The sequence below is a fragment of the Triticum urartu genome, chromosome 1A (genome assembly GCF_056163025.1).
Source record: "Triticum urartu cultivar PI428250 chromosome 1A, HENAU_Tu73, whole genome shotgun sequence".
NCBI classification, from domain to species: Eukaryota; Viridiplantae; Streptophyta; class Magnoliopsida; order Poales; family Poaceae; genus Triticum; species Triticum urartu.
In genome coordinates, this window is record NC_141873.1 from 25,008,304 (window position 1) to 25,078,939 (window position 70,636).

Sequence of the window (70,636 nt, forward strand, 5' to 3'; positions counted from 1 at the left end):
CCATCCAATAAGACCATAGATGTCTCCAAGAACGAGAGCAGACACCAATAGCTGCACGGATCCACCAGTTCGTGAAACGAGCGTCAAGAGAAAGGATTGATTTGGAGGTGAACCTGTGTAGCATATGATGACATACGTTGAGTCGAGGAGCCACCGACTACCAGGAACACTACTACAGCCGATTCCTCCTCCAGTCGCCGCTCCGGATCAAGGGGGCCCAAGGTTGAAATAGCAACCTCGATGGATGAAGATGATTGCGAGTGTCGCTAGTTCCTTCGTTGGGTGAAGATTGGAGGAAGGGGAGAGGAGGGAAAAAAACTCAAACTATACCTTGGTGGCGGGGAACGACGGCTTTATCATCTGCAGTAGGTAAGCACTGCTGCGTGCAGCCACGATCATATACACCTTGTTGGTGCATCGCCTCTTCCAAGGGCTCGTGTATCAGTGCTTGAGGCCCTCGATTGAACCGCCGCAAGCATATGTCACCACGGCTCGCCTGGACTCTAGGGTTTGGAAGGAGGACATAGAGCGGCTGGGGATCCCACTAGAGGCATGCCTGTGTGCCTTTCTCCTACCATTCTTTTCAATTGACCATAGTGCGATGTTGGAGAAAAACCACGAACGAGATGGGGAGGCGTACCCGCGGACGAAGTTCGAGCGGAATAGGAGTGCGAAACTGAAACTTTACGTTTTTTCTTAGTCTAATATATATAGGATATAGATACGTGTAGATGTGGATGTAGACTTTTGTCCGGAGTGTTCTTGTTTTTTAATCGCAGTACAGATGCAGACGCTCACACACCTACTCATATATATGAACGCACGCATGCACAACCGACCTCTATGAGCACCTCCGAGACTGAGCCGGCACATCATTTTGGGATTGTAGTCACCACAAAGGCCTTCCTAATCGACGGGAACGTCTACTCCCACTGAACGCACATCGTCAGAAGATCTGAAATAAATTCAGAAAAATGCGAACACCACTGTCAAGTCTAAGACATGATCTTTGGTGCGCTGGCGACACCATAGTCCTCCTAAATGTCCATCCACAAGTTGGTTCGCTATCCGGAGTGTTTTTGTATGGCGTGGACTTTGCAATAGGTGGCTTCTAGCCTTGGACAAAGAACGTGAAAATAGCAAAGAACAATTAAATGGCTGTTTTGGAAAGTGTCACGTTGGTTGGCGGCTCGTGCCTGGCACCTCTAACTATTGATGATTACGGCTTGACGTCGACCGTAACGCGCCACGCCCGCTGCACGTCCGGGTCCGCTCTGCTTCCTTCTTACGAAACCTAACAAATTCATATACTACCCATCGTCAGAGAGAGAGAGACACACACACACAAGGAGAAGGTGGGGCAGCCACGACCTAGCTTCCAAGCCATGAGGCGTGACCCAGAACTGCGCCAAGCTACCTCCCCAACCTTCCACGCTGTACGGGGGGACACCGTACTCATCACCGTCGCCGTCGACAAGCCTCTCCTCGCCCGGAGCGTCGCCATCCAATGGCACGGCAACGGCGAGGTGAGTACCCAATCCCAAGCTTCTGCCGCCCGCGCTTTAGATGTTGATTTTGACCGCAGATCGATTGATTCATTCCTGTGGTGGTGGTTGACGGGGCTGCAGACTGGCACGCCGGCGGCGGCCGATGGCATCAAGGGCCACACCTTGACGTACAATTTCGTGGCAGACAGGCCGGGCACGTTCACCTTCCGCGCGCGCTACGGCCGCAACCGCGCGGCGACTTTCACCGACGCGCAGGGACGTGAGGCCTGGCCGTCCGCCGCCGGCGACCACGCACACACCGATCGTGTCCGCGTGCCACGCAGCCAAGAGGGGCCTTCCGCCTGCCGACGAACACGCACCCCTCCACGGACCGCCCACCAAGAGCTCGTCTACGTTCGCGGTGGCCGGGGCCATGCGTGCGTCGAAGCGCAACTCATGGCAGGTAACACCACTATCTACCTCAATGACGAAGGCCCGGTTGAGTGGCTCCTCCGATTGTCCGCCCTCGGATTGACGGCCGCGGCCTTGTGGGTCTGTGGTGTATGCGGCGGGCGGCGTGCCCCTGTTGTGCGCCGCAGAGGAGACGGCCCATTGGACGTAAGGTTTGTAGGTCGAGCAAATCCTCACGTTTCATGGGCTCCCAGCTTCCCGCCGCCTTGAGTTAGTATTGTCAAAAAAATTCCCACTGTAAATAAACATATGTGGTAGTTTTCTTTCTATTGAAATTTTGGTGTTGTTGCTTCATTAATTTGCACATCGAGTTTGTAGAAATTTCATTGTAATCTAGTGGAAATGAATTTGATTGTGTAATAGTAGTTGTCTAACTTATGTGTAAATGGTTGTGTGTACTCCAGATGTTTGTAACAATTATCTATTGTTGTCTTGCTAATTCACGATGCGTCTTCAAATACAATGTTGCATAATTAGGTAGTTGACTTGAGTGAATGAAAAATAAAGGCAATCTTAAGTAATGATTTTTAATTAGATCAGGCTGGACATCTCCAACTTTGTATAACACATATTCGGCTGGCTCCAAAAGGTGCACGGCCACCACTTAAAACTGAAAGGAGAAATAATACGACAACCAACTAAACATGTTTGGTGCACATTTTCTCCCTCATTCTATTGTTCTAGACAATTAATAAAGTGATGATACGTGATTCTAGTACAATGAAAGGGGAAAATAGGCTATGACCTAAATTTAGCAATAAGGAACGAGATACTATGCTCTTGGAGCAGTTTTTCTGGCACTTCGTGAATGATCAAACTGGGCTCATGACCGTTGCTCTGGAGTCTGGACTATTTCAACGCAAGGTTATCATGGGCATCGGAGCCCTTCCATGTCCTCATAGGAATATACTTTTTTGAAAACACTATGGAAATACGCCCAAGATATACAGCATGGTGACGCCCTTCGGAAACTATCATATGGCGAGCTTCTAGTTAAGACTTAGGCTGTGCAATTGAATGTTGGGGTAGAGCAGTTGGAAGTTTCAGAGTTGCATCGATTGTCTACACGTTTTTTCAACCCTCTTAAAAAGCTAGCTCCATGCGCATGGATGGATGGGCAACCACAAAATTTAATGCATTCTCATGTGAGAAAATGCATGCAAAATACTCCGTTCATTTTTATTTACTCTGCATATTAGAGTTGACTGAAGTCAAAGTTCATAAAATTTGACCAAGTTTGTAGAAAAGAATATAAATATGTACGATAAGAAATATATATATGATGCAAAAGTACGTTCAATAATGAATCTAATGGTATTGATTTGTTATTGTACATGTTAATATTTTTGTCTATAAACGTTGTCAAAGTCTATAAAGCTTTACTTTGACCAAAGCTAATATGCGGAGTAAATAAAAACGGAGGGAGTATAAGTCTTTATAGAGATTTTAATACGTACTACTCCCTCCTTTCCGGTTTATTGGACACATCTCATTTTCTATGGTTTTCCATATTATAAGTCTTATTTTCACTTCTTTTTACCACATGTTCACATTCCAAAGTGCATTAAATTGACGCATGCAAGGATTGAAAGAAACCAACCAATGCATGTAACCATTGCTACTCATTTAGTGGTTGTCGTGGATCTAAGACTGACAGTAGAATGGGGGTTAGGTATGACGAGGCAAGATCCTAGCTATGGAGTAGTTGTACACACGAGTTTACGAGTTCACGCCCTTCACAGAGGAAGTAACAACCCTACGTCTTGGTGCGCTGAGGCGGTCGACTGGATTATATGTGTGTGAGTTTACAAAGGATGTGAACCCTTGTCCCAGAGGAGGGGGTGGCTTATATAGAATACGCCAGGACCCCAGCCAGCTCACGTTACAAGGGGTTCGATGCACATAAAGAAGGAGCGTTACAGGTAACGTCTGTATTAAAGTTCTATAAATCATAATTAAGTCTATGGGTAAACGTCCCACCGTTGCTGTGTAGAGTGATTTTAGATCTTCTGTTTGTCGAGTGATGTCTGTGACGGTCGAGTGACATTGATTCTTCTAAGTGGAATGTCTCTGGTCGAGTGGATGATGGTACCCTTTGAATGCTTCCGGCTTTAGGGTGATGTCCTTGGGGAGGGCGTCTAGGTCAGGCCTATGACCCTATCCTAGGTACATAGCTTCATCATTAGCCCCCGAATGGTTCAGGGCTTGAGTGGAGAAGGAGTTGAGAATTCCTCCGATTCAATTTTCGTGCTCCGGGAGTGACTTATTGCGAGCAAGCGAACAATCATGATGATCTCAACTTCTTTTCAGTCGCCTTGATCCATTCTTGAATCTGCCGAGTGAACTTTACTGCGATGTCTTGAGTACTGATATGGAAAAGATATTCCGTCTGACAGGTTGCCTTGCTACGCGCGGATATCGTGGGATTTGGATTTGGGGAAGCGCGCGGGATGGTGGAGGCCGCAGTAATCGGAAGGGCTTAGGTGTGTCCGCCTCGATCACCGCACCACCTTTTCGCCACGTACCTCACGCGCGACTGTTGCGGGATTTGATTGGATCGTCCGGACCCACAGATCAGCCACTCGGAAGCGGCCTCATATAAGTGTGCCAAATTGGAGTTTTGTGCATAGCGTGTCCCTATTCTTCTCCTTTCTCCTCTGCTTTCTCCACCATCCCATCTCCACTCCCAGCGTCGCTGCTCCATTGAGTTTCGCCTGCGGCCATGGGAAAGGAGAAGACAGTGACTCTGGAGTGCGCGAAGAAGGCGACGGCGAACGCAAAGGGGAAGAGGTCCAGCCAGGGCGGATCCTCATCAAGATCTAGCCTGCCGCGCGGCTGGATCCAGGGCGAATGGATCCGGTCGACGATTAGCCAAGACGACATCGACGATCTGGTCGAGGGAGGGCTGATTCCCCACGAATCGGCGCGGCTCCCGGAAAGAGAGACTGAACCGCGTCCGCGAGATGGTGAGTGCGTACTCCTCGCAACTCATGTCGACCGTGGATTTTCTCTGTCTCCCCTTCCTTTCTTCCGGAGATTCCTGAACTTCTTTGGAGCACAACTTCACTATTTCAATCCCAACTCCATCGTATATCTTGCCGCCTACGTATCCATGTGCGAGAACTTCTTAGGTTGAAGGCCACACTGGGGTCTTTTCAAGCACATTTTCACTTGCCGTTCTCAGTCGGTCAAGAAGGCCAATCCGAGTTACGAGAAAACGCGCGTGATTCAGATGTGCGGGGGTCTTGGGATTCAGATGAGGAACAAAAGCACTTTCCCAGCCATGATCCTTCCCGAATCGGTCCGGGGTTGGCAGTCGACCTGGTTTTATTATAAAGACCAGCCGATTCTAGGTCAGTCGACTGGGCTCCCTGCCTTTTCCATGGCTCGGGTCGGGAAGCCTTCCGCACTGAAAGTGATCCCAGAGGAGAGAGGGCAGGTGAAGGTGTTGGTCGAGCGGGTGGTCCAGCTCGTCCAGGACGGCGTGACCGGTATGGATCTGCTGGAGGTATTCCTCAAACGACGCATCCAGCCACTCCAAGCTCGCGATCATCCAATGTGGATGTACTCGGGCATTGAGGATTCCACTCGGATCCACCCGGAGGAGATCGACGAGGGCACGGTGGAGAAGTGGCTGAGAGGCATCACAGGCAACAAGGATAACCCCAGGGGGTCCAGGAGGGTCGCTCCATTCGACAATTCACGCCAGCCAGACCAGGTCTGACTTTGGATTGCCAAGTACCTTTTTGATTAATCATGTAACCGCCTGTTGACGACTGGCTGTTTTTTGCTTTGCTTGTTATCTTTCAGGTTCTTACGGAGATGTATTCAATGCCCAATGGAGAGCAGGAGCAGGACTCGGAGGAGGAGGCGAGTGGAGGCTATAGCGGCGAATGGCACTCAGACGAGGAGGATGGTGAGGAGAGCGGCGACCTGAGTGACGAAGAAGAGGTCGACTCGCCTCCTCGCAGAGAAAAGAGGTCCAAGCATGCTCACGACTCGAAAAGCCTCCACGACATGGTGGCCGCGCCGACTGAGCAGTCTTCAAAGCGTCCTCGGACGTCCTCTCCAGTGTCGACTGAGAAGACACCGAAGCAATCTAAAGTTGCACCTCCTCCAGCGCCGAAACCACTGAAGGCTGCATCATCCAAACCTCCGAAGGCTTTGCCCAAGATCAAAATGGTCATTCCTACTATCTCTGGGTAACAATCTGACCTGATTCTTTGGTTGACTCGGTGTAACAAACGTGACCGACTGAATATTGAAATTTGCAAAGCTGCCACCTCTGGGACTTCCACCCGCCAGTATGAAGACGAGGACATGGAAGATGCGGTCACCTCCAACCCGGGTACAATTCTCGTGATCTTGTCCTTGATTGTATGGTCGATTAAATTCTGGTGACTCATCTAGGGTCGACAGATTTCTTTGCAACCCCTCCCAATGTCGTTGACCTTCCAGATGATGACAAGGACGTGCCGCCGAGGCCCAGGAAGAAGAAGGCAATAGCTAGCAAGACATCCCAGTCAGAGCCGGTGGCGGAGCGGGTAGTTCAATTGTTCGAAGATGCGAGTAAGGTTTCTGTAACCTTTGCTAACCCAGTGTCGAGTGCGCATCCCGCATCGTCAACTGCATCAGAGCTTGTTTCAACCATCCAACTTCATGCCTTGGATCTCCAAGCCGCTACGTCTGGACCATCCGTCCCCTTCTTTGCCACTCATCATGTTCCAGAAAGCCAGTCGGATGCCGCTGCGAAGGCCATTTGTCAGGCTGGCGTAATGACGGATCGGGTGAAGGCGGGGCACGAAAGCAGTCAGGCTGCTTATGACACCAGCGCGGCTCTTCGAGCCAATGTCCAGGTAAGTTAGCTTCCGACTGAACTTGTTCTTTTAGGATATGCTACCCGAATATTTTCCTTCGCACAATCATTCATTGTCTTGCACTTCGAGATTGTACACCCATTGGGTGCTTTGTCATCTTTTTTTTACTCGGCCTGGGCGGACCGGCCGAGTGGAATCCGAACCAGTGGGGGCACGCCAAGTGCACCCACTGGGTGTAGTCCCCGAGACCGCAGTCGACTGCTGGCAGTCGGTTGGGGTCTGAGAACTTCTTTCTTTCCCTTCTTTTTTGTACTCGGTCTGGGCGGACCAGCCGAGTGGAATCCGAACCAGTGGGGGCACGCTAAGTGCACCCACTGGTGTAGTCCCCGAGACCGCGGTCGACTGCTGGCAGTCGGTTGGGGTCTGAGTAGTCTTGAAGTTTTATTCACTCGGAAGTAAATAATCTTTGATCTTGTCGATTAATATGTCTTGTTACTCACTGTAGAAATCTTGTATGCCTATCTTCAAGTTCGCCGAATTTGAGGAAAAGCAGAGGCAACTCAACCTTGACCTGGAGTTGGCTCAGCAGAACTTAAAGAAGGCTCAAGATGAAGTCGCTGGTATGGAAGGTAACGGCCTGTCGTCTGCTTATCTTGACCATCCTTCAAGTTATCTCTTCGTTCTTCTGTTTGATCTAAATGTGTATTTTACAGAGAAAATGAGGCTGGCCCTGGAGAAGAAGGACTTGGACCTTGCAGCTGCGCAGAAGGAGGCTCAGGAGAAGACTGCCCTTGCTGACCAAAAACTGGCTTCGGTCAGAGCGCTAGACGAAGAAATCAACAAGTTGAAGTCGTCTCTCACTGAATCCAATCGAGAGGCGACTCGTCTGAAAAAAGATAAAGTGGCTCTAAACGACCAGCTGGAAAGCATAACTCGTAGGAGGAATGATTTGGAGGCTTATCTGAAAGCTCTCGCCAAGAAACTCTTTCTTATGCTCGAAGGTACCCCCTTTTTACCCGACTGTTTTACTGTTTGCAAGTTAGACCTGACCAGTCGAGTCATTAACTCCTAGACTCTGCAGAATTCTGCCAAAACTTTGAAGAGGAGACTGGACGGATCGAGACGGGCTTGGACCCTATCCTTTCTCCAGTCAGCGACGAGGCTGCCATGAATGTGCTTCGACTGGAATCCCGCATCGCCAGTGTTACAAGTTATCCTGCCCGTCTGAAGGTGGCAGTTTCACGCATCGACTCATCGCTCTGGCCAAGGGCAACTCTTCAGAATGATCTCAAGTCTCTGATGACTCGGATCAATGAGGTCCCTGGTCGAGTGCAGGAATGGAACAAGTCCTCTGCCCGATGTGGTGCTAACGTGGCCCTGTCGCTGGTTAGGGTCCACTACAAAGAAGCTCGATAAGAGAAGCTGGCGGCGATCAAGGTCGCCAACACAAAAAGGCATGACTTCCAATCCTTCATGGAGACTTTGATTGCTGCTGCCACTCGGATCGCGGATGGGATCGATTTGGATGAGTTCATCGAGCCTACAAGTCCTCCTCCTGCCGAGTGAACAAACTTGATTTAAATTTGCCTCGGAATGCCGAGTGGTTTTTGTAACCGTTAAACTCCTTCGGGTCTGATGCCCGAGTACTTTTGAGATTTTATCTGATCTTGGTTTATCTTCTGCATGTGCTTGCGTTTGCCTTCGAGCGGAACTTATTCTTCACTTGGAATATTCTTTGAGATGCAACTCTGAGGGAGATATCCCAGTCGATCTGCGCCTCGTCATCCTTGCGGATAGGGATGGATCGCTCATTGAACTTGTGGCGCAGCTCTAAAGAGAGGTTTGCAGTCGACCTGCACCTCGTCATCCTTGCGGATAGGGATGGAGCACACATTGTACTTGTGGCGCAGCTCTGTGGAGAGGATTGCAATCGACCTGCACCTCACCGTCCTTGCGGATAGGGATGGAGCGCACATTGTACTTGTGGCGCAGCTCCGTAGAGAGGATTGCAGTCGACCTGCACCTCGTCGTCCTTGCGGATGGAGCGCACATTGAACTTGTGGCGCAGCTCCGTGGAGAGGATTGCAGTCGACTTGCACCTTGTCATCCTTGCGGATAGGGATGGGTTTTCAACTTAGGCGAGTACTAGACTGCAGCTAAGCCTCCGAGTGTGAGGTTTGCTCATCACTCGGTAGGTTTTTTGAAACTTAGGTGAGTACTGGACTGCAGCTAAGCCCTTGAGTGTGAGGTTCGCTCATCACTCGGTAGGATTTTTGAAACTTAGGCGAGTACTGGACTGCAGCTAAGCCCCCGAGTGTGATGTTTGCTCATCACTCGGTAGGATTTTTGAAACTTAGGCGAGTACTGGACTGCAGCTAAGCCCCCGAGTGTGAGGTTTGGTCATCACTTGGCAGGATTTTTGAAAATTAGGCAAGCACTGGACTGCAGCTAAGCCTCCGAGCGAGAGGCTTGCTCATCACTCGGTAGGATTTTTGAAACTTAGGCAAGCACTGGACTGCAGGTAAGCCCCCGAGTGAGAGGCTTGCTCATCACTCGGTAGGATTTTTGAAACTTAGGCAAGCACTGGACTGCAGCTAAGCCCTCGAGTGTGAATCTTACTCATCACTCGGTAGGATTTTTTCAACTTAGGCGAGTACTGGACTGCAGCTAAGCCCCCGAGTGTGTGGTTCGCTCATCACTCGGTAAGATTTTTGAAACTTAGGCGAGTGCTGGACTGCAGCTAAGCCCCCGAGTGAGAGGCTTGCTCATCACTCGGTAGGATTTTTTCAACTTAGACAAGTACTGGACTGCAGCTTAGCCCCCAAGTGAGAGGCTTGCTCATCACTCGGTAGGATTTTTTTAACTTAGGCGAGTACTGGACTGCAGCTAAGCCCTCGAGTGAGAGGCTTGCTCATCACTTGGTAGGATTTTTTTTCAACTTAGGTGAAACGGATTCGCAGCTAAGCCACCAAGTGAGAGGCTTGCTCATCACTCGGTAAGATTTTTGAAACTTAGGCAAGTACCAGACTGTAGCTAAGCCCCCGAGTGAGAGGCTTGCTCATCACTCGGTAGGATTTTTTCAACTTAGGTGAGTACTGGACTGCAGCTAAGCCCCCGAGTGAGAGGCTTGCTCATCACTCGGTAGGATTTTTGAAACTTAGGCGAGTACTGGACTGCAGCTAAGCCACCGAGTGAGAGGCTTGCTCATCACTTGGTAGGGATTTTTAAACTTAGGCGAAACGGATTGGCAACTAAGCCACCCACTGGGGGATTTCAGAAACAAAGGTAAGCAATCGACAATCATTTTAGAAGACTGTAAAACTCTTATCTTTGATAAACAAACTACAAAGGTGCTTTTTATTACATCCCAATAAACTGAGTGCTTAAGTATAAAAGGGGCGGAGCAACTCCGCATTCCAAGCTCGCGGCTCGTCTTTCTTATGCTTGACGTTGTAGAGGTGGTACGCTCCATTGTGGAGCACTCTGGTGACAACGAAGGGGCCTTCCCAGGCAGGAGCAAGCTTGTGTGGTTTCCGTTGATCCACTCAGAGAACCAAGTCTCCTTCTTGAAATGCTCGACCCCTCACATTTCTGGCATGGAATCGACGCGGGTCTTGCTGATAGATGGTTGATTGGATCAAGGCCATCTCTCTTTCTTCTTTCAGGAAATCAACTACATCTTGTCGTGCCTTTTCTGCTTCTTCTTCTGAGAAAATCTCGACTCGGGGCGCATTGTGGAGCAAGTCACTCGAAAGTACAGCTTCGGCTCCATAAACCAAGAAAAAAGGGGGTTCTGCCAATCGACCGATTGGGAGTTGTCCTCAATCCCCACAATACTGATGGAAGTTCATCGACCCAGGCTCCTGCTGCATGTTTGAGGTCACGCATCAGTTGAGGTTTCAGTCCTTTGAGAATCAATCCATTTGCTCTTTCAGCTTGCCCATTCGACTGGGGGTGGGCGACTGAGGCATAGTCGACTCGAGTACCTTGGGAAGCACAGAAAGTTCTGAACTCATCAGAATCGAAGTTTGACCTGTTGTCAGTGATGATGCTGTGTGGAACACCATATCTGAATGTTAACTCTCTATGAATCTGACAGCAGTACTGGCTTCAAGGTTCTTGATAGGCTTGGCTTCAATCCACTTGGTGAATTTGTCCACTGCTACAAGCACATGAGTGAATCCACTCCTACCAGTCCTCAGAGGTCCAACCATATCCAATCCCCAAACAGCAAAAGGCCAGACGAGTGGAATGGTCTTCAGGTCCGACGCAGGCTTGTGAGACATGTTGGAGTAAAACTGGCAACCTTCACATTTGTCGACTATTTCTTTTGCCATGTCATTTTCCCGTGGCCAGTAAAATCCCGCTCGGTATGCTTTGGCCACAATGGTCCAAGAGGACGCATGGTGATCACAGGTCCTCGAGTGGATGTCATTGAGGAGCACTCGACCTTCTGCAGGTGTTATGCATTTCTGGCAAACTCCAGTCACACTTTCTCTGAACAACTGTCCTCTTATCACAGTAAAGGCTTTAGATTGACGGACGATCTGTCGAGCCTCTTCTTCATCCTCTAGGAGTTCCTTTCTAAGAATGTACGCGATATATGGTACTGTCCAATCGAGGGCGATGACCAAAACCTCCATAATAAAATCGACCATAGCTAGAACCTTGATTTTAGTCGGATCGATGGCACTCTTCGGCTATGCGGCTCTTCAGTGAAGGGATCTTCTTGAACTGAACGTGTATGAATATGCTCTAGGAACACATTGCTGGGAATGGCTTCCCTTTTGGAGCCTATCTTTGCCAGATCATCGGCTGCTTGATTTTTCAGTCGAGTGATGTGATGGAGCTCTAACCCCTCAAACCTCTTTTCTAACTTTCTCACTTCATTGCAATAACCAGTCATAGATGGGCTTCTGACGTCCCACTCCTTCATCACCTGATTGACCACTAAATCCGAGTCGCCATAGACCACGAGGTGACGGACGCCGAGTGAAATGGCCATACGCAACCTGTACAGAAGTGCCTCATATTCAGCTTCATTGTTGGAGGAGTCAAAGTGAATCTGGAGAACATAGCTGAGTTTGTCACTACGGGGGGATACCAACACCACCCCAGCACCGGAACCATTCAACATCTTGGACCCATCGAAGCACATGGTCCAATGCTCCGAGTGAATTTGGGCCGGAAGTTGCTGTTCGATCCACTCGACGAGGAAATCAGCTATTGCATGGGACTTGATAGCTTTCTTTGCCTCAAATTTGATGTCCAGGGGAAGGAGTTCAATCGCCCACTTTGCCACTCGACCAGTTGCATCTCTGTTGTTCAGAATCTCTGATAATGGAGCGTCGCTGAAATAGTGTGCAACCTTCTTTGTGGTCATGTAAAACCCATAAACAAGCTTCTGATAATGCGGATATCTTTGCTTCGACGGAGTCAGAACTTCAGAAACATAATATACTGGGCGCTGAACTTTATAGGCTTTTCCTTCTTCCTCCCGCTCGACCGTGAGTACTGTACTGACAACTTGTCCAGTGGCTGCAATATAAAGCAATAAAGGCTCTTTGCTGATTGGTGCAGCAAGCACCGGCTTGGTGGAAAGCAGGGCTTTGAGCTCTGCAAACGCCGCATCAGCTTCGAGAGTCCACTCGAACTTATCAGACTTCTTCATCAGTCGGTAAAGAGGAAATGCCTTTTCACCAAGGTGAGAAATGAATCGACTCAAGGCGGCCAAACAACCAGTAAGATTCTGGACATCGTGCACACCCACATGGCGTTTCATCCAAAGTATAGCACCAACTTTCTCCGGGTTAGCGTCGATCCCTCGTTCGGAAACGAGGAAACCGAGTAACTTCCCGCCAGGAACTCCAAATGTGCATTTGATGGATTAAGCTTGATATCATATCTTCTGAGATTGGTAAAGATTTCAGCAAGGTCAGCCAGCAGGTCGGAACCATTACGTGACTTGACCACAATGTCATACATGTATGCTTCCACATTCCGACTGATTTGAGTGAGCAGACACTTCTGGATCATCCTCATGAATGTGGATCTGGCGTTCTTTTAGCTGAATGGCATGGTGACATAACAGAAGCATCCAAATGGAGTGATGAAAGCCGTTTTTATCTCATCAGGTCCATACAGTCGGATATGATGGTACCCGGAATAGGCGTCCAAAAAAGACAAACGCTCACACCCCGCAGTTGAGTCAACGATTTGGTCGATGCGGGGGAGAGGAAAATGATCTTTCGGGCAGGCCCGATTGATATGCTTGAAGTCAATGCACATGCGAAGTGAATCGTCCTTCTTGGGGACCATGACAACATTGGCGAGCCACTCAGAGTGGTAGATTTCTCGGATGAACTCAGCTGCCAGGAGCCGAGCCACTTTCTCACCAATTGTTTTTCTCTTCTGGACGGCGGACCGTCGGAGATGTTCCTTGACTGGTTTTACTTTTGGGTCGACTCGCAAACAATGCTCGGCCAGTCCCCTGGGTACACCCGGCATGTCAGAAGGTTTCCATGCAAAGATGTCCCAGTTCTCATGGAGGAACTGGATGAGCGCTTCTTCCTATTTGCTGTCGAGTGTTGTTGAGATATGGGTCGGAGCAGCATGGGATCGGTCGGGTGAATATGAATCGACTTCGTTTCACCGGACAACTGAAATGCAGAATCTGTGGCAGGCTTCTTGGCTCGCAGCAAGTCACTCAGATCTGCATTTTTCTAATATTCTTACAGTTCTACTACTACCATTTGTGCATCAGCAATTTTTGAGCCCTTTTGGAAGCACTCTTCTGCCTTCTGCCGATTACCGGTGACAGTGATTACTCCTCTAGGACCAGGCATCTTCAATTTGAGATACACGTAACATGGTCGAGCCATAAAACGTGCATAAGCGGGCCTACCCAGAATTGCATGGTAAGCGCTCTTGAAATCCACTACCTCAAATGTCAACTTCTCCTTGCGGCAATTGTTGGAATCACCGAAAACCACATCAAGGGCGATCTGCCCGAGTGAGTGATCCTTCTTGCCAGGTATAACGCCGTGGAAACTCATGTTGCTTTCACTAAGCTTGGACATCGGAATGTCCATTCCCTTCAAAGTTTCAGCATAAAGGATATTCAGGCCACTGCCACCATCCATCAGCACTTTAGTCAGTCGATGCCTTCAACTACTGGGTCGACCACCAGTGCTTGCCTCCCAGGGGTGGCTATATGTGCTGGATGGTCCGACCGGTCGAATGTGATGGCAGTCTGGGACCACTTCAGATAACTGGGTGTTGCTGGAGCAACGATGTTTACTCCTCTGTTAATAACTTTCAATCGACTTTTCTTTTCAACATCAGCAAAAATCATCAGCATGGAATTGACATTGGGAAACCCATCATCATCTTCTTCCCTATCCTCACCTCTTTACGACTCCTTTTCCTTCTCCTTGGGTTGTTTCTCTCGGAACTGCTGGATCAGGAGACGACACTGTCGAGTGGTGTGTTTAGGGTAAATGAAATTCCCCTCTTCATCTTTTTTGGTATGAATATGGCACGGTAAATCCAACACATCATTCCCATCTTGATCCTTAATTTTTTTGGGAGTCCAGGGCCCTTTGGGCTTTCCTTTGAACTTTCCTTGGGCAATAACTAAAGCTTCACCAGGAGCAGTTGGTTCGGCCTTTCGCTTCTGTTTCCGACTGGAATTCCCTCCTTCGGTTTCTTGGGCGACTGTTTTGTGCTTGCCACTCCGGAGTCGGTCTTCCTCTTCACCATTGGCATACTTGGTGGCAATCTCCATCATTCGTCTCAGGGACATATCTCCTGTCCAGCCGAACTTCAGGTTCAACTCTCTGTACTTAACTCCTTCCTTAAAGGCACAAACTGCTTGGTGATCCGACACATTCTCCACTGTGTGGTGCAGAGTGATCCATCACTGGATATAATCTCTCAAGGTTTCATTTGGCTTCTGAACACAGGACTGTAATTCTGTTAACCCTGCTGGCCTTTTGCAAGTACCTTCAAAGGTTCTAACAAACACTCGAGCAAATTCCTCCCAACTATATATGCTGCCAGGAGCCAACTGATTCAACCACACTCTGGCTGAGCCTTCCAACATCAAGGGAAGGTGCTTCATGGCCACATCATCATTGCCACCACCAATCTGCACAGCTGCTCGGTAGTCCTCAAGCCAAGTGTCTGGCTTGGACTCACCAGTGAAGTTGCTGACTCCAGTCGCCAACCTGAAGTTGGGGGAATCACTGCTGCTCTGATGGCTCTGCTGAAATACTCGGGTCCTGAAACGTGCACCCTGCTTCCAGCCGGATAATCCCTATCGTGGCCTTCTCTGTGAGCTCTGTTCCTATCAACCAGACCTTGAACGAGAATAGATCTTGCATCAAAGCCTGGCTCTCTAGACCTTGAACGGAATTCTTCGCGGCGTCCTTCTTCGACAGCCTATCATCTTGCCGCCGAGGCACGTATGACCCACTCCTCGGAGGAGGCATGGGCACTCGACGACGGTCATCGTGGTCGAGTCGATGATCATGCTGCTCACGGTTCCTGTACTGATCTTGCCGGTGCCCACGTCCCTCACGCCGCGGAGGCGATCTTGGGCTGTGAGCAGATTGGACAGTATCTGTCACCACAGATCTGCTATGAATCCTATTTCACGACTGAGATACTGCTGTATTTTGCTCTCCTGCTGCCTAGAGTAAAGCCCAGATCTGCATCAAACCTCAGCCAACTTCTGACTGGGAAGATTGAATTGACTCTGCTATTTGAGCTGCAGCTGTGAGATTCTGGATCGGAGTTCGGTATACCTGAGTCGGAGGCGGAAAAAATTGTCGTCGACTGGACTCAGGAATCCGCTGCCGAGCACACTTGTCGAGTGCACACTTGAGGTTCTCCAGTCGAGTGCGCTCAGCCAAGTTGGCCAGGCGCGCCTCCTCCAAGGCCTGGGCCTCGGGGGTTTCTCCAACGATAGGAGTGTGGAGTGCATCCATATTACGGCGGCGAAGATCTTCCTTCCGCTGCGAAGAGAGGGGCTCGGGGCGGTACTCCTCGTGGACATGTGATGGGTCGTCGACGCCATCGCCTCCGTCTTCACCAGGAGGACTGCATGGTCCATTGACCATCAAGACTTCCGCCGTGGGTTCGCTACTGTCGCACACGAATGCAGTCTCGACGGAGCCAGTCGACAGATCGAACAGGCCGTAGAGAGTTTCATCGGGCTCGATCGCCGCGATTTGTGGGGTGGCCGATTGGCGGTCCACCGCATGTCTCACCCACCGCTGAAGCCGCGACTAACCGGATCGCTGACGCCGGCGAACAACGGGAAGCGAGGATGCTGTAGGAGCCGACTGATACTAAGTCGACGGCTGTCGAAGAAGGACGCCGCGGATGTATGCGCGGAAGTGCGTCGCCCCGTGGAAGGGGAGCGCCTTGACGTCGAGTGGAGCCTCGTTGAGCCAAGGGAGTCGTCGGCGATGAAGATGAGCGCGCCGAGACGGATCTCGTGGCCTTCAGCCAATCCTCCGCCGGAAACCATGATGACGGGAATCAGAAGAATCGCAACTTCTCCAACAAACTGCTAAGACACCTGCTCCAAGGTGGGCGCCAACTGTCGTGGATCTAAGACTGGCAGTAGAATGGGGGGTAGGTGTGAGGAGGCAAGATCCTAGCTATGGAGTAGTTGTACACACGAGTTTACGAGTTCAGGCCCTTTGCGGAGAAATTAACAGCTCTATGTCTCGATGCCCTGAGGCGATCGACTGGATTATATGTGTGTGTGAGTTTACAAAGGATGCGAACCCTTGTCCCAGAGAAGGGGGTGGCTTATATAGAGTGCACCAGGACCCCAGCCAACCCACGTTACAAGGGGTTCAATGTACATAAAGAAGGAGCGTTACATGTAACGTCTGTATTAAAGTGCTATAAATGATAATTAAGTCTATGGGTAAACGCCCGACCGTTGTTGTGTAGAGTGACTTTAGATCTTCTGTTTGTCGAGTGATTTCTGTGACGGTCGAGTGACATTGATTCTTCCGAGTGGAATGTCTCTGGTTGAGTTGATGATGGTACCTTTTGAATGCTTCTGGCTTTAGGGTGATGTCCTTGGGGAGGGCCTCTAGGTCAGGCCTATGACCCTACCCTAGATACATAGCTTCATCAGTGGTTATCCATGTATACAATGTAATTAATGCTTATATGAAAGTTTGAGTAATTTTGTAAATTATAAGATATATTTCTCCACTCACCATTAACCGAAAAGGTGGGAGTATATATAAATGTATATAGACATATTTTAGATTGTAGATTCACTCCTTCTGCTTCGTATGTAGTTCGTATTGAAATCTTTAAAGATACTTATATTTAGAAATAGAGGGAGTACAATGTATGAAGACTAATTTCATGCATTCTTCATAGTTCACACTGTGACTACTGCTGGATTCCAACAGAGATTTCGATGGGTATGTCGGTGAAAGGAAAATGGAGGAAGGACAACAAACACACACTAGTTGGCTGGAACATAGAGCCATTTGATGGATTTTAAATAGAGCTGTAAAAAGAAACTACTCCTTGTGCGTGTGCGCAAAAGTCGTCTTCGTCAATGCTCCCTCGGATCATCAATCGGGTATACTCCTTTTGTTAGGTCCCAACGTAGGTTCCTCAGGTTCCAAATCATGAAGTTGTACAAGCTGTACGTACGTGAGGATTTTCTAGAAGTATTAGGTCGTACTACCTCCGTCCTGGTTTATTGGTCTCTTTTAAATTTTATGTCAAACTTTGAGCATCTATTTAACTACTCTCTCTGTGTGTCAAACTTTGATCATCTATTTAACTACTCTCTCCGTCCAGAAGCATAAGTCGTCTTAGATCGTGCATCGTAACCAAGGCAGAGGAAAAAACAAGAGAACTCAATGTTTATTTGCTAATTAATAGTATTGCATGCAATGAACTGATCACTGCATATTGTGTTTGGTATTGTCAAGTCATTGAAAGTATGCACGCCCACATCTTTTATTGATTGATATGTCAAGAAAGAAACGAGGTGGAAGTTAATGTACCGCGCCTAAGTGTTTTTTGATTATTTAATTTCGTGAGGTGATTTATACACCTGGACGGAGGGAGTAATAAAATGTTAATACATGTCATCAAAAAATATATTATTGGATTCGTATTTGAACATAGTTTTCAATTATATAAATTTTTATGTTATGCATTGACACTTTGTTAATTAAATCTATGGTCAAAATTTAACACTTAATGCAAAGGGGGCCAACAAATCAAGACGGAGGTAGTACGTAGTACGTGAAGATTGAATCCAACTTGGATCATGTGCAAATCATGAAGTTCTGCAGCCTGAAGTCCAAGTAATCATGAAGTCCTAATGATAGCTTCCTAGCTGATGAAGCCTTTTCCCTTGCGACGTGCGTACGTAAGAGTGTTGACGTCATAGTGATACGTATGTACCTTCTCCTAGTTGACTGCACGTTGGCTTAGCTTATTATTATGGGTCTATCTAGGACACATCTAGATGTGACATAGTTATGTCACATTTAAACTGATGTTTACTCTGTTTGTGGTTTATTTTTTTGTTCTAGTTTTTTTGTTTCTTGTTTATGCATTATATATTTATAAGAGCTTAAATATGACATTCTTAAAAAATATCTAGATGTGAATTAGACAAACTGTATTATTATTTCTTGCATTGGTAGGTACAGCCGTACAGGTACTACGGAGTCAGCTGCTAACGCGGGATGCCCGCTGCGCCTCCACGCTTCTGCTTCCTTCCGTCGCACGAAACACCAACACATATACGATGTGCCATCGTCAGAGAGAGCTAGTACTAGCAGATAAGTTCGAGTACCCGGAGTGCCAGTCAACCATCTACGGCCAATCCACCGCCCCGACCATGAGCGACACCGTCGTCATCACCGTCGACAACTCTCTCATCGGCAAGAGCGGCGCCATCCAATGGCCAGGCGTCCGCACGGTAAGCACCTCCTTAAATCTTCCGTCGCGCCAGTGATGTACAATTCTTTGTTCACCGGTTAATCCTCTTGATGGTTGGCACTTGGCAGCAGGCAGCTACGCCGTCCGCAGACGGGATTGAGAGCGTGGTGTTCACGTACAGATTCATGGAGGACCAGCCCACAGTGTTCACCGACGTGCAGGGAAGCGAGGCTGAGCCGTGCGCCGGCGGCAGCGCATGCACCAGCACCAACACGGTAGACAGTGCAGTCAGTGCGCCATGGACAGACGAGGAACGGACCGCCGACGACTGCGTGCGCACAACCGATCGAGAAGTCCTGCTGTACGGTGGCGACGGCAGGGTCCGTGCCGCCGCCGTGTGCCAAGAAGCGCAGCTTATGGCCGGTAACTCTGTTATCTACCTCAACGACGAAGGCCCGGTCGAGCGGCTCCTTCAATGGGTTGCAGGTATATGCGGGGGCAGCGGCCATGCCTGCGCCGAAGCGCAAATCATGGCCAATAACCCTTATGTCCACCAGAATGGCCTGGTCCATTGGCTCCTCCGGTAGTCTCTCGGCAGTTACGCGCTGTTCAAAGTGAGGTTTGAAGGTCAAAGAAATCACAGTTTGAAATCCCCACCGCCCGGTCTTGTTAGTACCCAATATCGAAGCCATGGAGGACATTTAAGCTAGCTTTGGAAATGCTTTGAGTCTCATCAGGTGATGTCAATCACAGAACACGTCTGCCTATATCCCAATGTTTATGTCCAAGCAAATCCTCGCGTTCGCAGCCTTCTTGATTTCTCCTTTTCTTTTCATTGTAAATAAACATCGTCCATTTTCCTTGCCGCTGCTTCGAGTTTGTAAGTTTTTTCGCAGGTGTATTTCTTTGTAATCTAGTGGATAGATATGTGATTGTGTAAATGTGTAATTTATCGGTCACTGAATGTATGATAATCCAGATGTTTGTAATAACTATACATCTAATAATATTTTTGTCTTTTGTTGAGGAACACATAGATCCCAATAATAATCGGATAAACAAGCAAAACATATGTTTGCAAACAAACTAGAGGACTTCAAAATTTATAACATGTAAAGAAATTTCTGCACAAGGATACACACCAATCATGCAAAACACGAAACTAACATCAGACGTTTGAATTTCATTTTTAGCAAATCAAAACTTAGTCTTTTGAATTTCCGCTCCAACAAGATTAGGACACAAATCCTATTCAACCTTGCCCCGAAAGGACGCTGGCGCGTGAAGCAGAACCAAATAAATAGTATTTGCACATGGGCCAGGACATCACGCTGAGCTTCATTGAGTCCAAAGGAGCTAATCGATGATCCGATCTCATGTTTTCAAATACAATGCTGAATAATTATATAGTTGACTTGAGTGAGAATAATACAATCAATCTTAACTAGCGACTTTTAATTAGATATGGCTGGGCATCTCCAATTGTCTATGACCCATATGTGGCTGGCTCCAAAAGGTGCGCAGGCACCACTTTAAACTGAAAGGAGAAATAATACAACAAACTAAACTTGTTTTGTGCACATTTATCCCCCTCATTCCATCATTCTAAACAATTAGTGAAGTGATGATACAAAATTGTAGTTCAATCGGACGTTTGATCTAAGAGCATACTGGAAGCAACTTTTTTCTTTCAATGGTGGAGCTAAGCGGTTGAACACGTGAAGGAAGGTAAAGCCTCGAAGAGAACTGTATGACTCAGTTTCCTAAACTGATGTGACCAAAGAGTATAGACATCTTGAATGTGCTTGCAGGTGATCGTCATGGAGAAGGTTACCATGCTTCGTTCGGCCTACATGTTGTTGCTTGGTCGTCAATAGTGGAGCAGAAGTCGCTTGTTTTAGGAGAAGTACGACGATGATAGTATGTAGCCAATCTCGATGTTGTTCCTCTTTTTGGTGGTTTGTGTGTGGGCCTTGTGAGCAGTCAGGAGGATGGATGGGTGCCCTGTCTTGTGCATGTGTTGTAACGGTTTTCTCTAAATTGACCGGGCAACATTGTTTCCGCCGCCTTGAGTTATCGCTATTATTTTTCCACTGTATATAAACAATTTTCATTTCTCGTGGTATTTTTGGCATTGCCACATCATTAATTTGTGTAATTTGTTGCGAAACTGATTCAAATCTGTAATATAATTTCATCAAAAGTATAAAGCACGTCAAACATGATAAAAGTTACATCAGGATCTCTATACCACTGAACGACCCATAGCGATGTCAGAACGAGCCACCGAGAGATGTCTCTGCTCCCCTACCGGAGACGACTTGACCATGTTGATGACAGTCGGGAAGCTTTCGTGTGTGAGCCCCTAAGGATCATCTCCCTGGAGTCATCCCCGTTGAACCCTTGAGTAGCTTTGAAGCAAATGACACTAGATCTGGCGACCATGCATGGACGACGAGAAACCCTAACCTTTATGCCCCAACAGGACGGTAGGAATCTACGCAGGTTGACTCACTTCAGGTCACATTGTATTTTAAGTAAAACAAGGCGAACTTCGAGAAACATGGCGGCAAATCCACGCATGAATGGATGTATATCGGCAACCATGAAACTTAATGCATTCTTATTTGAGTAAATGCATGCAAATTACAATGTCTGAAGACTAATTGCGTGCATTCTTCATAGTTTATACTGTGGCTACTGCTGATTTCCAACAGGGATTTCGACAGGGATATCGGTAAAACGAAAACTGAGAAAGGACAGTAAGCACACTAGTTGGATGGAACATAGAGCAATTGGTCGATTTTAAATAGAGCTTTTTTTGCGTGGAATATAGGGTTTAAGGTTTTAAATAGAGCTGTAAAAGAAAGTTACTCCTTGTGTGTGCGCGTGCGTAGAAGTCGTCTTCGTACTGTGGTCGACACTCCGTGCATGATTTTTACACGATGGACACACAGACGCACACCTTGCCATTATGATCACCTTAGAGAGACTGAGCCGGCATATCATTTTTAAATTGACAAAGTCATCATAAGCGCCTCATAGTCGACGAAAACATCTCCTTTCACTGAACGCGCATCGCTGAAAATCCTAAAATGAATCCAAGAAAATACGAGCACCGGGACTTAAATCCTGATAGGCTAGGAATAGCACTGTCCTCATAGCCATCCAACCATAGGATGGTTCGCGTGCGACACTTGCTCCTATCAGTGTATGTTCGTATAGTAGCACTCATATGATAATACAACAACTAGCATCCCTCAGGTTTCGAATCATGAAGTTTAACAGGTCGTACGTATATATGTGAAGATTTCCTACGACAAGTAGGCAGCGGACCAAATCCAAGTAAGTCCCCGTTGGACTGTGTCCTGATGATAGCTTCCTTGCTGATGAAACCTTTCTCTTGCGTGCGTACGTAAGAGTGTTAACGCCATAGTCATACGTACCTATCTCCCTCGTCTGAAAACGAATGAATGTGGTTTGGTGGACTAGTTGACTATATGTTGGCTCAGCTTATTTCTAGCATTTGTACCACGGAGCCAGCTGCTAACGCGGGATGCCCGCTGCGCGTCCACGTTTCTGCTTACTTCAGTCCCACGAAACCTCAACACATATATGATGTGCCATCCTCAGACAGAGCAAGTAGCAAAGAAGATCGAGCTCGAGCGGTTCCCCACACTGCTAGTAGAAAATAAGTTCGAGTCCCTGGAGTGCCAGTCAACCATCGACGGCCAAACCGCCGCCACGACCATGAGCGACACCGTCGTCATCACCGTCGGCGAGAGGGGCGCCATCCAATGGCCTGCCACCCGCAAGGTACGCACCTCCCAATTCCTCCGTTCGCGCGTGCGATGTAAAACACTTTGCCCACCAGTTAATCCGTCGTGATGCTTTGGCACTTGCATGCAGGGGCTGCAGACTGGCACACCATCGGCTGATGGGATTGAGAGCGTGATGTTCACGTACCGATTCATGGAGGACCGGCCGGGCATGTACCACACTTGTGACGACCAACACCCGACCACAATGTTCACCGACGTGCAGGAAACCGAAGCTGGGTCATCCCATTCAGAACACGATGCAGTCAACGTGCCACACGGAGACGAGGAACAGACCAGATACGGCTTCCCTCACACCACTGACCGAGAAGTCATGGCGTACACCCCCGGAGGCAGGGGCCATGCCGCCCTTGCAAGCTCAGAAGCACAACTCATGGCTGGTAACTCTGTTATCTACCGCAATGACGAAGGCCCGGTCGAGCGGCTCCTTCGATGGGTTGCTGGTATATGCAGAGCCAGGGACCATAACGTCTATGCGTGCCCTGAAGCGCAACTCATGGCCGACTGTTCTGTCATTCACCTGAATGACAAAGGCCCGATTGGGTGGCTCCTCCGGTGATCCTTCTGCTGTTACGTCCCTTCGAGGAGATGACCCGTTAAACTTGAGGTTTAGAGGTTGAGAAAATCCTCATGTCTCGCGAGGTTCAGGCTTCCCGGCATCATGCATTAATACTACTCTCTCTCTCTCTCTCTCTCTCTCTCTCTCTCTCTCTCTCTCTCTCTCTCTCCTCTTGCAATATAAATAAACATTATTCATTTTCTTTCTTTTGCCGTTGCAGCTTCATTTGTGCTTTTTTCTGTGCTTGCTTCATTTGTGCGTTGAGTTTGTAAGTTTTTTCGACTCTATTATTTAGTAATCTAGTGGAAATGAATTTGATTTTCTAGTTGATCAAATTATTGGTCAATGAATTTGTAACCCGGATGTTTGGAATTACCTGTTGTTTTCTTCGACGAGGAACCTGTAGATCTTACTAATCTAATAAACCAAGCAAAACACCTGTTACCAAGAAAAATATGGGACTTTAAAAATGAATATAGGTAGAGCAATTTCAGAACAAAGACACAAAACAAACATGCAAACCATGAAACTAAAGCCAAATAAGCCGATGGAAGTCTTAAATTTTTAGCAAACCAAATCTCTCTTGAATCTCCACTGCAGCGAGAATAGGACAAAAGTTTCATTCAAGTCTGACACAAAAGGAGGCCGTCCCATGAGGAAAACCTGATAAACATTTTTTTGTGCATCGGCCTGAGCATCGCCATGAGCTTGGCAAAGACTCCCAAAAACCAGGATCCACGTCACAGATTTGTCAAGTCCAGAGGAGCTGAAAAAAATCATGCCAACTAGACCACACGACCTGGAACTATAGACCACCGTGACACAAACCCCATATCTTGATCGATGTTGGAGGCAAACAACCATGTAGAAGGAGAAGAATGACTTATTATGCAAGTCAAACTGCCATACTTGACCGAGACAACAAAAACAACATAGCTAAAAACATATTTTTAAAATTAGCATCTTCCAACCTCATGACACTGTAGAGATCATCCGTGTGGGGGCGGCAAGTTAACGGTGAAAACTGCTAGGATCTTAATGGGTGGCAGTTAGCATTAGAGAGGAGGAGGAGGCAGCGACAATCGGGATTTTTACGGGAAGTTGAAGACTCTTAATCGAAACAACTATCTATTGCCGTCATGCTAATTGACAATGGGTCCCATGTTTCGATGGAGACATCAGAAGGGTGTAAATACACTAGAGGTACACAAACTTGTGGGGTGAGAATGATTTTGTCCAAGAACTTGTAAAAGGAAACGAGCTAGTCTAAAAAAATATTTATCCAGTTCAAATTGTTCGAAATTGCCCTAGTGCTTACTCGTGGAACGCCATACTGGAAAAAGGGAACACACCTGTGGCAAGTGTTTTGGGCAATAAACCCATGGAATTCACATAAATTTACATGCCCCTACCCCTATTCCCAATTCGCCCTTTCCCTCCGGAATTCCTAATCACTCTCCCTTCTATGATTGCTGCAGGTAGCAGGGTGATCGTCAGCAAGGCATGGGCGAAGATCACCTCTGTAGTTTACTATAACACAAATTCTTTCTTGTAGGTCAATGAGCTCTTCACTCAATGTCTTCTATTTAGGTGATGTATTATATTAGTGAGCTCAGCAAGATTGATTTTTTTAGGAGAATGGTATGTTGATGGATGTTGATTATGATCTGCCGTGATTTGAGTTGAGTTCAATGTGATTGAAAACAAGCATGAGGAAAGAATGATATGGGCACATACTGAACCCTTGCTTGGCCAACTTACTTATCATGCATTATCATACATGTATCTGCATTAATCAGTAGATAACTGGTGCTATCAGTGGTAGTACCAGGGATAACAGCGTAGCATCCGTGTTCCTGCATAATGTGTACATGGTCCAGGTCAAGGGGGTTCAAATAGGGTGAAGATGTCGCCATCATTCACTTGATAATTCAGCGCGTTTGGGCCTTAGCTTGCTTAATCACTCAAATACAAATTAAAACTCTGGAAGTTTCTGGGAGGTGCATGTTTCTGGTTTAGCCTACGTAAGATTGTTGATGTCATGCATATGTTGAGCGGCCGCCAGCATCAATGGCCGGTGACACTACCGTGTTGGGCGACGTTGCCATCCCCGTTATGGATTTTCAGCATGAGACCTCTCGTAGAGATCAACCACACAAGGATAGAACAAGGAGTACGCACCAGCATCACATCACAGTTCACACACATCAAGACCGAACCCAACGCCACTAGGAAATCTAACCAAGGAACCGAGTTCTTTTTTTCCGGCGGTGCTGCATAATTATTTAAGTAATATATACTAGATGACCTGCATACTTCTGAACATGGGCGAATGTTATACCAGAAGAAGTCAATCTTGCCTGATATATAACAAAGAGCTTAAAATATAGGGTTAATTATCATTTTGCCCTCAGTGGTGTCCATGTGCTTAGTTTTGCCCTTAGATGTGAATTGTGCTCAGTTTTGCTTCTAGTCCATGCACAACAACTATGACAAGGCCAAACGGTCATATTTGAGTCCATTCCGTCCGCCGGCGTTAGTGGTTGTGGATCCGGAGCTTACACGTAGGACCGTGTGGACGTGGGTCCGGAGCTGACATGTAGGCCCGTGCAACTAAATCCCCAAATCATTCGTAGGATTCTAGCTCACTCTGCCCATCCGCCGGCCGACTGTCCTGCGCCACCGCCGCCACCTGCGCCGCGGCCAGCACCTACCCCGCCACTAGTTGCACGGCCTGCTCCACCGCTATCGTCCTGCGCCTACGCTCCATGGCTACCTGCGACGCCCGCCACCTTCCTGCGACGCCACGGGTGGGGCGTCCGACACCTGCTCGACCCGCAGCGCGGCCTCCTTCCGTGCGCCCGGCCAGAGCGCTCAAAGGTGGGGGGCTGCTGGAGCTATTTGAACTAGGAGGAAGAACCCTAGGGCAAAATGGCGATCAACGGCGACCCCGGAGTATTTGGCGAGGCAGGCATCGGGCCGGAGATCCGCCGCGTCCACGGCTAGGTTCCCGAGGGGTAAGTTTCGCCTCTTGTTTAGATTGATCTTAGTTGTGCTTTTGAACACTAGATTCGAGTAGGTTTGCCCAATTAGTGTGCTGATTGCGTATCTGTTTTTCGCCGGTTAGGATGGAGTTGCAGTTTGCTTTCATGGTGCACATTAGAAGGGACCCGTACATGTTCGATGCAAAGGATAAGAAGAAATACCAAGGTGGTTTTGATTATCGGTTGCCAATGGCTAGTAATTGGAGTTTCAGACAATTTGGGGAGGTAATTTGTAGCCAATATCCTTGAGGTTTGCTTGATGAAGTGGTATACAAATACTATGATGAGGAAAAGAAATGGGTGACAGTTATTAATGATGAAGAGCTAGCTACCATGTTTGTTAGGTATAAATAGAAAGATAATTTTCATGTGAGGCTGCAAGTTGATGTGCTTGAGCAGGCATTTGGACCTAGGATGACGAGTGCAACATCTCGGGGAGAACCAAGTCGTCGTAATGGCATCTCTAGCCAGAACAGTTCAGTTGGTGCACGACGACGTGGTGGCTCGACAAGTGTGGGCAACAGCAGTAGGGTCCCCCTTGAAGTGGAGCCTGATGACTACAATTCTGGGGTTGATGAAGAGAAGCTATATTCTGATGTTATTCGGAATTTACGACGGGCACCTCAGACTGAAAACCAAGATGAGGCTCACAATGCAGTCCGTGTGGATGATGACGCGGTGGGTGAGGACGAAGACCATGCAGCTATTGAATGGGACCCTTTGAACCCTCATATGGAAGAAGGTACAGTTTTTGCATCGATGAATGAGTGTAGAAATGCACTTGTGACATACTGCATCAAGTAGAACATACTTTTAAAGTTGACAAGAGCGATCAAGTACGTTACATAGTGCACTGTCCGACTGAGGGTTGTCCATGGAGGCTGCTCGCATCTAAAATGTGAAATAGCACTAATGTTCAGGTCAAAGTGAACCCTTTTAAGCACACATGCCAGGAACCAACCCTTAGGAAGGATACAATCAGTAGAGCCAAGTCAAGATGGGTGGCAGAAGAAGTAAAGAAGTGGGTGAAAGAAAACCAGCAAGTGGGTCCAAAGGAATTGCAGAAGAACATCAAAAATAAGTTCAAGATAAATTTACCATACATGAGGTTGTTCAAGATAAATTTACCATACATGAGGTTGTTCAATGGTAAACAACATGCTATGGATTCTATTTATGGTAACTGGCAGGAAAGTTTTCAATTGTTGTATTCATTCAAAGGTGAAGTGGAGAGGACAAGCCCAGGTCATATTGTAGATATTGATCACCACACCGTGGAGTAAACATTCAGGGGGGTGACAAAGACCAAGGAATGCTTTAGGAGTGTTTTCGTCTGCTTTGAGGATTGTCGCCGGGTTTTTTTGGGCAGGCTGCAGGCCTTATTTGGCTATTGATGCCACTTTTCTCACAGGGAGGTTTAAAGGACAGTTAGTAGTAGCCTGTGCAGTTGATGCACACAGTTTTGTATTTCCAGTTGCATACGGTGTGCTGGAGACAGAGTCTGAGGAGAGCTGGACTTGGTTTTTGCATAATCTGCGTCGGGCTATTGCACATCCCAATGGGTTGGTCATTCATACAGATGCCTGCAAAGGTTTAGAAGTGGCCGTGGACAATGTGTTCCCTGGAGTAGAGCATAGGGAATGCATGCGTCACCTTGCTGCAAATTTCATGAAGAAATTCAAAGGAAAGGTGTATACCAACAATTTATGGCCAGCATCTTTGACTTGCAGTGTGAAGAAGCACAACTACCACTTGAGGCAGTTATGCATGAATTCCAAAGTGAAAGAATACTTGGAAACACAACATTCCATGTTATGGGCCAGAAGCCAATTCAGTAAAGTGAGCAAAGTTGACTATGTGCACAATAATCTAGCAGAGTCTTTCAACTCAACGATCCGGAAACTAAAGGGTCATTATGAGGTGGATTTGCTTGACAGGATAAGGATAGAATACATGCAGAAATTTCATTATCGTGCAGGAATACCTGAGGCAAAATTCATGGGCCACATTATCATCCCTGCCGTGATGAATGAACCGAAGCAGAAGACAAAAGGCTTGGAATGAACATGACTCTTTGCTCGGGTACCACAGCAGAGATATCATATTTGGATAAAGAGAAGAGGGAATGGAGATATCCAGTGGATTTAGAAGCTAGAACTTGTAGTTGTAGGCAATGGCAGATAACTGGGTTGCCATGCATTCATACCTTGTTTTTCATCACTTCTCTCCCAGGTCCAGCAGGGAACATACAGCAGTATGTGCATGATTACTACTCTGTTTCAAGGTTCAAAGCCACTTATGCTTATGCCTTGCCTGCTATGAAGGGAAAACAACAACGGGACATGGTGGACCCTGGATTCAAGCTTTGTGCTCTAGTTCTGAAGAGAGCAGCAGGTAGACCAAGAAAGAGTCGAATCAGACCTCGCAGTGAAGGAGCTGGACTTGGAGCGAGGAAGCGTAAGTGCACAATGTGTGGTGGGTTTGGTCATTTCGGTAAGTATTGTGATAACACAGTAGATCCAGCGTTCGGAGAGAGTTTCGATGAAGGCTTGATGAAAATGTTCGTCAGCAGTCGGTTGCCTCAACAGATGATGAAAATGATGGTCAACAGCCGGTTGCATCACATGAGGATTTTGACGAGGTTCCAAATGATAATGGTCAACAGCTGCATGATTTTGACGATGATCCAAAATATCCTCCAAATAATGATTCAAGTGAGGCTCCAAATGGTGATCCAAGTGAGGCTCCAAATAGTGAGCATGGTGATCCAAGTGAGGCTCCAAATGGTGATCATGGTGATCCAAGTGGGGCTCTAAATGGTGATCCAAGTGAGGCTCCAAATGGTGACCAACCTTCTGTTGTTGTGAGTTCTGCTAGGTATGTAAATCTTGCAAGGGTCAAATACTACTGTACATTTATCACTTGACATGATATCATTACCCTTTATGTTTTGCACAGCTCTATGATAGGTTTGAAGAAGACGCGTAAGGTACCGACAACCAAGAGGAGAAGAGAAGAAGCAATAAGCACAAGGTGCACGAGGAGCAAAGTGATGGCAAGAAGCTCAAGGAACAGACAGAAAGCCCCGATGCTATATATGAATAATTATGAAACATTATGAATAAGGGATCATGTTGTATTATGAAACATTTATCACTTGACATGTTGTATTTCTGTTGGATTATGTTGGACCTATGTTAGAAGTATGTTCGACATGATGTTTAAATCTGTTGGATGATGTTTGAATGAGCGCATGGTTTTTCCTTTTTTGATTTTTTAAATTTTGTTTTGCTTATTTGAATTCTGGTCAAACTTAACTTTGACCAAGATTTAAACAAGTCTAAAACATCAAAATGAAAAACTAAGCCTGGATCCTTCTTAGTCAATCCAAAATGAAGCTGTGGTGAGGTTTTTGAAATTTTAATGAAAAATATGCTAAAGAGAGGGGTCCAAAGGTAGGGTAAACGGCCTCATTTGTAAGCAAGGTTTTTTTCGACCTTGTCTAAATCAGCCAAATAACTTTCCTACACATATATTCTATATATATAGACTATGTGCGCTGGTTTTTCCATTTTAAAAAAATAATTTGTTTTGCTCATTTGAATTCTGGTCAAACTTAACTTTGACCAAGATTTAAACAAGTGTAAAACATCAAAATGAAAAACTAAGCCTGGATTCTTCTTAGTCACTCCAAAATGAAGCTGTGGTGAGTTTTTTTAAAATTTTCATGTTCATTTCCCCCAAAACACTTCTCTTCACTTCATACAAGAGAGTTTAAGATACTCGAGATATCGCACAATACACATGAATTTACCGTTTAAATGTATGTAAACCTTGTTTATCAATTTAAATCGTTAGTATATGACATAAGAAGACTATGTGCGTAGGTTTTTTATTTTTCTGATTTTTATTTAATTTATTATGCTCATTTGAAATCTGATCAAACATAGCTTTGACTGCTCCAAACCCCTCCCAAACCCCGCTAACCCTAGCGCTGAACAAGGACTGTTCATCTAACCCTAGCGATGATCAAGGGACGTCGATCAAACCCTTCTAGAAGGAATCTGCGGGGAGGGGGGGGGCGATCCGCGAGATGCAATCTGATTGGCTGGGAGATTATTATTTTAAACAAATACCGGGCGCGCTGGATGGACCATTGGGCCGTCTCGTTGTCTGGGCCTGAGACCGCAGTAAATAGCCCGTCTCAGCCTTTCCAGGCCTTGCATGCATGGGAGGCGACGACGTGGGTTTGCATGCGCGGGAAGCGGCGACGTGGATGCATGCGAGCGAGGCGAGCTAGGTGGTTCAGGGCAGTGGTTCAGGGCAGCGAGTCAGATGCACCGCCTGGTCAAAGAGCTATGCAGTGATTCAGATGCACGAACGCGCCCCATGCATCATTTTCGTACAAAAATTTAAGAGTGCAAAACGTAACGGATACACACACTCGTCCGGATACACACACGTGTCCGGATTCACACACGCACCGTTCTCATCCTTTCTCTCTTCATCTCCCACCCACAGGCCTATAAATGGGGTGTCTCTCTTCCTCTCCCACCCACGAGCCAGATCCGATCCATTCTCTCCAACTTCAAACACCCAAGCGACCAAGCCCTCTCCAAGTGAGACCAAGTGAAGATGCAGTTCAACGGGCCGACCTTCAACCATCCGCCTGTCGTGCCGGAGCTGCGCTACCCACCGGGCGTGCTCGTGGAGAGGGAGCTCCGTGTGTGGGCTATTTCAAGGTGGAGGGGTTCCGTCGAACTCACCCGCGCCTTCCACAGAGCCGGCTATGCCCACCTCCCACGGGGCTCGCCGAGGATGTTCACCCTCAACGAGGTTCGTGACCGTGGCGGCATCCTCCTACTGCTCACGGTCACCTTCACCAACCTGTTTGACGCGCGCGAGCTCCTCGGCCAAATCTTTTGGTGCGGCTGCGAGGCCATCTTCTTCACCGTCTACAACATCTACACCAACTGCGAGAGCATCTTCCCCACTCCAGGCCAGATGCACTCCCTTCCCTACGAGGAGGAGGAGGAGGTGTGAAGATGAAGATGATGTTGAAGGGGCGCGCGCGGCAGGTGGAGAAGGAGGTCAAGAAGAAGATGTTCATGCCCGGAGTCAAGCTCGTCATGTTTTGTTTTTTATTTTGTTGCTTTTCTATGTCGTGTCGAGCCGTGTCATGTTTCGTCATGTGTCTGTGAACTGTCCGTGAACTTATTATTGTAATGGTACGGTGTGTTGCATCTTATCTAAGTTATTAGGGTTTATTATGTGTGTTAAAAAAATGTCCGTACTCAAACATATCATTTCTTCCCTAAACCAAGTCATGAAGTTCGAGAACTTGTGGTTTTCATTAATGAAAATCGGAGGGGGTGAGAAGCCCTCTGTTTCATTCAAAAAATTAAGTCATGAACTAACATGCAAATTTATTCCCTTTAAATCATAAACCAAGTGCTACTCTAATCCTAAACCAAGTGCCACTCTAACCAAAATCATGTGGCAGTGCAAACATACGTCTTCAACCTTCCAACCCTTCAAAATTTCAGTGCAAAACAAAGGAAAACCACTCTTACACGTGTGCAAACATTCACGGTCTCACTTTTTTTTAACAAATTTCACAGTCTCACTATGTATACCTTCCTTCCCTACCATGTCAAAGTCTTGCCATTTGTCATAGCGGTTACCAGCGCAGCCTTAAACACCACAAACCCACGCGGTCCTGGGTTCAAGTCCCCAGCCGCACCAATTTTTGTGCATTTTCCACCCTTCATTTTTTTAAACAAATTATTTTTTTCTGAATGTAATGCCCTTAAAAAATGTTTATTTATTTTGGCACCAGGTATAAACCTCTACCAGAGCTGAGGCACATTATCTATGACATTTTGGTCTTTGATTTAAATCACGGTGTATTTGAATTGGATTAATTAACAACTCCAAAAAAATTCTAACCTTAATTGTTTGGCTCTGGAATAATTCAATTAGCTTCCACAAAAAGTTTCAGCATTATGATTTACTGCCTAGATTAAATCAGAACAGAAAAGAGAAAAATACGCAAGAGAACCCCCGAATGGGCCTAATTGGATGCAGTTGGCCCATTAGTCTAGTTTGCACTTGGCTCTACGTTCTGAATTTGGCCCAAGAGCAACATTTTTTGACAGAAAGGCAGAGTAGAGAGCTGCATTTCATTGATCAAAAATTTCTGAATTCCTCATTTCTTCTCCTTTCTTTCAACATATTTAAATGTTGGTCACTTCTTCTATTTTTTTCAACATTTAAATAACTTTGACCAACATTCAAACTAGGTGAATTTCTTATACAATTTCAAGATTACAAATTCCTCCATAATTCGTGCCTTTTCATACATTTTCAAGATTACAACCAGTGTGATTACCATACCTACAAATGCCCAAAAGTATTTGCAAATGGGTATTGGTAGTGCTTGATCTTCAAGCTTCCTAACATTCTTCTTCAACATTCTAAGCTCAACAGCTAGCTCTCTGTCAGTGCGTGCTTCACCCTCCATCTCTTCTTCCGGAGCTCGTGCTGCGACCACTGCCGTTCGTGGCAGCATGCGCAACCATTATTCACGCTCTTCTTGCACTTCATTCATCAGAGTCTTGCCCAGAGCATCGACCCAAAGAAAGAAGCATGCCACCTGCATGAACACCAAACAGATCAACCCATTGCTCAAAGATCCCGACCACGAAAATGGTGCGATTGCCCCAATTCTTACCCCATTCTCGCTGCACACGTAGAACGGACGATTCTGGTTCCTCGGTGTGTGAGAAACCCTCCGATCAACACCCGCCCGGCACCGCGGACAGACAAAGACAGGCATGTCCACACACGCCGGCTCTGCATCCGCGAGGTGGCACGGGAGCTTGAGGAAGACATGGAGGGATCTCAACGCCGCCACGCCCTCCACAACTGGCTTCCCACCGCCGCGCCCTCCACAGCTAGCTTCCCACCGCCGTCCTCTCTCTCTCTCTCTCTCGCCGTGGTCACCGCCGTGCTCTCTGTCGCCGTGGTCACCGCCGCTGTCGCCCTCTTATATAGCACACCTGCAACGGCTCTCTGCTCAACGGCTCTCTGCTGGGTCCGACAAGCCACGCGTGCAACGGTCTGAATAAAATTGGCCGTCCCTGCCGCCTGCTCCCACCTGTAAAGGCCGAGTCAAAAGGTTGACCTGACGGAGATGGCTGAGTTCATGGAACGAGTCGGTGCGCTCGGACTAGAGGCAAAACTGAGCACAATTCGCATTTGAGGGCAAAACTGAGCACATGAACACCACTGAGGGCAAAATGATAATTAACCCTAAAATATATGCTTCCCTGTTTTCTCTACGCCCGTGTGAAATACAACCTACATCGCACACGGTCTTACTTAGTAACAATGTGAACTACATTGCAAACAATTCACCTAGAGAACCTGTGTGCATGATTTTTTTTATTCACATCTGAGAGATCTGAAAACCGAGGAAACCAAAAATCCCGGTGGACCCCGGAAAATATTGTTACCATTCGAAACAATCAACTGGATATGAATTTAAACGCACAGAGCTATATCAAATAAGGCTTGTATGCATGTGGTAGTAAAATGCAGCCACTAGCTTCGTGGCAAAGCTCTTCTCTAGTACCACATGGTTGTGGGATTGACACCACTGGTCTCCACCATTTGCTTTTGCAATTTTAGCTTATTTTGCAAGCACAGAAGATGCACTGCAAAGACTCGAACTCACAAGCTAGGGACACTAACCAATGGAACGTACTCAAGTATTGATTTTCAGTTGGTTCAGTTATATTTCAATGACACAAAATTTGGATTCAACATTCTTTTGAAAGAATACACATGAAAAGAAACCATCGCAGGCGTAAAGCACTTGAGTATTGTAATGCCAATAGAGTGGAGTTTTTTGCACCGCTTTTCAGGTCTTGTCTAAAATTCTTCTTTAATCAATGAAATGTCAATTATTTGTCTTGTTTCAAAAAGAATATTGCTGTTTGAGCAATGATTTATCTTTGATTGCAAAATTTGTTGGTAGCTTACCAAGCTGACAGCTTGGTGAGTAATGATTATCTTTCTTTTTGAACTAGTAATGATTTATCGAACTAAACGTGAAATGTACGTTCTTTAGAATACCATGCTATCAATCGTCCAACAGTGGGATTTGGTTGATCGATCGTTGATCAAAGTAAGATTTCTTTTTTCTGGAAAACATGTACGCTCTATATTTTGAAAGGAATAACAAACAATCATGTTTGCAAAAATAAAAAAATCAGCGGCAACCATATCCGTCCGATCATGTGTTACACGATGGCGTGCTGTTCATGTTTTGATACGTCAAAGCAACAGTGTGGCAGTGCCATAGTCCACTCCGTGTTTAATAAGGCACGTTGGCTTGTTTGAATGTGCCAGCTAGGGCGCGACATCGACCCTAACGCGTCCATGGAGCTTCAGCTTCCTTCATTCGCACGTAACCCCAACACATGTCACCAATATATATATATACTCTCTCCGGTCCTTTTTACTCTGCATATTAGGTTTGTCTGAAGTCAATCTCATCCAACTTTGACCAAGTTTATACAAAAAATTTAACATTCACATAACAACACATTTATTATTAGATTCATCTCGAAATATATTTTCATATTATATTTATTAGATGTTATAAATGTCAATATTTTCTAATATAAATTTGGTTAAACTTAGCAAATTTTGACTTCAGACAAAACTAATGTGCGGATTAAAAAGGACCGGAGGGAGTACTACCCCATCGCCAGGGAGAGAGAGGCAGCTAGGCCATGGGGATTCACCCCGGGCTGCAGCGGCAGCTAGTAGCAAAGCAGCTGGAGTCACCGGACTGCCGCCGGTCAACCATCGATGGCCACACTACCGCCCTAATCTTGCTTATCACCGTCGTGGTCGACAACGCTTTCGGCGCCAGGAGCGCCGTCCAATGGCACAGCTTCTGCCAGGTACGTACCCACACCCCTCACAATCTTCTGATATCCAATGTTTTGTTTTGTTCACCGATTAATCCTCGTCGTGATTGGCAGGGGCCGATGACTGGCACGTCGCCGGCGGGCGGTATCAATGGCTTGACGTCCACGTACTATTATTATGTGGCTGATCACGCACGCTATGACCGAGACTGCGCTGCAAAGTTCACCGGCGCCCAGGGAGGCGAGGCCGATCCGACTGTGGGCGGCCACGCTTGCACCGCCAAGGAACGTGGTGTCCGCCACAGAAGTCGGGGGCTGTCCTCCGGCCAACGAGCGGACACCGCTGCCAGACATGATGAAGTCAACGTGCTGCGGAAAGACGAGAGACAGATCGCCGGCGGTTGCGCGCGCCGCGAACCAAAATGTCTGGTACAACTGTCCTGTCATCAGTGAAGAAGGCGCGGTCGCGCAGCTCCTCCGATGGTCCGGCGTGACATTGGAGGCCGTAGCCTCGTGGTTTGCTGGTATATGCGGGGGCAGGGACCATGCCGCGTGCCCTGAATCGTAACTCATGGCTGATAATCCTGTTATCTACCTCAATGTCGAAGGCCCGGTGGAGTGGCTTCTCCGGTGATTCGCCGCTTGTTACGCACCTTCGAGGAGACAGGGGGCGTTGAGGAGAGGGCACATTAAGCGTGAGGTTTGGAGGTGGAGCAAATTCACGTGTCTCAGCTTTGAGCTTCCGGCTGCCTTGAGTTAACACTATTTGTTTGCACTATAAATAAACATTATACATTTTCTCTAATATTTTTGGGCGTTGCCGCGCATTTGTGCTTTTTTTTAGATTGCTTCGTTTATGCTTCGAGTTTGTAAGGTTTTTCTCAGGTGCATTTCGTTGTAATCTAGTAAAAATGAATTTGATTATGTACTTGTTGAATTTATTGGTCAACGAATATGTAATGAAAATGTTTGGAATAACTACCTATTGTTTCTCTATTTTTGATGAGGAACATGTATCGCCTAAGAGCATGTCCAACAGTTGCCGAACGCGCGGCACGCTAAAAGTACTTAGCAGCACACCCATCGTCTGGAAAAGCGCGGCGGGCGGCGCTGGCTCCAGCAGCCGCGCTAAAATTTAGCACGTGCGTGTAGCTCCAGCAGACGCGCTATCGCACGAAACATTGCATATATATTTTTTAAAATAAAAAACGGTACATATTTCATAGATAATAAAAACGATACATAGATATTTTACATAGTTCATAGCATTGATCGATAAGCAATACATAGATAGATAAAACTACAGTGCAACTAGATATTACGGTGTAACTAGATGAACTATGGTGCAACTACACCCTACTCCGAGTCGCCCTCGTCCTCATCCGGACTGGTGTTGTCCGAGGTATCGATCCACATGCCCTCCCAACGAGGAACATTATCCCCAAAGATCGACACCCCACCTGCCTCACGATATCGCACTGCGATATCGCCAGGGCCTTCCGCCGACGCCTCCCCAAGCGCTCCGCGCGGCGCTTTGTCGTCCTTTCCGCCCAGAAGGTGTGCTCCGCCGCGACGTCCTCCGGGTGGTGCCGGCGCCACTCCGCCATGGCTCGCTCGTCCTCCTCGGCGACGAGGAGGCGGCGCTGCCGCCGACAGTGCTCCGCACGGTCCTGATCCGTGATAAGACGAGGTGGAGGGGCGACGTTCTGCGCCTGCTCGCGCATAAAGACGTCGTGGAAGTTCATCTGCGCCGGCGTCCTCTCTAGGGCCACCGTATTCTCCTCACGCCCTCACACAATGTGAGATGCCGTGATTCCACTATTGGTTCCCTTGAAGGCGGCAACCGGACCTTTACAAACAAGGTTGGGGCAATCTCCACAACTCAATCGGAGGCTCCCAACAATACCACCAAGCTTCATCACAATGGACTATGGCTCCGTGGTGACCTCAACCGTCTAGGGTGCTCAAACACCCAAGAGTAACAAGATCCGCTACGGATAGGTGGGGGAATCAAAAATCTCTTGGTGGAAGTGTAGATCGGGGCCTTCTCAACCACTCCCGAGCAAATCAACAAGTTTGATTGGCTAGAGAGATAGATCAGGTGAAAATGGAGCTTGGAGCATTAATGGAGCTTGAGGGGGAAGAGGTAAGTCAACGGGGAAGAAGGGGACCCCCTTTTATAGTGGGGGCAACAATCCAACCGTTACCCCACCAAACAGCCCCGCAGAGGGCGGTACTACCGCAGAGGGCAGCGGTACTACCGCTGAACCCAGCGGTGCTACCGCTCCCCCCTACGGTACTACCGCCCAGCAGACAGGACAAGAAGACAGAGGAGGGACTGGCCCAGCGCGGTACTGCCGGACGGGCTTAGCGCGGTATTGCCGCGGTGGCAGGGCGGTACTACCGCTCTAGAGCGGTACTACTGCTCCTACAACCGCTGCAGATGCCGCTCAACCCAACACAAGAAATGCCCCCCTCGAGTCGAGGCGGTAGTGGCCCGGTACCGCAGCGGTACTGCCGCTGACGACCACAAGCGGTACTACCGTTGGGACAAAAGACAGCTCAATCTGCAGGGAAAAGGACCTCCAACGACGCGGGAAGGCCCAGAGGGTGTGAAACGAAAGTGTACGTGATGATTCCACCCTAGCCAAACAAAAGCGGACCCCCTCTTGATAGAACGGAGACTCCTAAGGAACTAGACCACCAACAAGAAACCAAAGAGCTACACTGTCTTGAAAAACACTCCGAGGGGAGAAAAATCGTCTCGAGCCAAAGGATGAATCTCTGAAACACTCAACGCATAAGGTTAGTCCGCAAATATGTTGTCATCAATCCCCAAAACAACATCGAGAGAGATATGCCTTAACAATCTTCCCCTTTTTGGTGGATTGATGACAACCAGGGATTTGCACAGGGAAAGGACATAAAAGTAAGGATACTTAGAACTACAAACTATAGACGGGCTCCCCCTGAATGTGTGCACCTAGTTGGTGGTGCCAAAGGAATGCAAGACACACACATTCAGATCAACACTCCCCCTATATTTTATAGTCCAAAGATTCTAAGCACAGGATAAATAAGAGCAGGGTATAAAACAGGATAAGCATGCAATTCATAAGATACTACAATACTGAATAGACATAGATAATAAGGTAACGATAGGGTAGCATATGTCTCACACTATATGACTAGAACTTAGGTCTCACTGGTATCAAACCAAACCAAACAAAGACAACGAGAAAACACAAGACACCACAAACCACAAAGACACTCGCAACAAGGCAAGCAAATCCCTAAAATCTCTCCCCTTTTGGCATCGAGACACCAAAAGGGCAAAGAGCGTTGCTACGGCTCCAGGTGATGGCAAGCTGAGGATCTCGAACATCACATCTCATCGTGATCGTCTGCACCTCCGTCGTTGGTCGGAAACTGCTCGGCGTCTGAATCGGTCCAAGGGCAATGCTGGTGAATCCATTCCTCCTCTTCAGTGATCTATCCCTCAGAACCGCTGGCAACGGTCGCACCCAGGTGACGCATGAGCTCCTTGTGACGCACCCTGGCCTGCTTCTCAGCCACATGAGTCATGTACTGACCATGAGACTCCATGCAGAAAAGCTTCTTCATCTTGCGTTTGAGCTTATTTGCCCAGAGGTTCTGCACTAGAGGGCCCAAAGTCCTCCTCTTGATCATCGGCTGCAGCCCCACCCTCGGTCTCCATGTCAGCAGTAGTAGATGGACCCCCGGGTTTAGGCGCAGGGGTGCCCCAATTGTCCTTCTTCCTCAGACGCTTGATCTCATGGGAAACCAATTCTCCAGTTTCCAACATCACTCTGGGATAGACACGTACCCAGGCCTTCTCAATGAGCCTCATGATGAAGGGACCATATATCGGGCACTTGCGCTCAGAAACGGCAGAGAGAAGTTCAGACCACATAACATGAGAAATGTCTAGGCTCTCTCCAGTGTTTGCTTCCTTCTCATGCTGGCAGAAAAGAAGCATGTCCACGAGATAGGAGTGGACCATATCCAGATTCCCGATGCGAGGGAAGAGAGTCTCATGGAAGACACGATGAAGGATGTCCAGATAGGCAGACAGCTCATAGGTTTCCTTCTTAGTCTCTGGGTTAACCTTCACAGTACAGTAGGGCCAAAGGGCTTTCTTGTGAGTGGATGTAGCATTGCGGTGAGGGCGGAAGCCGAATGGAGTCTCAAGCCTGTGATCTTCCACATCAAGTAACTCCATGAAGGCCTGCCACTTGACGGAAAGCAATTTTCCATTGGTCATCCAAGTTAGAGTCCTGTCGGCATCAGTTTCAAGATGAACAGTAGCAAAGCATTGAGCCACCAAATCTGCATCAAAATCCTTGTTGAACTGCATGATCCTGAGAATGTTCAGCTGAGAACACATATGAAGGACTTCGCCAAAGTACTCAGGGTCCTTCTCCATAGCATCCGTGTCGATGGAGCGTACATCAACATAGAGATTCTTCTTGGCCTTGATCACATCAAAATAGATGGCAAACTGAAAGCGGTTCCAGAACGGGCGGTTGACCAAAGTGGGATCTTGGTCTTCCTCATAGGGGTTGCGGCGACGCTTTGCCCAAAACTCCTTGGCAGTCATCTCAGTCACAGTCTTTCCCTTTGGCTTGTTGGCGGATCTCTTCGACTGCTGAGGTGGTGGTGGAGCTCTTGAGGTTGCGCCTGCTGGTGGCGGTTGAGTACTGGAGGAACCACCTGCTGCCTCAGAGGTGCGGTAGCGCTTTGACGTTGCACGCCCGGGGTTGACACGGCGGACCTGCTGCTCAGGATGATCATCACCTGAAACCAAACACATGACCAGATGAAACGCACGAAAGAAAAGAGCATAAGCCACCAAACAAAACAATAAGGATCAAAGCGTGGTAGGACAAAGACGAAACTGGGCATACAACGGTAGTACTGTGACTAACCAGCGGCAGTACCGCCCCAGTGGTAGTACCGTGAAACAAGAGCGGTAGTACCACTTCAGCAGTAGTACCACTCGGGGCAAGCGGTAGTACCGCGCCAGATGGGGAACGGCGGTTCTTCACTACCGTGGTCAGATCCGGCACTACCGGAGATGCCAAATTCAAAAAAAATCCTACCAAACTTCAATCCACAGAGCCTAGAAGCCATCTCAATCCTACTCAAGCCTTGCCTTAGCCAAAAGACAAGAAGAACAATGCCTATTGCCCCTAAAACCTAGATGTAAGATCTAGGCAAAGAGAGAACGAGAACGGGGGCAATACCGGCATCCATGGCAAGAGGACGAGCTGGGGATCGACTCCACCGGAGGAAATGGAGAGGGACGGCACGAAAACGGCGGCCGGCCGGGCCCCTCCTGCGGCGAGAGGTTGCAGGAGCAACGAAGAAGACGAGTGGGGGCGAATGGGTATGGGGGAGAAGCAACTCCCCCTGCCCCGACATAACCCCCACAGTCGCCCGCCCCGCAGCGGTAGTACCGATGGGTGGGCGGTAGTACCGCTTGACGCTTGTCAGCGGTAGTACCGCTCACGCAGCGGCAGTACCGCTCTGCCGCAAAAAGATCCGACCAAACCGGACAGAACACACGAGCGGGAACCGATACAAAACGAAAAGACACACACACAAAACCGACAAGAAGAAAGAAGAAAGAAGATACACACCTCTCCAAGAGAGTGCGGTGGCCGAGGCCACCTATGTTTGAGTTTAGAGGTATGGCGCCGCGAAGATTTTAACCTTGGGCCCATGACCAACACTCATCTTTGAAGCATAAGTGCCATAAAGAAATGGCTAAAGTGAAAGAGTTTGGTTAGTTTATGCATTATGAGGGGAGGGAAAGTTCATTGAGAGAACAACACTCCCCCTATGTCCATGCCTACACCTAAACTAGACAACAAGTTGAGTGAGGTGGGGTGTGCAAGGGTTCAAGTCACATTGCTCGAATCAATGATATTTAGCTCATGCCTTAACTCGCGAAATCTTGCTTCATCCAAAGGCTTCGTGAAAATATCTGCAAGGTTATCATGGGTGTTGACATAGTTGAGCTCGATCTCCCCTCGCCTAATGTGATCCCAGATGAAGTGATACCTAATCTCAATATGCTTTGTCTTGAAGTGTTGCACCGGGTTGAGGGAAATCTTGATGGCACTTTCATTGTCACACCAAAGAGGCACTTTGTCACAAGTGACACCGTAATCCTTTAAAGTTTGCCTCATCCATAAAAGTTGTGCGCAACAACTACCGGTAGCCACATACTCCGCTTCCGTGGACAAGAGAGACACACAACTTTGCTTCTTGGAAGACCAACTTACCAAAGAGCAACCAAGAAACTGGCACCCTCCAGAAGTGGACTTCCTATCCACTTTGTCTCCCGCCCAATCCGAGTTCGAATAACCTACAAGCTTGAAATTTTCTCCTCTTGGGTATCATAAGCCAAAGTTTGGGGTATGAGCCAAATATCAAAAGATTCGTTTGCCTGCCACATAGTGACTTTCCTTAGGTGCAGCTTGAAACCGTGCACAAATTCCCACACTCAATATGATATTCGGTCTAGATGCACAAAGGTAAAGCAAGGAGCCAATCATGGAGCGATATACCTTTTGATCCACCGCTTTACCATTGGGATCAATGTCAAGTTGGCACTTGGTGGGCATGGGAGTGGACGCCGGCTTGACATCACTTAGCTTGAATCTCTTAAGCATGTCTTGAGTGTATTTGGCTTGGTTGATGAAGGTTCCTTCTCTCCTTTGCTTCACTTCGAACCCGAGAAAGAACTTCAACTCTCCCATGGAAGACATCTCGAACTTTGAGGTCATGAGAGAGGCAAATTCCTCATTGAAAGCTTTGTTAGGGGAACCAAAGATAATATCATGAACATATAATTGGCACACAAACAACTCCCCTTTGACCATCTTAGTAAAAAGAGTGGGGTCGATTAGCCCAACTTCAAAACCACGGTCTTGTAACAACTCGGTAAGGTGGTCATACCACGCACATGGGGCTTGTTTAAGGCCATAGAGTGCCTTATCGAGTTGATACACATGATCGGGAAAGTAGGGATCCTCGAACCCGGGGGTTGCTTGACATAAACCAATTCATTAATAGGATAATTAATAAAAGCACTCTTCACATCCATTTGTTGTAACTTAAAGTTATGATGAGAAGCATATGCAATCAACATGCGAATGGATTCAAGACGAGAAACGGGAGCAAAGGTTTCACCGTAGTCGATACCCTCGACTTGGGATTAGCCTTGTGCTACCAAACGAGCCTTGTTGCGAATGATAATCCCATGAGCATCTTGCTTGTTCTTAAATATCCACTTGGTTCCAATGACATTGTGGTTCCCCGTCGGTCTTGGCACCAAACTCCACACTTTGTTGTGCTCGAAGTTGTTGAGTTCTTCATGCATGGCATTGAGCCAATCCGGATCTTCGAGCGCCTCATAGACCTTGTGGGGTTCGACACAAGAGACAAACGCATGATGTTCACAATAGTTTTCTAATTGTCTATGAGTGCTTACCCCCTTTCGTAAGCTTCCAAGCACATTCGTCATGAGATGATCCTTGGTGGAGAGCTTGGAAGCAACCTTGGCGACACGATGCTCCAATTCCTCCTCGGGGGTGAGACGAGGAGTGGTCACTTGATCATCTTGAGCGTCGTCTTGAGCTTGTTCTTGATCTCGTGGGACTTGATCCTGAACTTGCTCGGAGGAGGGAGCTTGACCTTGGGCATCACTTGATGTTACAACACCATCTTGAGATTAATCTTGCCCTTGGTCTTGTTCTTGAGGTTGAGGGCCCTCACTTTGTTCTTCGGAAGCGTGTGGGTCTTGGGTTGGTGAAGGTTCCACTTGACTAGAACATTGTCCTTCTCCTTCGGCCACAAGGGGTTCCTCAATGGGTAGGATATGACCAGTACCCATTCTTCTTATGGCTTGGGGAGGAATTTCATCACCTACATCACAAGTACCACTTTGCTCCACTTGGGAGCCGTTATTCTCATCAAACTCCACGTTACACGTTTCCTCAATAAGTCCCGTGGACTTACTGAGAATACGGTAAGCATGAGAGTTTGTAGCATAACCAACAAATATGCCCTCATACGCTCTAGCCTCAAATTTAGACAAACAGACACCTTTCTTGAGAATGAAGCACTTACACCCGAACACTCGGAAGTACTTGAGGTTGGGCTTGTTACCGGTGAGTATCTCATATGGAGTCTTGTTCAAGCCCTTGCGAGGTAGAGCCAATTAGATGCATGGCACGCGGTGTTGATGGCTTCGGCCCAAAAGTTGTAGGGAGACTTGAACTCCGCCATCATGGTCCTTGCTGCATCCATCAACGTCCGGTTCTTCCTCTCCGCTACACCATTTTGTTGAGGGGTATAAGGTGCGGAATATTGATGCTTGATTCCCTCATCACTCAAAAACTCATCCAAGGTGTAGTTCTTGAACTCGAAGCCGTTGTCACTTCTTATTGTCAAAATCTTTGCATTGTGTTGTCGTTGAGCTTCATTTGCAAAGTCGATGACGGTTTGTTGGGTCTCACTCTTCCTCTTGAAGAAATATACCCAAGTGTATCTTGAATAGTCATCCACAATCACCAAGCAATATTTCTACCCCCAAGACTATCAAAGGATGGAGGTCCAAAGAGATCCAAGTGAAGGATCTCCAAAGGCCTCTTCGAGTAGATGATAGTCGTGGGAGGGTGAGCCTTCTCATGTAGCTTTCCTTCAATGCAAGCACTGCAAGCACGATCTTTGGCAAAACTAACATTTGTTACTCCACGGACATGGTCCCCCTTGAGAATACTTTGCAAAGATCTCATATTGACGTGGGCTAAACGGCGATGCCAAAGCCATACCACGTAAACTTTAGCCATTAGGCATGTCGCGGTCTTAGTGGGTCGCTTCGAAATGTTAATCACATAGAGACCGTTCTCTACATGCCCAACAAAGGCTACTTTAAGAGTCTTGCTCCACAAGAGGGCCACGGAATCAATATCAAAGAAAGTGGCAAAGCCCATGAGTGCTAGTTGACGGACGAAAAGTAAATTGTATGCAAGGGACTCAACAAGCATGACCTTCTCGATCGTAAGATCATGAGAAATGACAACTTTGCCGAGTCCCAATACCTTAGAAGATGAGGCATCACCCCACTCAACATTGGTGGGCATGGATGGAATCTTTTGCACGTCCACCACCAAGTCCTTGCTTCCAGTCATATGATTAGTAGCTCCACTATCGAGCAACCATTATCCCCCACCGGAAGCAAACACCTACAAGAGATCAATGCTTGGTTTTAGGTACCCATTTTGTAATGGGTCCTTTGATGTTAGTAACAAGGGTCTTAGGAAGCCAAATAGACCATTCAATGTACTCATAAGGAGAACCAACAAATTTGGCATAAACATGCCCATCTCTAGCGCGGCACAACACATAAGAAGGGTTAAAGTCGACGGCCTTGTTGGGAAGGGGAGCGTTTCCCTTCTTGGCATCACTACCCTTCATGGAGTTTTTCTCCTTCTCCTTAGTAGCACCCTCACCCTCCCTCACAAAGGTTTTCTTGAGAGGAGGAGGTCGTTTGGCCTTTTCATTCTTCTTCTCGTTCTTGGACTTGGATACGTACCCAATCCCTTCCTTGGCCACAACTCCCTTTTGGTTGGTCAAGAGGTCGTTGAGGCTCTTCTCGCCTTGTATGCAAGACACAAGACCTTTCTCGAGTTGCACCTTTAGCTTAGCGTTCTCCTCAACAAGATGCACATGGTCATAACACGGGTTAGTAGCATTTGCATTATCGATTAACATCATACAAGGAAAGGTGGCTTTCTCCTTGGTTAGCTTTACTTGGAGTTGATCATGAGACTCTTTGAGGCTAGCATGAGAACCCTTCAAGACCTTGTGAGCCTTGTCAAGTAGATCAAACTCCTCTTTGAGTCTAGCAAGATCAACCCCAAGTTTGGCCTTCTCGGAGTTTAGCACACGAGAAACCATGAGAGCATGATCAAAATCTTTCTTTAACTTAGCATGATCATCATTGTGTGACTCCTCAAGAGCCAAACGAAGACCATGCTCTTTCTCAAGAGCATTGGAAAGATTCTAAATCTCATCGGCATAGTCACGACTATGCCCCTCCATCTTGGAGATGGTATCTTCATGAGACTCGATCATGTCATTGGCTTCACCAAGTTGTTCCAAGAGAGCAACAAAATGCTTCTTGGATTTACCCATAAAGGACTCAAACTCATTTTCCTCCACATTAGATCCCTCACATTCATCAATGAAATCCGTCAAGGAAGAATTATTAATGATGGTAGTTACCTTGTTGGTGGCTTTAGCCATGAGACAGTTGGCGGTGATGTTCTCATTGGGTGAGTCAAAGAGAGATAGTCGTGGAGTTTTTGCAATGGCAACGGAGGCCATGGCACCCGACTCACCATCTTCATCATCATCATCATCCTCTTGGTACTCTTCTTGAACCACCAATGCCTTGTGAGGGGTTTTCTTGATGAAGTTGCTCTTGTTGGGGAAAGACTTGGCTTTGTCCTTTCGAATAAGCTTGCCACCATTGTCTTCCCTCTTCTTATACGGGCACTCTGCAACAAAATGACTCACATTGCCACAATTGTAGCAAGTCCTTACACGTTGCTTGCTCTTCGTGCCACTTGAGTTGTTTTTGTTGAAGTTTGGCCTTGAGTTTTTCTTACTCCAAAATTGCCTTGAAGCAAGTGCCATGTGTTCATCATAGGCATACTTTGTATCTTCGGGGTTGCTTTCCTCTTCTTCCTCTTCTTCTTCTTCAACGCAAACCTTGGCCTTCAATGCAAGGTTGGGCTTCTTTGCCCTTTGAGAACGAAGCACCGCATTGTCGGCGGTCTTGTCCAAGATGTTCATAGCCACAAACTCATCCAACACTTCACTTGAGGTCAAAGTGTGGAAGTCCGGCCTTTGACGAATGGCGCAGGACATGGCCTTGTGGTAAGGCATCATTGCCTTGAGGAATTTGCGCTTGATCCAATTGTCATCCGTGTCCTTACTCCCGTGATCTCGGAGTGAGACCGCGAGTTTGGTTACTCTCCGATAAAGCTCACGAGGTTCTTCATCTTCTTTCATTGCAAACTCATCGGCTTCATCTTGCACTACTTCATAGTTGGAGCGTTGAATGCTTGCGCTTCCCCGGTAGAGAGAGACAACACAAAGCCATGCATCTTTGGCCAAGGCGAAGGGCCGAAGGTGAGGTAGATCTTCGGGTGGAATTGCATCTTATATGATAAAGAGAGCATTCTCATTGAATTGATTATCCGCAGCTTCTCGAGGAGTGAAGTTGCTTGGATCGTGTGGATGGAAACCTTCTTCAATGATTCTCCAAAGATTAGTGTTCACATGATTTAAATGACGCTTAAAGCGATAAACCCAAGAATCAAAGTCCTTATTTTTCACAATCTTAGGGGGAGGACCGACATGATTCAAATGAGTGGAAGGAACCGGTCCACCATAAGCAAGTGGTGGTTCCACATGAGCAAAGATGCCGGTGCCATTTTTACCACTAGAATAAGGAGCCTTTTCACTACTAGATTCCCCCTTGTTGGAGATAGCATCTGTCACCTTGTCAGTGGGATCACCCACTTTGAACGGTGCTGTGGATAGTTTAAGCCCTTCAATGAATTTAGTAAACATGCTTTCAACCTCGGTCGTTATGGAGGTTTTCAATGTCTCCAAGGCCACATTGAACTCCTCACGAGAGACCGAGGTTCCCCCATCGCCCGTAGACGCGATCGGATTCACACCGGAGGGTTCCTCCACACCGTCTACGGTATCAACCATACTCTTCGGACGGCAAAGTCCTTAGTAAAGAGACGAGGCTCTGATATCAATTGAAAGGATCGATATGGTTGACTAGAGGGGGGTGAATAGGCAACTAACAATTTTTAACTTTTCTTTACCAAATTAAACTTTGCATCAAAGTAGGTTGTCTAGATATGCAACTAGGTGAGCAACCTATATGAAGCAACAACAACAAATAAACATGCAAGCAAGAGAAGTAAAACTAATGAGCTTGCACGAGTAAAGGTAAGAGATAACCAAGAGTGGATTCGGTGAAGACGAGGATATGTTACCGAAGTTCCTTCCTTTTGAGGGGAAGTACGTCTCCGTTAGAGCGGTGTGGAGCCACAATGCTCCCCAAGAAGCCACTAGGGCCACCGTATTCTCCTCACGCCCTCACACAATGCGAGATGTCATGATTCCACTATTGGTGCCCTTGAAGGCGGCAACTAGACCTTTACAAACAAGGTTGGGGCAATCTCCACAACTCAATCGGAGGCTCCCAACAATACCACGAAGCTTCACCACAATGGACTATGGCTCCGTGGTGACCTCAACCGTCTAGGGTGCTCAAACACCCAAGAGTAACAAGATCCGCTAGGGATAGGTGGGGGAATCAAAAATCTCTTGGTGCAAGTATAGATCGGGGCCTTCTCAACCACTCCCGAGCAAATCAACAAGTTTGATTGGCTAGAGAGATAGATCGGGCGAAAATGGAGCTTGGAGCATTAATGGAGCTTGAGGGGGAAGAGGTGAGTCAACAGGGAAGAAGGGGACCCCCTTTTATAGTGGGGGCAACAATCCAACCATTACCCCAGCAAACAGCGCCGCAGAGGGCGGTACTATCGCAGAGGGTAGCAGTACTACCGCTGAACCCAGCGGTACTACCGCTCCCCCCTATGGTACTACCGCCCAGCAGAGAGGACAAGAAGACAGAGGAGGGACTGACCCAGCGCGGTACTGCCGGACGGGCTTAGCGCGGTACTGCCGCGGTGGCAGGGCGGTACTACCGCTCTGGAGCGGTACTACTACTCCTACAACTGCTGCAGGTGCCACTCAACCCGACACAAGAAATGCCTCCCTCGAGTCGAGGCGGTAGTGGCCCGGTACCGCAACGGTACTGCCGCTGACGACCACAAGCGGTACTACCGCTGGGCACTGTGGTACTACCGCTGGGACAAAAGACAGCTCAATCTGCAAGGAAAAGGACCTCCAACGACGTGGGAAGGCCCAGAGGGTGTGAAACGAAAGTGTACGTGATGATTCCACCCTAGCCAAACCAAAGCGGACCCCCTCTTGATAGAACGGAGACTCCTACGGAACTAGTCCACCAACAAGAAACCAAAGAGCTGCACCGTCTTGAAAAACACTCTAGGGGAGAGAAATCGTCTCGAGCCAAAGGATGAATCTCTGAAACGCTCAACGCACAAGGTTAGTCCGCAAATATGTTGTCATCAATCACTAAAACTACATCGAGAGAGATATGCCTTAACAGCGCATTCGGGCCTCCCTGCCGGAGGAGGTGCGGGGCCTTCGGGGGTACGCCGCCGTCAACCACGCGTTCTAGACGAAGTACTTCCGGCAGCGCCACGAGGAGCAGCTCGCCTCCACCAACAACGTGCCGGTACGGGGACGCCACAATGCCGACGGCTACCGCCTGCGGTGGGCCATACTCTCCATGCCGTCCTCGAGCACCTCGAGGGCGGCAACGAGCCACCGCTCGAGTACCCGGCGCCCTCGGCGACCCCAATCTCCTGCCAGAGCAGCAGCTCTTGGCTGCTGAGGCGCATGGCGGGCGGCTCCTCCTCCTCCTCCCGCTCCTTCGGCGCGGCACCGCTCGCCATCGTCAAGCTCGAGCCCATCAAGACCGAGCCCATGGAGATGTCGAAGCGTCGGCGCAACCGTGGCGGCGGCCTCGTCATAAACGAGGGCCGCCACCAACCTTCCCCTCCTCACCATGGCCATCTTTCCTGGTCAGGCCGAAGAGGGAGCCGGGGACGCCGCCGATGTCGTGAAACCGGAGCACGTCGACATGGCCGCCGCTACCAAGACCGCCATCAAATGGGCGCGGGACGACTACATCCGCGGGGAGATGGAGCGCCAGCGCCGCGCCCTCGAGGCGATCGCCGCTTAGCGCCACGGCCGCGACGAGGGCGGCGTCATCATCCTCGAGGACGACCACGACGAGGCGCCGCCGCCCACCAAGCCCGTCCGCCAAGGCGACCCAGGGCAGGGCTGCAACAAGGACGGCGGCGGCGTGCAGGACCACGGCGTGCAAGACGAGGACGACGGCGCGGCGACGACGACTACACCGCCCTCTACAATTTCCTCGGCATGTAGAAGGCATGGGATTGTGGCGGCGACGACGACTACACCGCCCTCTACAATTTCCTCGGCATGTAGAAGGCATGGGATTGTGGCGGCGGCGTACTTTTATGTTTTTTTAGGTTATGTCTTTTAAATTATGTACGAATATGTACGAATGAATTTCTACCAATTTTGCCCAAATTTCGTCCAAATTTAACAGAACTAATTTTCAAGAAAAAAGCGTCTAGGGCCCAACATGAGGCGGCGAGTGGGAACCCGACTGCCCCACCGTGAAAATAACGATGGCTCGCCCCCAGGAGGCACTATTTCAAGTCCCTGGGGACACCGAACGAGTGAAGATGCTCTAAGAGATAGGCCAACTAAGGGAAGCTACTGCCTGCCTCGAATCACCGAACATGGGCGTGAAAATCTCCTGCTATCGCTGTCCAAACAAAGTAAGGGGAAAGGGGAAGGGGAGAAGGACGACTATGCGTGTCTATGCTCCTCCTGTTCGTAATGAGATGGAGTCCATATTTAAAATCTTTGCCCTGAATTATACTTTACTTGTTTGTATGTCTTTTACACGAAGCTCAGTTTTCTTTTTATAGTAAACAAATATGTGATACATGTATGCTTTACATTGGTTCCACTTGTCTAAGATTTGCAATTGCCGATTGATGCGAATGTATGATTTTCAAGCATAAATATCAAAGCTCCGACTAATATATGTCCTCATATAGTGATGATCTCTCCATTTTCTTTCGAAAATATGGACAGCAAAAAAAACTATGGCTAGATAACCACATGTTCTAGACCGAGTACTTCCGGCGGCCCCACAAGGAGCATCTCGCGTCCACCAACAACGCACTGGTACGGGGAAGCCACAACGCCGATGGCCGCCGCCTGTGGTGGGGCATTCCTGGGCGTACTCTTCACGCCGACTTCGAGCACCTCGAGGGCGGCAACGAGCCACCGCTCGAGTACCCGGCTGCCCCGGCGACCCAGTCTCTCGCCGGAGCGGCAGCTCTTGGTTGCCGAGGCGCATGGCGTGCGGCTCCTCCTCCTCCTCCTCCCGCTCCTCCGGCGTGGCGCCGCTGGCCACCGTCAAGCTCGAGCCCATCAAGACCGAGCCCATGGAGATGCCGGAGCGTCGGCACAACCGTGGCGGCGGCCTCGTCATAAATGAGGGCCACCGCCAGTCTTCCCCCCTCCCCGCGGCCATCTTCGCCTGGTCAGGCCGAAGAGGGAGCTGGGGACGCCGCCCGTCGTCGTGAAACAGGAGCACATCGACATGGCAGCCGCTGACGAGACTGCCCTCAAATGGGTGCAGGACGACTACGTCCGTGCGGAGATGGAGCGCCAGTGCCGCGCCCTTGAGGAGATCGACGTTCGGCACCGCGGCCGTGACAAGGGCGGCGTCATCGCCCTCGAGGACAGCGACGACCAGGCACCGCCGCCCACCAAGCCCGTCTGCCAAGGCGACCGAGGGTAGGGCTGCAGCAAGGATGGCAGCGGCGTGCAGGATGACGACAACAGCGACGGCAGCGACTACACCGCCTTTTACAATCTCCTCGGCATGTAGAAGGCTCGGGACGACAGCGACGGCAGCGTGCAGGACGACGACAACGGCGACGACGGCGACTACACCGCCTTCTACAATCTCCTCGGCATGTAGAAGGCTCGGGACGGCGGCGGCGGCGTAGTTTTAGGTTTTTTTAGGTTATGTCTTTCAAATTACGTACAAATATGAATACAAATGAATTTCGCCCAATTTCGTCTAAATTTCGTCCAAATTCAGCCGAACTAATTAAAAAAGCGTTTCGGGGTCAACTTGGGGCGGCGAGTGGGAACTCGATCGCCCCCACGACGAAAATAACGCCGGCTCGTCCTGAGGAGGCACTATTTCTAAAGGCGCCGAACGAGTGGAGATGCTCTAAGACATAGGCCAACCAAGGAAAGTTACTGTCGGCCTCGAATCACCATGGGCTGGAAGATCTCCTGCTGTCGCCGTCCAAACAAAGTGAAGGAAAAGGGGAAGGGGAGAAGGACGACTATGCGTGTCTATGTTCCTCCTGTTCGTAATGATATGGAGTCCATATTTAGCATCTTTGGCCTGAATTGTGCTTTACTTGTTTGCATGTCTTTTACACCAAGCTCAGTTTTCCTTTTATACTAGTAATCAAATATGTGATACATGTATGGCTTACATTGGTCTCACTTGTCTAAGGATGGCAAATGCCGATTGATGCGCATACGGATAACATTTTCTAGCATAAATATCAAAGCTCCGACTAAGAGCATCTTCAATAGCATGTGTATATTTGGATGTCTATATATTCATATAGACAATGGTCTAAAAAAACTCTCTAATTTACACGTCCAGTTTTGCATCAGAATGTCTATATACAGGGACCATGACAGGTGGACCGTCGCTGGGGAGAGGAAGAAATCATGACTACAGCTGAGTTTAGACAATGCCTTCACATTGTCCAGGCGTGGACATTGTCAAGGTGGATATAGAGGATGCGTATATTTGGACGACCATATAGACAAGCTGTTGGACGCCTGTTTTGAAGTCACATCGTGAAAAACGAGTATAGACATCCATATAGACAAGCTATTGGAGATGCTCTAATGTCCTCATATAGTGATGTTCTCTCCATTTTCGTTTGAAAATATGGACAGCAAAGAAAAGAAACTATGGCTAGATAACTACGTCGTGACAATGACATGGTGGCCCCCCTGCTCCCCATCCCTCCCTCCACGTGCTAGTGCGGCCGGACGAAGGTGACCGTTGCGCATTCGAATTATTGACAGAGGGGTGGAATATAATAATAGTACTAATATTCTAGCGTAGGCGAAAGAGCATCATAATAAAGCAGCAGACGCACACAGAAGTACACAAGCTACCAGCAGAGCAGAGACAGTACCGTTGCCAAGCTTCGGGCGAGAAGAGAAGAGAGGGGTCGACTGGAGCTCCATCTGGAATGCTTGCTCGCGTCTCCCTGCCCACCAGTTCCAGGTAATCTGAAAACAAAGTTTCTTCCCCCTTGTGCTCGCTGCTTGTGCTCGCCGCCGAGCAGTTCGTCGGCTCGGACGTTCCGACTCTGCGCGACGGGCGTTCGAGTTCATCGCATTTCAAGGGTGTTTTCTTCCATGACGTCCTTGCATCGTGTGGCTGGTCTCAGTGATTCTTACTTGAGCCGCTGAGGGGCAGCCATGGCTACCATCTACGACATCGCCGTCGGGGCGGCTCTCAACGTAGTCACCGCCGTCGCCTTCCTGCTGCTGTTCGCGTTCCTGCGGCTGCAGCCCATCAACGACAGAGTCTACTTCCCGAAGTGGTACCTCAAAGGCACGCGGGCCAGCCCGGCTTCCGCGGGCGCCACCGTGGCTGCCGCCAAGTATATCAACCTCGACATGAGGTCCTACCTGAACTTCCTGAGTTGGATGCCGGCTGCTCTCAAGATGCCCGACGATGAGTTGATCCAGCACGCGGGCCTCGATTCCGTCGTCTACCTACGGATATACCGCACAGGGTACGTACCTACACTTCAGCAGCTTTCTTTTCTGTATTCCTTATTATTATTTTCAGTTACAACAGTTGAGCACTGTATGTGGAACATCAGTGGGCTTATGTATACATTTTTCATTTATATATCAATTTTTGCATAGCATCCTTCTTGTCAAGGAGCCCAATCTTCCAATACCCTCTATGCTGATGAACTTCTAACCAATCATTTGCAGGCTCAAGATATTTGTTCCAATTACAATTCTTGCTTTTGCCGTTCTGGTCCCTCTGAACTGGACCAATGATACACTAGAAACTTTGAAGGTGGTCCACAGTGACATTGACAAACTTTCTATATCCAACATACCTTATGGATCTAAGAGGTGAGCAACAGGGCATATATATCTGAATAGTTTCTTTGTTTATCAAATGTGTTTTTTCGTTGATTATCGAAATGCATTGCTGATTTGATACATATAAGTTTGTAGATATTCGATAGCGGTGCTGGCTTACCACAAGTAAAATATCCATATGAAGGCATTCTTAGCTTTGTTGACATGTTGTAGCTAAATCTATCTGAACATCTGGACGACAACTTTCCTGAAGTTCCAGATTTTACTAATCTGCATACTGCTTGCGTTAGTAGGTACATGAACTTCTTATAGGTGTAGGGTTGTATTGTTTATTTGGGTAACAGAGCAACACACCATTCTTTTGTGTCATTTTACTAAGGTGCAAGAACGCAAGAATATAGGTTTAGCATTTAGTAGTTGCACATCAAATTCAAGCTCAAGCAGTTGATCTGCTTCAAAGCATTTTGTTCCACCCATATTTGTTTAAGGTTCCTACATTCTTGTATGCTCATGATTATGCTCACACACCCCCTTTTTTGTGCAGGTTTATAGCCCACTTGGTTATGGCCTATGTATTTACTTTTTGGACCTGCTATATACTTATGAAGGAATATCAAATAGTTGCAAAGATGAGATTGCGCTTTCTTGCTTCGGAGAAACGTCGACCAGATCAGTTCACTGTATGATCGTACTCATTGGCTATTCTGTTCCTATTTAGTAGATCGGGATGTTTAGTGTCTTGTATGTAAGGTTGGATAAGTCAAAAGGCGCTGGCAGATTGGAAAAATCGTGGGGATATAATGACAACACACTTGAAAATTTTGTTATGCGTAGATTGATAAATATTCAAACTTCTTATTGATGCAAATTCTGCATAGGATCTTTCTGCATTCTTGGTAGAAAGCACCTTTGTGACTGCACCTTTGTGATCACTGTTTAGATCCCTTTTTTCTGTTTTTTTTAAATAATGCTGCATACAGCAAAGATCACAGTAGAATGATCTTGTTAGATTAATGACCCTTCGATTATTCTTTTGATTCTAAGTCATCAATGTATTTTTATGTTAGGTTCTTGTACGGAATATACCATCAGATCCTGACGAATCAGTTAGTGAGCTCGTGGAACATTTCTTCCTTGTCAATCATCCTGGTCATTATCTTAAACATCAGGTGATCACTAAATTTTTGGTACATCTCCCATTCAAAGAATCAGATATTTGAGTTCGCAATTTATTGTTTAGCCTGACTCCCACAATTATTCATTTTCCATAAATAATCATTTTATTTAAGCCTTATATTTGAAATTCTTAGTTTCTTGCTGAATCCCTCTTTAGATGATTTACCTAGGGGAATAATCATTTTATGTCTTGTTGTTCTATAGGTAGTTTACAATACAAATAAACTTGCTGGCCTGGTTGAAAAGAAGAAGCAAATGCAGAATTGGCTTGATTACTACCAACTCAAGTTTGAGCGAAAAGCAGAAAGGCCAACAACTAAGGTTGGTCTGCAAACATAGTTAGCCATCCATTGCTTTTTATATTGAGCTTATCGTTTTATAACCATTTATACTGGAACGCTGTATTCGGATCTATTTTGTTGAATTCCTTTGCTTTCATGTGGACTTATGTTACAGACTGGGTTTTTTGGATGTTTTGGTTCTGATGTGGATGCTATTGATTACTACAAATCAGAGATTGAGAAGATAGGAAAGGAAGTAAGTTACAAAATATGCACCCGTAAAACCTTTGTATCCTTTGGTCCTTTTAAGTGTTAGATTATCTGTCGTGCATCAAATTTTGTTTGCATCCAACTGTCGGAATACTATTCGTCTCTAATAAGTGATAATTCACAGGAAGCTGACGAGCATAAAAAAGTCATGAAGGATCCCAAGTCAATTATGCCAGCGGCCTTTGTTTCATTTCGTTCACGGTGGGGTGCAGCTGTTGCCGCTCAGACACAACAAACCAGCAACCCAACTGTCTGGCTGACTGAATGGGCTCCAGAACCCCGTGATGTGTACTGGAATAATCTATCCATTCCATTTGTTTCCCTCACAGTTAGGAGGTTGATAATTGGCGTGGCCTTCTTCTTCCTCAACTTCTTTTATGTCATTCCAATAGCATTCGTACAGACTCTTGCAAATGTTGAAGGCATAGAGAAGGCACTACCATTTCTAGAACCTTTCATTGAAACGTAAGTCAACTTTCAGAATGTTCTTATTCCACATTTTCATGGGTTTCCGTAGCCTTTCCGTCATCGCTGCAGAATTAGTGTGCAAATTTATATTTTTAAGATGTCATATCGATGTCCTCTCCTGATTTCTGCTTGTCAGCTATTTTTCAGACCCACCATTAAATCATTCATCCAAGGGTTTCTTCCTGGACTTGCTTTGAAGATTTTCCTCATATTGCTTCCAACTATACTGATGTTCATGTCTCAGTTTGAAGGATTGGTATCACATTCATCACTAGAGCGAAGAACTGCATCCAAGTATTTTATATTCTTGTTCTTCAATGTATTCCTGGGGAGCATCGTTACAGGATCTGCTTTGGAGCAGCTTAATACCTACCTTCATCAGTCAGCTAATGAGTATGTCCCGTGTAAACACATTTAGTAATTATGCATATAAGTTTGCGACAACATGTAGCTCATATGTGGTTGGTCTATTGCATTTTATCTTATTTTTCCTAAGCTCGACGTTGCATTTTCTGGTGATGAACTTCTTGCCTCACCTTCATTATGGGAGGAGTAGCAGTGTTCTGTGATAATTTTGTGGGCTGTGCATCATTTTTGTATGAGGGGAGTTGTGCATCATGATACCATTTTGAGAGTGAAATGGCTGTCTTCTTGGCTTTAATGGCATTGGTTACCACGACGCAATGGTGCTCACCCATTTGGTGAAAACAAAAATTAAGGTTTTGCATTTGGTTATAGTTTATTAACCCTGTCCTATCTTCTTTGACTCATGGAGAGCTCGTGGTTTCGAAACAAACACCAATAATGCTAGCATAGATATTAGAGAATTAATTACAATGACAATGCTAGTTTCTCTTAATTAGACCAATCTTGGAATTTGCAAAAAAATTAAATCAGTTGTGGTAGTAAATGCTCAGCTGTAAAACTTAACTCTTGTTTTTTTTTTGCGGGGAACTTAACTCTTGTTTTATTGAATGATATTAGAGATTTAATTAAAATGACACTGCTAGTTTCTCTAAATTAGACCAACACTTAGAGTCGCTTGAAATTTGCAAAGAAATTAGGTCAGTTGTGGTACTAAAGCCCCAATGGTAAAACCTATCTCTAATGAGTCTAAATTGCCTCTTTTGCAGCATTCCAAGGATCATCGGTGTGGCCATACCAATGAAGGCAACATTTTTCATTACATATGTAATGGTTGATGGTTGGACTGGTGTAGCTCTTGAAGTTCTGAGATTGAAGGCATTTATAATGTTCCACTTGAAAAACTTTTTCCTGGTCAAGACAGAGAAGGACAGAGAAGAGGCAATGGATCCTGGTAGTATCTGTTTGTACTGGTCCGAGCCTCGAATACAGCTATATTTCTTGCTTGGTCTTGTGTATGCTGTGGTGACACCACTCTTGCTTCCATTCATATTGGTATTCTTTGCGCTGGCTTACGTCGTCTACCGCCACCAGGTAAAGAGCTCTTCGCTAATACTTGAGAGATTTTTTGTTTGTTCTCACTAAAAAAATTGACGGTCGAAAACTACCGATGCAACCATGTTAGTTAGTAGCACAACTAAGTTGATGTCAGACAATTTTGTTGAAGACCATTGCATCCGTTTTACAATGTTTGGTTTCATTGGTCGTCCCTTGTTCAGATCATAAATGTCTACAATCAACGATACGAGAGCGGCGCGCAGTTCTGGCCCAATGTGCATCTACGCATCATCACAGCCTTGATCGTGTCGCAGCTGCTTTTCCTTGGGCTGTTAAGCACGAAAGGTTTGGAGGAGGCGACGCCGGCTCTTCTTGCTCTTCCCGTGTTAACCATTTGGTTCCACAAGTACTGCAAGCACCGGTACGAACCCGCGTTTGTGAGAAACCCGCTACAGGTAATTGATGCTTGCACAAGCATTAGGAAGGAAGGAAGCTACTAGGTACTATCGTAGTGAAGTCTGAAGATGTTGAGGTTTGTGCAGGACGTGATGAGGAAGGATACGCTAGAACGCGCGAGGGAGCGCAACTTCGACCTCAAGGCGTACCTGGCGGACGCGTACCTTCACCCGGTGTTCAAGAGCAATGAGGCAGGCAAGTTCTATGTCGCCGACGATCCCGGGGCGGAGGCGGTGATCGTGCCGACCAAGCGGCAGTCCCGGAGGATCACTCCGGTGCAGAGCGAGGACGGTGGCTCTGGCAGGCTCAACCTGATGGAGTCCGTTCACGAAAGATAGCTGAGCTATCTGTTGTTTATACTCCGTAGTATATATGTACAGAGAGTTGCACATTGCAGCTAGGTTTACGTGTATTTGTCTTGCAATTATATATGTGTCTTGCTCTTACGTGTATTATATATGTAACGGTAAAGCATACATTAGGAATATATTAGTAGTGCATTGGTTTTGAGTGAATAGCATAAAACTACCACTATTCGTGTTAGAGTTCCAAAAAACTACCAGATTTCTGTTTATCGCTGATAACTATCGGAATCGGCGTCGGCTGTTCAAAAAAAAAAAACAAATGACCAAATGTTTTTACAATTGATTGCAATTATGACAGGTTGGGCCCACACCTAAACGAACCATTTGTTTGACTATTTGTTGGGCCGTTAACTGACATGTGGGGTCCACATGTTAGTGTCTCATCCTCTTTTCTCCCCCTCCTCTCTGCCTCCCTTCTTATCCTCCTCTCTACGGAGGACCGTCGCACAGCCATGGCCGCCGGCCACACTGTTGGTCCACACCGCACCCTATGGTACATCCGGCCGCCGCCTCCTCTGTCGTGGAGCCCCGCCTCTGCTGTTCCTGCTGCCCTCTGCTGCCGGGCACGGGGAGGGGCCGGAGGGAGTCCGACGAGGTCGATGTGCGAGTGTGCGAGCTGCACGACGATGTCTGCACGGACCCGAATGCTTTCTTTAAAAAAATATGGGGACCCAATTGCTTTTTTGGTAGGGACCTGATTGCTTTTCTGCCATGCCAGTTAACGGTCAAACAATCAGAGCTCTTACGCGTGGGCCCGATCTTTCATAATTGCGATCAATTGTAATACACCTCGGTCATTTGGGTTTTTTGAAACAGCCGAGGCCAATTCTGGTAGTTATCAGCAACAAACAAAAATTTGGTAGTCTTTTGGAAGCCTAACACGAAAAGTGGTAGTTTTATACTATTCACTTCATTGGTTTTAGAATATGAACACATTGTAACACACGGTGTGTTTGAGTCAAGCTGAATAACAAACTTATCAGTTACTTTGGGCCGCTGGTTGGCTTGCTATCAAAGAAATAAGATCTTTGAGCAGATGCCTCATTGCGATCACAACATGGAAAATTCCATTTGAATCAGAGCTCCTACAGGTAAATTGCTTCATGCCCACTTTTCATTTGGTTCATCTCATTGATCTTAACCTAATTTGAGATTCTATGCTAGTCTGCCCTTGAGTTACTGCAACACCCTGGATTATGTCCTTTTTTTTCCTTTTTTTATGACATATGTAATTACCAAACGTTTGGATTTTGTCTTTAGATCTGAACGACGCGGTCCTCATCTGATCTGCTTCCGACGTGCGCGAGGATTTCACGGAGAAAATAAATAGTGCCCACTTAGAGTTGAACCCCAGACCTACCGGTTGGGAGCAGGTGCGCTACCACCCAAGGTAAGCATGCTTTTGTGTTTTTTATTTAGGTTAGCTGACTTTTATACTCTGTTTGATAGCGAGAAAAAACAACAATGTTTTTGACGAGGGGGCAGACCCAAGGACCAAGTTATTTCAAGGATGGATGCATTGCGTTTGCACCTCTCGATGAGTAATTCTAGAGAAATAAATGTTTCTCTTCGTGTAGAATTCGAACTCTAGTCATTGTTTTATGTGTAAATCCGAGGAAAAAATTGTTTTAAAATATACATTGGATAGTGTGATAATTTACACACCACAAACCTGGTAATTTACATAAAAACACCGCAATAATTTTTTTGACCCAGATTTTTTGTTGTTAAAATATAAGATCCATAACTTATAGGGCAACACCACGGTAACATTTTTTTACGTGAAAAAATTTGATACAATATACCCCCAGTTTTTCCGTGTGAATAGCATGGTAGTTTAGGAATCGCATACATGATAACTTACGTGCCAACACCGTGATAACCTTTTATTCATAAGGAAAAACGTTGATGAAATATACCCCAGTAACTTTTATGTGAATAGCATGGTAACTTACACACCTCAAACCTGATAACTTATGTACCTCGGGTCTGATAACTTTGATGGGGGAGGGGAGTTTGTTGAAACATACAACAATAACTTATGTGCAATCATCATGGTAATTTTCGCACACTGACCTGATAACTTACAACCCTTAGCATGGTAACTTTGACCCGAGGGGAAAAGTATGAAACATAACCCGATAATTTCGTTTTAAAGAGCATGGTAATTTATGCAGCACATCCCTCATAACTTACCTAGAAACACCGCGGTAACTTTTGACTCGGGATTTTTTTTTTGTTTGAAAACATATAACCGGTAATTTCTATGTATATGATGGTAATATACGCACTATGGACCTGGTAGCGTATGTACAAACATTGTGTTTAACTTTGACCCAAAGAGAAAACTGTTGAAGCATACTCCGGTAATTTCTATGTAAGTAGCATGGTAACTTCCGTGCCATGGACCTGCTAACCTAGGTACAATTACCATGGTAACTTTGACCCGAGGGGAAAAATTATTGAAAAACTTACCCCTGATAACTTGGGTGTAAATAACATGACAATATACACACCGCAGACCTGTTAAGTACAAAACAACATGTTAACTATAAGGCATCTGTGGTGACTTTTGTCAATCTCAAGATGAAGTGTCGGCCTAGTCTCTCGGATGCTCATAGGGGGTAGGGTGTGTCCGTGTGTGCCTTTATAGGGGTTAGTATATGTGTTTGTGTATAAGCGATTGCGTTTGTACCATGTTTAAAAAAACTTTGACCGAAGGTGAGGAGGGGACAAAATTGTTGAAAAAATATATCCGATACTTATGTGTAAATATGGTATGTATGAACCGTAGACCCGATGATAACTTCGACGCATGGATAAAGTGGTCGAAACATCCTTGTGATAACTTCAGTTCAAACACTATGATAAGTTACGTACTGCAGTGGTGATAGCTTACATAGTCCAGACGTGGTAACTTTGGACCTAAAAAAAATATCAACGTAACATACCAACATGAGATCTCGCTTTGAAGATCTCGTCGTGACGTTTTTTAAAGTGAAAACGGATTTTCAATCAAAGCGACGGTTTGAGCTACAAAATATTTTAAAGTTTGTAAAAAAAGAATCTAGGATGACATCAACTTTTCGTCCTTTAGTGCATATATGCATCTAATTAAAAGGAGGAGTGCACGTGGAAGAAAAATTAGTCATTCTAATACATGCATGTACATAATTAGAATTAAGTATAAGGATCGTTCTTGCCTATTGCTAAAATCCGAAAGTTTGGTAGTTATCAAAGTCCTTTTTTTAAATCAAGTTGGTTTCATTTGGAGTTTGCGCTGGATCTTCTTTGAAATGGCTCTTTTTGGACTTAGCCAATTGGAAACTTGATTAATTGCGAGTAGTCTGGGAGGGGGACAACCCAGATCGATGGATCTAAACTGGGAGAACCTGAACCTTAGGGTGGTTGACCTCACTGGCATTGACGACAACATCACTGAAGACGAGGTCAAAGCGGCCATTGATCTTATGCCGGGCGACAAGGCCCCGGGACCGGATGGATTCACGGGAAGCTTCTTCAAGAAATGTTGGCACATTATCAAAGTTGATGTAATGAGAGTCATTCACCAGTTCAGTAGCCTCCAAACGACAAATCTTCACTGGCTCAACTCGGCCAACATTGTGCTCATACCAAAGAAGGATGGGGCGGAGGAGATCGGGGATTTCCGCCCCATTAGCCTCATCCATGCTATTGCTAAAATCATCGCCAAGGTGTTGGCGTCCCGCCTTTGCCCTTTCATGAACAACCTTGTCTCCACTGCGCGGAGTGCTTTCATCAAGAAACGAAGCATCCACGACAACTTCATGTACGTGAGAAACCTCGCGCGACGCCTACACAGAAACAAAACTCCGTCCTTGCTCTTCAAGTTGGATATCCAGAAGGCCTTTGACTCGGTACAATGGGAGTACATCCTTGACCTACTCCATCGGTTGGGATTTCCGGACCGCTTTCGGGATTGGGTGGCAGCCCTCTTATGCACGTCCTCTTCGCGCGTCCTCCTCAATGGTATTGCCGGGGCCGCCATCTGTCATGATCGAGGGCTCAGACAAGGGGACCCCCTTTCACCCCTACTCTTTGTCCTCGCGATCGACCCCTTGCAGCAGCTCCTCGACATTGCCACAAGTCACAACCTGCTGCAGAAAATCCGAGGGCGTGGATCTACTGTTCGTACCTCCCTGTATGCCGACGATGCAGCGATCTTCATCTCCCCCTCACGGGAAGACGTGGCCAACCTTGCGGCCATCCTTAGTGCCTTTGGAGGGGTCACCGGTCTGTCCACCAACTTTCAGAAGAGCTCTGTTGTCGCAATTCACTGTGGCAACCTAAACCTTGACGACATACTCCACAGTCTGCCCGCCTCGCGAACTTCTTTCCCATTGAAGTACCTGGGACTCCCATTATCCATTTGGCAGCTGAAAAGGGTGGACTTCCAACACCTTGAGGACAAGGTGGCTGCGAGGCTTCCTCCATGGCAAGGGAGAAACATCACCATAATAGGCCGGGCGGCCTTGGTCAAATCGGTCCTCACTTCACAAGTCGTCTACCACATCACATCCCTGAACATTCCCGCCGGCGTGCTACACAATGTCAATAGAATTGAGCGTGCTTTCCTGTGGTCAGCTCAGAGTCAAACTTCAGGTGCAAAATGCAAGGTCAACTGGGAGACTGTTTGCCGCCCTACGCATCTCGGCGGGCTTGGAGTGCTGCAATTGGGGAAATTTGCAAGAGCTCTAAGGTTGAGATGGCCGTGGGTGGAGTGGAAGGACCCGACTAGACTATGGGTGGGATTAGGAAACCCGTGCTCTGAGGTGGATATGGACCTCTTCTACGCCTCCACCGTCATTACCGTGGGAAATGGAGGGAAGACGCCCTTCTGGGAGGCACCATGGTTGAGAGGGAAAAAACCTAAGGATATCGCCCCCCTCATCTTCACAGCCTCCAAGCGAAGGAAGTGGGTGGTGAGGGATGCTCTGCGAGACAATGCTTGGGTGCACAAGATCGATCCTTCCATCAACCTAACGATCAACCACATTGTGGAGTTTGTGGACCTTTGGGTCCGCTTGGAGCAATTCCAGCTTTCACCGGACATTGATGACGACATATCTTGGAAATTTGAGGCCAACGGTGAGTATTCGGCGGCCTCTGCTTATAGGATCCAGTTCTTGGGCTCCACGACGACAACCATGAACAAGACTATTTGGAAGGTTTGGGCACCTCCCAAGGTCAAGTTCTTCTCTTGGCTAGCGATTCAAAACAGGATATGGACGGCGGATAGATTGGAGAAGCGAGGTTGGGAGAATTGTCGCCTATGCACCCTCTGCAGAAGGGCAAACGAGACGTCCGCGCACCTCTTCTTTCGGTGCAGATTCACCTTGCGCGTATGGAGATTGGTAAAGGAGTGGCTTGGCCTAGGGGCTCTCGAGATCCATCAATGGCAGGCGGAGCGCAACATCAAACATTGGTGGACAAACATGTCGAAGCCCAATACGGCGAACCGGAAGGCCATGGCTTCCCTTACTATGCTTGTCGGTTGGGTCATCTGGAATGAGAGGAACGCTAGAGTTTTTAGGAAGAAATCAACGCCCCCCTTCTACATTCTAAAACTAATCCAAGATGAAGCCAAACTTTGGGTCACGGCAGGAGCTAGGCACCTGAGCATTATCATGCCGCGAGAGTAGTTGTTATTTTCCCTTTTATTGACGGACGGGCTATGTTGTGGAGCCACTAATTTGTACTATAAAACTTTCCTCCTTTATTAATGAATGAGGCAAGTCTTTTGCCTCTGTTTCAAAAAAAAAACTTGATTAATTCTGTTTACACTTGTTGTCACCAACCTCCATCACTCTAACATTTTCACCTAAGCCCATTTCCCCAACTTTTTCTGAGTATATATTCTCTTCTATAAAAGAATGTGTAATCTTAAGCACTTGGGTTATGAAGCAACTAACATTTCCGCCACTCCAAAAAGATCCCAGTTAATTCTGATAATTTATTTAACACAAATGAACACTAGAAATGCTACTAACCATACAGGAACATTTCTAAATAGGCACACCATCCTCAATACAGTTTCTGGACTAAACTTGGGTTTAAACAGCAAGTACCTTCTAACTTGGCGCAAACTGACTGAAACTTGGCACACACACTCACCTTAGCATCTAGACACCACTCACCAAAATCCAGACCCAGGCCCCTCACCATTTTTCCTTGGCACCACACAAACACTTCACTGCCAGGAGAAACCTGGACACAACACGTTTGATCTAATGCACCTGGAATCATTTGGTGACTACACACACTACCTAGATTGCATGCCTGAGCTACTGGACAAGGTTGGAGACACCCGTGCATGCCCAGACCCCCACTGCCTTGGTGACCACAGGGCTGGCATGCCAAAGAGCGTGCTCTACACGGCGCCCAGCCACTGGCAGGTCAACACCGATGCCACCGCCCGTAATGAGCACTTCTTTGGCCCTGTTTGATTCAACTTTTATCGACGGATTCCGCTGCCGCGCAGCAGAATCTAAACCAAAGGGCGAACCCAGCAGAATCCGATTCCAAAAATCCGCTGTCAAAATCTGAACCAAAAGCGAAAGCAGCCTAGGACATGCTTTTCAAAATCTGATTCCTCTGCGAGGCAAAATTTAAAAAAGCTGTATCAGCTAGTTTGCCAAATGACCTATATCTTTTTCACATCAGATTTTTCACAGCTGTTTTTTCACAGCAGATTTTTCATAGCTGCTTTTAAAAATCCACAGCCGAACCAAACAGGGCATTTACCTGGTTGCGTAGGATGGCCCTCCGACGATGCTAGAAGCTCCGTCAGGACGGGGGGCTAGGCGGGGAGAGGACCTTATTCCACTTCTAGAAAGCCGCCACTTCGTCTTTCAGAGCATGGCATAAATCCAACAAAACTTAAAAAAAACTACAGCCTAAAGGAAACTTAGAACTTGAATAAAGCTTCATCCATCGCAATGGAGCGAAATATGATCATGTAGACAAATTACAATTTCTTACATCATTCAATCAAATTCACAGTACCAAGCGCTACCACTGAAATCATTGTTGTACGTATACATCCCACGTTGATCTTCACAGCCATGCCCTCGACACTAAAGAGGATCAATCTCTAGGCGTGACGGACGGCCGGAGTTCATTGTCATGGGAGACTACGCAGTGTCACGAGGATGTTGGATGGATAGCCGGTGTGCCGGCTGTGAGGATGACGCGCCGGCGTGTCGTGCGGCCGCCATCGACAAGACATCGTGCAGTTTGTCGTCGCCATGACTAACTGCACGCGTGCCGGAGCAGATAGATGGGTAGCCCGCGCTGGTGCGTTGAGGAGGGTGCGTTGTTGTGCCGCAGGGCCGCCGCCGGCGAGAGGTTGTGTGGAAGCCTATTTTTCCTATGGGATTATCGGCCATCAAGAGAGAAAGCTGGGGATCAGGAAGACTGGTGCTTTGAGATTGATTTTGGTTGGAAGATTCTTAAATGAAAGAGCACAACCCTTTTTCACATAAGGTCAAAATTTTGATGCGAATACTAGTGAAAAATCCATTTTTTGGAGGGTCGGCTCGAGCATGTCGAAGCCCCCCACCCCTAAGATTCGCCACTGCTTTCCATCACTTCTCTACACTAGATGATGCCCCGCACGTTGTTGCGGGAATGTTTGCAATATTTCAATGAGATTTTGATTATATGAAACATGAATTCTTGAAACAATAGTTTCTCAAAGTATATAAAAATTAAATGTAAATAGCATAATAAAATGGAATTTTACATGCATGCATGTTGTAGTGGATTTTTAATATGCATAGTTCATGTTCAGGTGGGCATTTTCTTATGCATATTAAATGATGAGGTGACATGATTACATGTTGAGAGAAATATTTTAGTAGGGGCTAACTATTTAGATATAGAAGATACCGGCATTCGGAGCTAGGAGTACAGAAGAAAAGTCAATGGGAAGAATAGTAAAAGTCTGGAGCTCAAACATTGAGGACGTATTTGGTTGCCGTGCGCTACAGTACGCGCATTGCATACACTTCTCCACCCAACCTGGCTATGCAAATGCAGCCTCAAATGCACCATATGCATGCCCTCTTGCCTGCATGGCACGAACCACATTGTCTGGTGTTTGGTTGCCTGCATGTTAGTGGATAAACACAAGGCATGATGTTTGGTTGTATGCAACGCCTGGTGTGTGGTAACCTCTTTGGCTAGTTGGTGAGGTTACCACCACACTTCGACAGCACACATCATAAGTACAACAGAGTATAAACAGAGCATCAACTAACATAATTCAGATATAAGCAGTACCACACTTTATAACAGTTCAACGCATAAACTATAGACATGTTCAAAGCAGACTCGATAGTACGCTCGAAAGAGGTGGCCCAGCCCTACTCCTTGGCGGCGAAGACTTCGTCGTGCTTCCCGCACTTGTTGACGACCTCAATGCCATCGTCGTCAAAGATGACAACCTTGAGGGTGTCGGGAGTGAGGAGCTTGAACGTCACCATGTAGCCGATTTTGATCTGATGAACGGCTGTGTTGGTGGCCCAACCCTGATCCAGAGTCACCCTACCGTTCATCAGCTTGACCGTCACCTTCCAGGAGCAGCCGGTGTTGTTCCTGAGCTTGAACTCCGTCGGCACCGCGACGAAGTGCTTGGTGAAGTCCAGGGGCATGAGGATGCACTCAAGCTTCGGTGCAAGGATGACTTTGCAGAAGTGAGTTGGGCCATCCTCCTGATGGTAGTGGCCGTAGTTGCGGCGCTTGTTGCTGGGAGGCTCCTCCATGCCGTCGTCGTCGCCACCCTCAGGCATCTTCGGGTCTTCCTCGGCGGTGGGCGACAGCACAACCTCGTCGGGCATTGGGTGAAGGGGCTGCTTGCCCTTGTTGTCAACGGCCGGTAGCACCTCCGTGCCCATCTCATTATTGCTCTCCTCGATATGCACACAATTCATGGAGTCAAGCACAGCACATAGTTCATGGCTAATTGAAGAGCATGTAGTTAAAACGGCATGACTGTCACTCTTCTCCTCCTCTCCATCCACCCTATATTTACTCACCCTGCCCACCACTACTTACCCACGTCCTCTCTTCTCTCACTGTCAACCTTGCTCCTCCCCATCGCCATGAGCTCTAGCTCCTGCTCCAATGCCAACCCCTTCCCTTGGGGTATTGGCTGGAGGGCCTTCTTCCTCGGGTGGACGGCTGGTGACCGGACCAAGTTCGAGAACACCATGAAGGTGTGCTCGAACTTCGGTTCCATGCCTGAGATGCAGAACGAATCAAATGCAATGCTCATGAAGGCCAGTAAAGAAGAGCTGAAGACGCTGATTCCTGACCCAACGAAGGGCGCAATGGCAGTTGACATCATTCGCTGGGCCATGAATAAGGCTGTCTCCGTCGACCCTAAACAGAGGAAGAAGTGGTGAAAGTACAAGACCTACTGGGCTCCTAATGACTGCCGTGCCGCAGTGTACTGGGAGACGGCTATCGCGCCGCTGGCGGTCATCGACGGGGAGTCTAAGGAGGAGGAAGAAGAAGCAGTGCAGATGCCAGCAAGGGCGCCGGAGCCAGGACGTCATTCCTGGCAGATCGACCTCGACTCCGCCGAGGACGACGACAACGACCCGCCGGCCCGCACGGCGATGAAGAAGAAGATGAAGGCCAGCGGCTCGACCAGCCGCTCCGCACGCCAATGACGGCTTCCCCGGTCAGCCGGTGTCCGTTGTCCACCCCCTATCCCTCAATCCCCCAATCCCCCTTCTGCATTCCGATCTTGCATGTATGAACTCGTATGAACTAGTATGAACTACCTCTATGCTTATCTACATATTTCCCATTCTCCTCCGCCGTCGATCGAATCTATCGCCGTGGATCGAATCTAGGGTGCATGTCGAAGAGATAGAAGTGCTTACCGCCATTGATGGAGTCCGGTGATCTTCTTCCTCTGCTCCGATCCGCCGCCGCCGGTGATGGAGTCCGGTGGTGTTCTTCCTCTGCTATGATCCGCCGCCACCGGTGAGAGTTGGAAGAGTGGGGAAGAGTGGGGAGAGGGAGCGGTGAGGCGCGGTGAGGCTAATAACTGTCGGCGCTTCGGGAAGCAACGCGGCTTCTCGAGCGTAGCCGCGTGCGTGCAGCCGCCGCCGCCCACGTGTACCGCTCGGGCTTAGTCCTTGAGAAACTGCCGATTCGTGGGTTTCCAGTGAGCCAGGCCCAGAGCTGCTTTAAGTTCCGTGCGATGCAGGCCCAATAGTAAAAACAGACAATCAAACAGCCCACATACATCCCGCGCGGGTCTAATTGGGCTCGATGCGGGCAACCAAACACACCCTGAGTTCTACACATTGAATACATACATACGGCATCCGACACTGAGAGAGACGACGTGTGTGGTCAATCCTACCAAAAGAAATAAAAAACAACTACAAGTCGTGGCCCCACGTAATTTTCATACCGGATCCACAGTTACGTGGTACTTCCACGTACTCTTAGTCTAGTAACTCATATTTTACTGTCGTTGGATCAGAGTGGATGAACGACTGCAAAAATTGACATTCAGCGTAAAACCTGTAATAAGTTACAACTGGTATTGAGCATTAAATTGATGGCAAATTCTGTTCTCGTTTACACTTGTTAACGAAGGGAAACATTACAGACAGTAACCAGACATGAAAAGGTAAAAATAGAGTGAGCAAACCATCAGAGTTCTCAAATAAGGCTAGCAAGTTGCAACTATGGCCTATGCATCTAGTGCGGTCATCCCGAAAATAGGGATCATGTTTTATTTCGATGTATCATGGCTCGCTTTATTTGGAGTTCGATTAGAGAGTTGGTTGGGTGTTCCTGGAATCCGAACGGATTCAATGACTTATATAGATTGATCCGAGACGCTCCGAGGAGTGATCAGAGGTTTGCTTGGCTGGTCTTTGGGGCCGCATCTTGGGCCTTGTGGACCACTAGGAACAAAGCCCTCATGGAGGGAAAATTTATCCGCCATCCGGTTGATCTTTTGTATAAATTGGTCTTCTTTCTGCATCTGTAGAATCTCCTGACGAAGCCAAAGGACAAAGGAAGCGTGGAGTTGCTCGCGTCAAGGGTGCGGGCAAGGTGAACTGAGCTTCGACGTCTTGTGAGATAGGGGTCTTCATCAGTTGGGCGCCACCCCGATCTCGTCTTCGTCCTCATGTGGTGGGTTGTGCCGTCTGCGTGGCACGCTATGCCCGACACTGTGTCGTCGTTAGTGGCCTGTTAGCTTGTATCCCTACTTCGGCCTATGTGCCATCCTTTGTTTGTGTGTTGTGCTTCCTACTTTGTTAGGGCCTTATTATTAAGGCCGGGTAGATGGCTCCGCTCTAAAAAAGTTGTAACTATGGTCTATGGACAAGCGTGCTGCGCCATAGATGTATGCTGACAGCGAGCCCTGTGCTACGCTGTTCTCACGCAAGGAACAGTGAAGAGCTGGTCATCTCCAACTATTACAGGAACGGGCTGGGTACGCACACACGCATGCAGCCTGAGAGAAAAAGAAGGTGTTGTGAACTGTGATGGGTGGCCGGTGTGGACTGTGGAGGCCGGAACAGAAGCTCTGCTGGTTCTTCCTCGAGTATTTCTGTATTTGGTCCAGACACCATACAGACATGGACCATGCATGCGCTCCATGCTCCGCCATACCCGTCTCCATTCCTCTGTCCAACGTGAAGTGGAGCCACACGATGGTATGGTAGCATGATCTTTATTGGGTTTGTTTGATCGCGGGCACATCCTCTAACGTGTAGGAGAGAAGTCGGGTAAATTATTTATATCAACAGTAACTGCGTACAATATCTACTACAGTAGATAAATACAGTGTTCACTGCAGTAACTTTGATTTTTCTTCTCTGTTTTATACTAGCTTGCGTTGTGGCTTACCTGACTTCTTTCTTAGAGGATCCACTTCCATCAGAGAGACCGAGAGGCTGCCTTTGCCTAAATCTAGATCATATCCGTCGGAGCCGTAGAGTGCCGGTGCCACGAGCAATGTTGGGGGTCACTATGCAAAACAATGTATGTCCTTTAAAAGGAATATTTCATAATATGTTATGACAGTACAAAGAATAACAGAAATACCAGATATTATAGTTAGATCTACGGACCACCTGACAATGACTACAAACACAGGAGCGAGCCCGAAGCATGCTACCATCAAAGTCCCTCCATAACCGAAGTCGGGCAAACCTTCTTATAGTACACAGTTAGAAGTCACTGTGCTAAGACATCAAAGGACCAACTCATCAGAACAACAACCATCGTCGATGAAGAGAACCGTAGATCAAAAGAATCAAACACGTAAACGCCCGAACGAAGACGATGGTTTGCCCAATCTAGATTTATCCTCCACCAAAAACAAACGAAGACCAGATCCACCAAGTCCACGGAAGGCCAGCACCGACTTATTGTGTTCATTGTGAAAACCATAGTTCAAAAAGAGGCGAGGGGTAGCACTCAGCCACTCAGCCTGGTAAATTGACACCAAAAAATATCATGGCGCGAACAGAGCTGAGATGCATAACGACGCAGAGTTTTAAGTCGATCGGGAGCGTTGCAATTTCTGGTGAGCGACCGTCACTAACGCGTTGGAGTTAGCGGGTCATGGGACCTGACACCACCCAGATTATTTTATCAAGTGGTTAGTACTAATGCACCACTAAAAAAGTAGGATGAGCAAGTTCCAGAGATATTTTTCTCCAAGTGGTTCGTGACAGTACAGGATAAGCAAGTTCCAAGGATATTTTGGCTTCCTCATGTTTCGTCACACGAAGCACTAGGAGGTCAGATCGCCCGACGTGAACACGGTTCCAGCCCGTGCCGTGTGATGTGAGATGTACCATGTCCTCCTGGTCTGGTGAAATGAAAGTTACAGCCATCGCTTGTCTGCTTGTGTACACAGAGGAAACATGACCCCTGACCCCTATCCTTTAAAAGTTCACAGTTCCATACCCACACCAACACCTTGCTCTCTTTTCATGTAGCAGCTGGTCATGTTCATAGATTTGTTTTGCCCCTTCAGGACTTGTAAAATTGCATCTTCTAGCAAAGTAGTGAGCAT

General features: G+C 47.3%; 5 protein-coding genes and 1 pseudogene across 8 annotated transcripts; 5 read left to right on the forward strand and 1 right to left on the reverse strand.

Moving 5' to 3' along the window:
• The first annotated feature begins 1,341 nt into the window (after positions 1 to 1,341).
• On the forward strand, positions 1,342 to 2,397 carry LOC125542937 (uncharacterized). The gene is made up of 2 exons (XM_048706191.2): positions 1,342 to 1,526; positions 1,629 to 2,397. Exons 1-2 carry the CDS (start codon positions 1,386 to 1,388, stop codon positions 2,166 to 2,168), a joined length of 681 nt encoding a protein of 226 aa, XP_048562148.1. The 5' UTR covers positions 1,342 to 1,385; the 3' UTR covers positions 2,169 to 2,397.
• A 16,226-nt stretch (positions 2,398 to 18,623) lies between these two features.
• Positions 18,624 to 19,739, forward strand: LOC125543015 (uncharacterized). Of its 2 annotated transcripts, none has more exons than XM_048706290.2 (2): positions 18,624 to 18,758; positions 18,847 to 19,739. In XM_048706290.2, exons 1-2 carry the CDS (start codon positions 18,678 to 18,680, stop codon positions 19,303 to 19,305), a joined length of 540 nt encoding a protein of 179 aa, XP_048562247.1. In that variant the 5' UTR covers positions 18,624 to 18,677; the 3' UTR covers positions 19,306 to 19,739. The 2 variants fall into 2 exon arrangements, with proteins under 2 accessions (XP_048562247.1, XP_048562300.1); XM_048706343.2 differs by having other exon boundaries at positions 18,850 to 19,739.
• A 2,594-nt stretch (positions 19,740 to 22,333) lies between these two features.
• LOC125532585 (uncharacterized) lies at positions 22,334 to 23,249 on the forward strand. Of its 2 annotated transcripts, none has more exons than XM_048696591.2 (2): positions 22,334 to 22,534; positions 22,628 to 23,249. In XM_048696591.2, exons 1-2 carry the CDS (start codon positions 22,334 to 22,336, stop codon positions 23,114 to 23,116), a joined length of 690 nt encoding a protein of 229 aa, XP_048552548.2. In that variant the 3' UTR covers positions 23,117 to 23,249. The 2 variants fall into 2 exon arrangements, with proteins under 2 accessions (XP_048552548.2, XP_087400893.1); XM_087544767.1 differs by having other exon boundaries at positions 22,374 to 22,534; positions 22,637 to 23,249.
• Positions 23,250 to 34,934: 11,685 nt separating this feature from the next.
• LOC125543152 (uncharacterized) lies at positions 34,935 to 36,080 on the forward strand (annotated as a pseudogene). The gene is made up of 2 exons (XR_015617300.1): positions 34,935 to 35,135; positions 35,217 to 36,080. The product of XR_015617300.1 is annotated as an uncharacterized LOC125543152 (transcript).
• A 16,031-nt stretch (positions 36,081 to 52,111) lies between these two features.
• LOC125543815 (hyperosmolality-gated Ca2+ permeable channel 1.3) lies at positions 52,112 to 57,722 on the forward strand. The gene is made up of 12 exons (XM_048707297.2): positions 52,112 to 52,254; positions 52,421 to 52,771; positions 52,980 to 53,126; positions 53,641 to 53,776; positions 54,164 to 54,265; positions 54,477 to 54,593; positions 54,729 to 54,809; positions 54,948 to 55,288; positions 55,439 to 55,684; positions 56,425 to 56,749; positions 56,935 to 57,168; positions 57,256 to 57,722. The coding sequence occupies exons 2-12, from the start codon at positions 52,452 to 52,454 to the stop codon at positions 57,505 to 57,507; spliced, it is 2,301 nt and encodes a 766-aa protein (XP_048563254.1). The 5' UTR covers positions 52,112 to 52,254; positions 52,421 to 52,451; the 3' UTR covers positions 57,508 to 57,722.
• Positions 57,723 to 65,939: 8,217 nt separating this feature from the next.
• LOC147988658 (putative B3 domain-containing protein Os03g0621600) lies at positions 65,940 to 66,506 on the reverse strand. Its single transcript, XM_087535374.1, has one exon. It carries the CDS (start codon positions 66,504 to 66,506, stop codon positions 65,940 to 65,942), a length of 567 nt encoding a protein of 188 aa, XP_087391500.1.
• Positions 66,507 to 70,636: the final 4,130 nt, after the last annotated feature.

Bases quoted from the DNA above. Each gene is read 5' to 3' on its own strand.
- LOC125542937 (XM_048706191.2), top strand. From the start codon at position 1,386: ATGAGGCGTGACCCAGAACTGCGCCAAGCTACCTCCCCAACCTTCCAC. The intron at 1,527-1,628 runs GTGAGTACCCAA...ACGGGGCTGCAG, and splicing joins AATGGCACGGCAACGGCGAG to ACTGGCACGCCGGCGGCGGC.
- LOC125543015 (XM_048706290.2), top strand. From the start codon at position 18,678: ATGAGCGACACCGTCGTCATCACCGTCGACAACTCTCTCATCGGCAAG. The intron at 18,759-18,846 runs GTAAGCACCTCC...GGCACTTGGCAG, and splicing joins AATGGCCAGGCGTCCGCACG to CAGGCAGCTACGCCGTCCGC.
- LOC125532585 (XM_048696591.2), top strand. From the start codon at position 22,334: ATGATGTGCCATCCTCAGACAGAGCAAGTAGCAAAGAAGATCGAGCTC. The intron at 22,535-22,627 runs GTACGCACCTCC...ACTTGCATGCAG, and splicing joins AATGGCCTGCCACCCGCAAG to GGGCTGCAGACTGGCACACC.
- LOC125543815 (XM_048707297.2), top strand. From the start codon at position 52,452: ATGGCTACCATCTACGACATCGCCGTCGGGGCGGCTCTCAACGTAGTC. The intron at 54,594-54,728 runs GTTGGTCTGCAA...CTTATGTTACAG, and splicing joins CAGAAAGGCCAACAACTAAG to ACTGGGTTTTTTGGATGTTT. The intron at 54,810-54,947 runs GTAAGTTACAAA...GATAATTCACAG, and splicing joins TTGAGAAGATAGGAAAGGAA to GAAGCTGACGAGCATAAAAA.
- LOC147988658 (XM_087535374.1), bottom strand. From the start codon at position 66,506: ATGAATTGTGTGCATATCGAGGAGAGCAATAATGAGATGGGCACGGAG.